The sequence below is a fragment of the Daucus carota genome, chromosome 9 (genome assembly GCF_001625215.2).
Source record: "Daucus carota subsp. sativus chromosome 9, DH1 v3.0, whole genome shotgun sequence".
Taxonomy (NCBI): Eukaryota; Viridiplantae; Streptophyta; class Magnoliopsida; order Apiales; family Apiaceae; genus Daucus; species Daucus carota.
The window spans coordinates 14,056,436-14,127,977 of NC_030389.2; the positions used below are offsets into that span (position 1 = coordinate 14,056,436).

General features: G+C 33.6%; 5 protein-coding genes and 3 long non-coding RNA genes across 16 annotated transcripts in view; 6 read left to right on the forward strand and 2 right to left on the reverse strand.

The window, feature by feature from the left end:
- The first annotated feature begins 2,611 nt into the window (after positions 1–2,611).
- LOC108202253 (transcription factor DUO1) lies at positions 2,612–4,540 on the forward strand. Its single transcript, XM_017370644.2, has 3 exons — positions 2,612–3,109; positions 3,438–3,672; positions 3,917–4,540. The coding sequence occupies exons 1-3, from the start codon at positions 2,919–2,921 to the stop codon at positions 4,433–4,435; spliced, it is 945 nt and encodes a 314-aa protein (XP_017226133.1). The 5' UTR covers positions 2,612–2,918; the 3' UTR covers positions 4,436–4,540.
- A 300-nt stretch (positions 4,541–4,840) lies between these two features.
- LOC108200765 (uncharacterized) lies at positions 4,841–8,063 on the reverse strand. The gene is made up of 4 exons (XM_017369013.1): positions 7,635–8,063; positions 5,778–5,936; positions 5,574–5,682; positions 4,841–5,256 (listed from the first exon to the last, which is right to left on the reverse strand). The coding sequence occupies exons 1-4, from the start codon at positions 7,917–7,919 to the stop codon at positions 5,066–5,068; spliced, it is 744 nt and encodes a 247-aa protein (XP_017224502.1). The 5' UTR covers positions 7,920–8,063; the 3' UTR covers positions 4,841–5,065.
- A 1,267-nt stretch (positions 8,064–9,330) lies between these two features.
- LOC108202694 (dnaJ protein homolog 2) lies at positions 9,331–13,832 on the forward strand. The gene is made up of 8 exons (XM_017371209.2): positions 9,331–9,467; positions 10,534–10,706; positions 10,911–11,079; positions 11,593–11,731; positions 12,149–12,282; positions 12,374–12,516; positions 12,981–13,179; positions 13,291–13,832. Exons 2-8 carry the CDS (start codon positions 10,557–10,559, stop codon positions 13,617–13,619), a joined length of 1,263 nt encoding a protein of 420 aa, XP_017226698.1. The 5' UTR covers positions 9,331–9,467; positions 10,534–10,556; the 3' UTR covers positions 13,620–13,832.
- An 8,685-nt stretch (positions 13,833–22,517) lies between these two features.
- On the forward strand, positions 22,518–25,119 carry LOC108202179 (probable inactive dual specificity protein phosphatase-like At4g18593). The gene is made up of 7 exons (XM_064084205.1): positions 22,518–22,646; positions 22,747–22,784; positions 23,192–23,291; positions 23,383–23,533; positions 23,822–23,915; positions 24,433–24,567; positions 24,745–25,119. The coding sequence occupies exons 3-6, from the start codon at positions 23,228–23,230 to the stop codon at positions 24,454–24,456; spliced, it is 333 nt and encodes a 110-aa protein (XP_063940275.1). The 5' UTR covers positions 22,518–22,646; positions 22,747–22,784; positions 23,192–23,227; the 3' UTR covers positions 24,457–24,567; positions 24,745–25,119.
- A 2,212-nt stretch (positions 25,120–27,331) lies between these two features.
- On the reverse strand, positions 27,332–33,016 carry LOC108200770 (uncharacterized). 5 transcript variants are annotated; one of them, XM_017369017.2, is made up of 6 exons: positions 32,768–33,016; positions 30,193–30,408; positions 29,650–29,760; positions 29,299–29,566; positions 28,789–29,011; positions 27,512–27,649 (listed from the first exon to the last, which is right to left on the reverse strand). In XM_017369017.2, exons 3-5 carry the CDS (start codon positions 29,731–29,733, stop codon positions 28,794–28,796), a joined length of 570 nt encoding a protein of 189 aa, XP_017224506.1. In that variant the 5' UTR covers positions 29,734–29,760; positions 30,193–30,408; positions 32,768–33,016; the 3' UTR covers positions 27,512–27,649; positions 28,789–28,793. The 5 variants fall into 5 exon arrangements, with proteins under 5 accessions (XP_017224509.1, XP_017224506.1, XP_063941667.1 ...); XM_064085597.1 differs by lacking the exon at positions 32,768–33,016 and adding an exon at positions 32,551–32,738; XM_064085598.1 differs by lacking the exon at positions 32,768–33,016 and adding an exon at positions 31,489–32,535.
- A 22,528-nt stretch (positions 33,017–55,544) lies between these two features.
- LOC135149147 (uncharacterized) lies at positions 55,545–59,886 on the forward strand. Of its 3 annotated transcripts, none has more exons than XR_010287291.1 (5): positions 55,545–55,669; positions 55,890–56,236; positions 58,869–58,982; positions 59,064–59,187; positions 59,408–59,886. It is a non-coding gene; the product is annotated as an uncharacterized LOC135149147 (long non-coding RNA). The 3 variants fall into 3 exon arrangements; XR_010287290.1 differs by having other exon boundaries at positions 58,872–58,982; XR_010287292.1 differs by having other exon boundaries at positions 58,872–58,982; positions 59,286–59,424.
- A 3,041-nt stretch (positions 59,887–62,927) lies between these two features.
- Positions 62,928–66,204, forward strand: LOC135149245 (uncharacterized). Its single transcript, XR_010287545.1, has 3 exons — positions 62,928–63,263; positions 65,902–66,012; positions 66,094–66,204. It is a non-coding gene; the product is annotated as an uncharacterized LOC135149245 (long non-coding RNA).
- Positions 66,205–66,638: 434 nt separating this feature from the next.
- The window catches only part of LOC135149215 (uncharacterized), a 6,395-nt gene continuing 1,491 nt past the window's right edge, over positions 66,639–71,542 (forward strand). The window contains exons 1-5 of one of the 3 annotated variants that reach the window (XR_010287474.1): positions 66,640–66,784; positions 69,410–69,520; positions 69,602–69,725; positions 69,946–70,084; positions 70,204–70,292. This is a non-coding gene — a long non-coding RNA (uncharacterized LOC135149215). Of the gene's footprint in view, positions 66,785–69,406; positions 69,521–69,601; positions 69,726–69,945; positions 70,293–71,542 lie in introns of all 3 variants that reach the window. The other 2 variants (XR_010287473.1, XR_010287472.1) reach the window with 2 other exon arrangements.

The following is a 71,542-nucleotide window of genomic DNA, read 5'->3' on the forward strand; positions in this document are numbered from 1 at the left end:
CTAACCTTCAGGTGTCAAAAGCTTCATTCCCCAAATGCTCATGTGCATATGATAGTAAAGAACCTTTGGTAAATGCAGCAGGAGGCTTTTTGTGCCACACGTCGGGGATGAGTTGTCTCTGTTTAACTTCTTCACCATGTTATCGTAAGGTGACTCTTTCGTGTAGCTAGAAACAGAGTTATGTTATGATTTATGACTGAAGAGTATGTTATTCTTGGCGGGATGGTTCACTGCTTTAGTTTGACATCTATTAGTAAGATGAAGAGAGCTACTATGATGCATCTCTGACTGCAACTTGTATAGGTAGCTATGACAAGAATTTAGTATCTATTACAAGTGATTTAAGTGGGGTAAATAATGAGGATGATGCAATAGTCTGTAGTACGGATGACAGAGTTCCATGAACCCATAATTTTAAGTACATGGGTTCCGTCATAATTTTAAGTACGGATGAAAAGAAAAGAGAGGTTGACCAGGAAGTACATGGACTGATCAATTGAGCATATACATGAACATCTTATACAGATATGTTTGGTTTTATTTGATTGAAGTGGGAGCCATGTTTCTATGCATCATACTAAACATCAAGGTGCAACGGATTTTTATTTGAATTCCAAAGTCTTCTTCACATCTAGAAAAGTAGTACTAATGGTGAAGGAAAAAGATAATCGCCTACATTTATATATGTGGTAAGACAGTACTTACTGCTTTTATTGTCAGTATTTTAAATTTAATTGAAATCTAAACTGATAATACTGACCGAGTATTTAAATTATGACTTAATTGATAATAATTTTTTTTTAATTAAAACACGTTATATATTAAAGAGACCCATAGAATAATACTGATTGACTGATAAAACTCGATCGACCAATAAAATTATTAATGTTTCAGTTTAATATAATAATAATAGGGTCAGGTTTCACATAGAACTACTTAAACTTAGAACCTTAGAACCATATTAATAATCATTAAATGAAAGTAACTTAAATGTGTTTTAAAATACTTAATATTTGAATATACATGTCTTCAATTAATGCACATTCTTAATTTTAATAAAACTAACCATATTTGATTATTTTAACAAAAAAAATACATTTGATCCTTAATTCATATATCTCAGTAGTGTGATAAAGTGATATATACAAATTAATTTATTATACTGCTGCAGCATCGTGATATACGAATAAATCGAATATATCCATTATGGTTTTATAACACTGTTATCTACATATATACTGCAACAGAACTCTAACATAGGAAGAGCTGGAGTGTGTATGTTTTTATTTTTTATTATTATATATATGTACTGCAGTAGAATTTCGTGTTTTGTAATATTGTATGAGCTAGATATGTACTGCAGCAGAATCTCGTGTTTTGTAATATTATATATGTGCTGCAACAAAATCTCATATTTTGATATTATATTATTAAAATTATTTGAGAATTACACGTTGTTGTAGGTTTGTTTGCATATACCACAAAGTGTATAATATATTAATTGATTATTATTGTGAGTAAGTAGTAGTTAATGATAATGATTATTATGATTATGATTCATAATAATGATTTATAGATAAGGTAAGGTATCTTAAATAACAAATTTATATTTATAGCTAGGCAGATCATGACCATTAAATTCATACTCATCTAATGGATGTGTTTGGTCCTAAGTTCTAATTCTAATATTGGTTCTAATTTGAACCTCACCCTAATAATAATAATATATTGTATAGTAAGTATAAATGGATAGTATATGTCTATCATATTACTTTTAAAGTAATAGCATGAAGTAATTAAAAATAACATTAATGTATTTAGTTGAAACATATCATCAGGTATATTCGTAAGTATATATATTAATATTATCTTTTTTTTTTATGTATGCAGCATGTGTTATTTTTAGAAAATCGATTTTTCTTAAAAATTTTGAAAAAATAATGTGTTTTAGTTAAAAAGGATAGTTGCTCTATCGAGAGAGAGTATTATTTATTTATGAAGCACTTTTAGTAGTTAATTGGCTTTGAGAAGTCTACCTCTTTTTCTCAGGAGTTTAATCTTCTTCCCTTTTTTATTTCTAATTTACCACGAGTATCCTTCAAATATTTTTTTTCAGAATATAAATAAACATTTGTATTATTTTACATATTTTTGATTTTAACTATTAATTACAAAACAAGATTTAAATTACTAATTTAGTATTATAATTATTTGTTCATTAAAATTATAAGTCTGGTTCGTATTCCTTTCTAAAAATTTAAAATCTCTTACAAATTTAGGTAAGGAGCGGCTTAATTGATTATTTTGAAATAAAGTACTTCTCGCATGCTTGGATCCTCTTTCTTATTCAAGTGGTACCTCTTTTTGAGGTTTTCCCTACATATTTTTATTTATGTTTTTGATGTATTATTATTTTTAAAATAATATTAGTCCTCCAGGCTCCAACTATATATCCGGATTATATTTAATACTCCTTCTGGGCCATTATATAAAATCATATATCAAATATTAATATTTTTATAATTTTTTTCTGAATAAAAATATAGTATAATTATTTTTATTCATAAAAAAAAAAAATTTAAAAACACCAATTTTAAGCATATGGCCAACCCCTAAAGATACGTGTAACTTATGTTAAAGTTATTACATGGTCCACTCTAAATAAGAATTTATTGCCATGTAATATAATAATATTTTGACAATCTTCAAAAATTGAAATAATATTGTGAAGAGAGAGAGAACAGTGTAATGCGGGAATAGTGGGTATACAAAAACATAGTGGGGGTATCCAGTAACTGTCTTATAACCGTTCCATGCACAAAAACACACGCCCTCATCATATTTCATAGCACAGCTTTTACTACAAGGGATTGGTTTGGAACATCTCGAACCATATTAGTAGCATTGCCACAAAATTGATGCTGTATGAAATGATGGGAGAGATGAAAAAAGGGCCATGGAAAGCAGAGGAAGATGAGGTTCTGATCAACCATGTCAAGAAGTATGGTCCTAAGGACTGGAGCTCCATTCGATCCAAAGGCCTTCTGCGCCGCACTGGCAAATCCTGTCGTCTTCGTTGGGTTAATAAACTCAGGCCTGACTTGAAAAAGTATGTTTGTGCTTGTGTGTTTTGGACATGCAAATTTGGTTTGGTTAATGTGGAACTTACTTTGTCATGGTTTGTGTCGGTATGTATTTGTGCTTGTTAAAACGTGTCTCGAGTTTGATACTGTTCTATGTGTCTGTTAGTTTGAAAATGTAATTTAGACTATGGAATATTACTTGATACACTTACTGGAGATTTACTCATTCTCAGTCTGTTGTTTGATTGGGTGAAATTGGAGAAGTAAATGCATTGAGGATTTATTCACTTTTTTGTCTGTCTTTGTATGTTGTGGAAAATAAGGCTTGTTTTGTTGCTAAACTATTTGTAACAGTGGCGTGAAATTTTCGGCTGAGGAAGAGAGGACAGTAATAGAACTTCAAGCGGAATTTGGGAACAAGTGGGCCAGAATCGCAACATATTTGCCAGGAAGAACTGACAATGATGTGAAGAATTTCTGGAGTAGTAGGCAGAAGAGGCTTGCAAGGATTCTGCAGACTCCCCAGGCGCCAAAATCTCATAAAACGGACAGGGAAGGCCCAGTGATTCATGATGTTCCCACTGTGAAGGTAACCATATGCTTTTAAAATATATTTGCTGAGAATTATGCTAAAGAATTTGCAGAAGAAATTGTCAAGAAATTTGCTGAGAATTATGCTAAAGACATACCAGAGGATATTATATTTTGGCAGGAATTTTTCCCTTAATTCGTACATTTTATTTTTATATGCAACTGTTTCGTTACAATTTTTTTTTTTTGGTTTGAATTGCAAATATGTCACTGGCCGATTTCTGTTTGTTTTATATTTGTAGGCATCGAAGCTCAGTTCTTTAACCAAGGAAGAAACGTCACCAATAAACCTGTTTTGCTCACCATCCTTCACTGTCCACAATCTAAAACCAATTTCTGCAGTGCCATTCCCTGAACCAGAGCTAAATTCCAACATGTGCTATTTTGAGCAGAACCTACTTCAACCGGAACTTGATATTATGGAGACGAAGTCATGGCAAGATCATCGTCAACAGATTCCGCTCTCTTTCCAAGCAAAGCACCCACAATTACAGACAGAAGTCCCTCTCGCGTCTGAAAGTCAAGAACTCATACCTCAACTTGGAGAGCCCAATTTTTTCGAAGTGTTTGAGAACGGTTCTGATTCAGGTGGGAACAATCCTCATCTCCAGTACGTGTCGTCATATGGGACTGAGGGAAGCTGTGGAAACGATGGATGGAAGGAGAACGATAACCCTGTGACGCCTGATAGTTTCATACATGATTTCCCAATTGACATGTTTGATCATCTGGATATGCTTCCGAGTCCGCCAGAGTGGTGACTATTTGGTGTTGAGTTGTTTTTATGCTGGTATAGTAAGTAGGGTACTAGGGTTCTATATGCTTTGATTCCATGGGATTGTTATGTAATGTAAGTAAAGTTGTAGGCTTTCAACTTATGGCATTGTTGCAACTCTTGGTTTGAACTAGCTCTGTTTAAAAGTTTACAATGAAGATTGGTGTATTTATATCCATAGCTCTTCACTTTCACTTCACAATTCACCTGTATTTTCTAAAATATATCAGCACAAGGGTCTGCTGTTCGGCTAACTCTCTCCTGTAAAGCCGGGATAAATAGTGAGGCCGTGATGATCCCCGGGTGAGTGAGATGAGTACTGTCACGTAGGGATAGATGATCTGACAGAGAGGGTTTTCTTAGTTTATATCTACTTGATCACTGGGGAATATATACATAACAAGAAACACATTAAAAGGTCTAGAAATGTTATTTCATCTTACATGTGAGAAATGTAACGTCTTATTGTGGAGAATTAATCGGCTAACAATCAATGGCACGTATCGAAACATAATCACAATCACTGTTTTCGGAAACGTCGTCATGCAATTTGGACGATATGTGTTCCTGGATAAATAATATCTGATATACAGATATAGTATTAAACATTTTATCTTCAGGAGGTTGCTTTGGAGTAGTGGATCCCAGTTTCACCTTCTGGTAGAAAAGCCTCAAAGTCTCCGGCAGTAAATGCATTGTCTTTGCCTGGGGAGACGGTTCTCTTCAATTGTGAGAATGCACAATATTCGACATCATGAACAATGGTGTTTTTCACGAATGCAGAAACAGAAACAGCCACTCCTGCCCCTACATATCAGCGATGCATAAGAGAATTAGGAATGTAGATAGAAGTCCTGATACTAAAAATACCGGATATAATCTGAAAAGTATCGACCATTATTCAACATGCAGGGGTTGGTTCTTACCACTCTATCATACCAATATAAAGTAGATAACTCGGGAATTTATTATAATTTAAATTATTAAGAACGTCTTTTAGCAAAGCAGGATAGCTAGAAGCCTTCTTCAAAAAAAAAAAAAGAAGATAGCTAGAGCCTAAATTTCTAAATCTTTGATGATTAAACCCAAATTTAAGAAATGGATCAAGTAAATGTTTAACCTACCATGAGTAACGAGCAACAAGTTTTCAGAAGGATATTTATCTGCTAGGGCCTTGAAAACCTGCACATATCGATCATTGGCACCTGCCACAGTCTCCTCCCATTGTGGCAACTACGTTTGTGCACAAAAATAATACTCAGTGAAATATATAGTTTGTGGTTTCTTTATTTAATATTCAAAGTGGCATAAATATGTACTATTATTACCGTTTGATACAAATGCTCAACAGTGTGATCCACCATTCCAGCGGGTAAGACAGCTTCACAGTCTGATCTATTAAAGACAAATTTACCGTCTTTGGGAGCCATTTCCGGCTTTATGGCTTCAGTGTTCAGCATCTCACACAAACCATACTCAACAGAAACCTGCATACATTATGTAGTGCAAGCAGTTAGGATAAAATGAAGTCAATCAATCTCATTTGAGAAACAATTATATTAGGGAGAGTCTTTACTTGGCACTTGGCAGCAGTCAGCATATACAACTAAAGTACATTTAGATATTAACATCATTTTAGTCAGAAATTTACCTGTAGTAGTGTATTTAAAACTGCCCAAATAAATATAAAGTGTATTTTTTATAAGCATTTCAACAACACTAAGAAAAATAGATAAATGCAACAATGATGATTATACTTGCAGAAAATTCTTTGATTGAGAATATCACTTCATCCAAGAACCGGTCAGTTTGCTTTAATTCGGCACTTAAACTTATATAGCTCAATCACACAAAGCTTTTTTTTTTTAGTCCAGGAATATATCTAAGAATGTTAGCAAAGAGTGCATAAAAAGCTTTAAAGCAAATGCATCAGAAAATTAGAAAAGAAAATTGTTAGTTCATCTGCACACACATTGTTTTCCCTCAGTAAAGCTTGTTAATAATGTTGTTTTACGCGTAATTAGAAATTTAGAAAGTTTTTATTTAGCAAAAAAAAAGAAGGAAAGAAAGTTTGCAAGTTTGTTCACTTTAAATAGATACTGTTTACGTTGGAAAATTATCAAAATTAACTATTTGCGTATCAGAGTCCATTATTTATATTTATCCTAAAAATTTGAGTTCGGTTGAGGTGTTATATTTGAGTTTTTTTTTTGAAGGATTATTTGTGTGTGCATGTACTCATATAAATGTGGGTAAAATTATAATCTGTCTGTTCTCTGTACAACTACTTTTCTACTTGTCCTAAAGCATAAGCAACACAGTAACTCAAAGGAGGAACTATTTGCCATGAATTCTATAGAATATAACTCATAAAAGTCATATTTATAAAGTAATGTACTAATGTGTGTGTAATTGTGTATATATGAACGCCTGATACGAGGAAGCAATGTACCAAGGCAAACCATCTTGGCCTATAAAATATACTACAATTTGAGCTAAAAATAACAAAATTCCAGTACAAGTTATTGACCTCGCACACAACTGATGACACAAATCACGAGTTCTTAAGGTATATCTCTAAGACAATCCTTGATTAAAAGTTTAAAACACACACAGGCAAATCCATGTCCCGAATCTGAATCCTTATAATCCTCTGCATTCTCTACTAAACCCAAGGCATTACAGTTGTGAGAGCAACATATAGTCGAACTACCGAAACTTTAATGACATTTGTTTCTCTTACTCAACTCTCGATCATTAATGAAATAAAATCATTCAATTACAATCACCATAAAGGCCGGCATAAACACAAGTTGAGAAACATTTATGTAAAGAATTAGATACGTAAAAACAAAGATAAACAAATAAATATAGTTGTGCTATGAAATACCAAGTAATGGGCCATTAGACTTAACTTATATAAGCGAGAAGTTTTTTACAGGTGATAATTAACTTTTTAATTTAAGCGTTTTGATAAAATTTTTGGTATTTACAATTATTGGATATAAAAATTATTAACTAATAATAAAATAGTATGAATTACTCTATTGTTTAAAGAGGTTATATACATTTTTGTAAAATCAAATTATAAAAACCAAAATAAGTCACTAAATAAGCTAGAATTTTCAAGTTTTCATATTCTGGCTTATAAATCAAAATAAGTTAAGAAATGAGGGAGATTTTACCTTAAGGTTAAGAGCGTGGTTCTGATCCGAGAGACCGGCGATGGCCTGAGCCGCCGTTTGAAGACACCTATAAAACGGCGAAACGAGAACCCGGTGGATCGGAAAAGCAAGAGTGTCACGCAGCTTCTGACCGGTGAGGAAAGCACGGGTCAGACCCGGTTCAGCCAGTGGTGGGTCCCATTTCCTGTCTCCTGCAGTGGCAGCCCAGGATGGATCCAGGTAGTCTCGTCGATCGCCATGTCTCATCACGATGATGTTTTGATATCTTTCTTCTGACAAAGACATTGTAGTATGTTTGTGTGTCTGTGTGTAAACTCAAAAAGAGAGGCACGATTTTTGATCGAACTGTGTATCTGTGGGATGTGTCGTGGTTGAGGAGGTATATTCTGCGACTATGCCCCGTTGCCAAGTAGGGGAAAGGAAGAGGACCCATTTGAGTTTGCAAATTTTTTGATATATGAAAAAAATAAAGGAGTTAGATTAGTTATATTATATAATTAAAAAAATTTCTTGGTTAACTCATGATTAATGTGATTAATATTATGATTAAAATTTTTACACAAAAAGAAATATTATGATTAAAATTTAATAAAAGGTCAATCACTATTTAAGAAAAAATTGCATGAAATAATTTGCATTTAGTACAATCAAAATAATTAGAGAAATTATATACAGATTGTTAAAGATCAAAAAATTGCATACAAATCTACAAAAACTATAATCATAAATTATGTCAAAAAATTTACTCAAAAATATCGCAACTACAAACCATCGTTAAACCATCATCATTTTATCGTAATTTAAAATATCGTAATACAGAATATGTTAACACTAAATCCGTCGTGTTCGCTTAGAGTACGTTCTTACGCAAGCAAATAACAAAATATAATGAGTATATTTTATAAAGTAAAGACATAAAAATCTGATACAAATATCTAAATCACAAGCGGATCATTAACAAGTAAGATTGTGAATGAGAAAAAATACACCTTAGTTTTGTGGAGTATATTCACAATAAATGAGTTATCTTAAAATTTGATCAATTCTTTAAGATGTCCTTGTACATGTCGGTGAGTAGATCGCTATCCCGATATTTGAGTCAGTTGAAAACGTAAATATCCACATAAATCAAATAATATTATACAAAAAATATATTTAAACATCGTTTGAGAGAGAAAGTAAGAGTAAAAGAAAGGGGGCGAAAAAGTGCGAGGAGAGAGAGAAAGAGGAAGAGGAGGAACTAAAATAATACTCTTTTATCGGTCTCATTCACATTTTCTTATATTTTTCGACACACATTTTATGACATATAAAACATAGTTTCACATTTGTTTTTCAAATTTTCTCTTATGTATAAAAGTTTAAATAGTAAAATTTTAATTAATAAAAAAATTAAAAATAATTTATTAAACTATATTTATGAGGGAATGAGAATGCGTGCCGAATTACCGTCTTCCAATATAAACAATCGAGGGCAAAGACGGTGTAACTTTGATTCACTTTATTATCCGAAATTATATCGGTTCTCTTCTCTGTCCGGGTATTAGTATTGGTTTACAGCGATAAACGGTCAAGATATGGAAATGACGTCAGCCCTGAATCTAATTTGGATTGATAATAAGTTGTGCAGGAGCCAATAATCAGCGACTGTCACGTTATTAAGTGACCACGAAAACACAGTAAAATGCAGCTCAACACCCCACTTGTTTTATACTAAACCAAAACCAATACTCACATTTTTTAGGGCAGAGAATTGGAGAGAAAAACAACTTCAACACACAAAGCCTCTCTCTTTCTCTCTCTCTAGCCGCTTCGATTTTCATCTTCTTAAAGGTATGATTTTTACTCCCAGTTACTCTTCAATTTATAAATCCATGCTCTTGATCTTGTATGTATATGTTCTTTCTTACATGTTTATGGTGATTTTAGCTGATAGGGGTGTGTTTTTGTTGATTGAATTATATGATATTGAAAGGGTTAGATGGGTTTTTTTTGAGTGTGGATTTAGTCAACCTTTTGTAAGCTGTGCTCAGATTTTGTTGTGTTGGTAATTTTGGGCTTAATTTATTACTAGTCTTCAATTGAAGATGCAATCTTTTTAATAAGTATGCAAATCAAGATTTTAGTTAGTTCTATGCTACTTAATCCAGATTTAGTCATTATCCACGTAAATTGGGGGCTCGGCTTGTTGATTGTTGATGTACAAGTAGTAACGGGATGCCGAACTGGGGATTGAATTTCAGTTCAAGTCTTCAAGATAAGTAAAGTGAGGCAAGAGAAGGCCCCTAAGATGCTTTCTGAATTTGCTTGCTGAGTTAGATCAGATATTATTGCCTGTCTTTAAAAAGTGGATTTCTAGATATTTAATAAGCTCCCAAGAAAAAATACGAGACATGGGATAAAATATATAATGAATTAGTTAATATTACGTGGTCATAAAAAGTCTCAAGTTTAATCCCCTTTAGACTTGATGCATTGCATTTTTGTTCAACCCATCACAAGTAATTTTTTCTTTTATGGAGAAAAAAAGGCTTTTGTGCATGTGCTAACATAACAGATTGGTAATATGTAATTGTAAGGGGTTTGGATCATGGTTAATTAGCTCGATTAACGGGATCGGAACCTCAAACTAATGTGTTGGTGTTTGGATTAGTAATTTTTTTTTGTGAGGAATGGGAACCTTAATCCCACTTGGTTGGTAAATCATTCCTTACACATCCTTTGGGGTACCTATTCCCATTCCCATCCGCCATCCAAACACCCCCTAAGTTCTACAGTTATTTTCTATTATCTTTATTAAGAGTCTCTCTCTCACAGACACACGCACCCATAAACTCTCACTCACTTTAAACTGTATTTCTGACTTGGGAAACTGCTCCAAACCTGCTGTTCTCTGCAGCACCATACGAAAAATATTTCACAATGTTTGGTCGTGCTCCAAAGAAAAGTGATAGCACCAAGTATTATGAAGTTCTTGGTGTTCCAAAAAGTGCAAGTCAAGATGAACTTAAGAAGGCATATAGAAAAGCTGCCATAAAAAATCATCCTGACAAAGGTGGAGACCCTGAAAAGGTGAGGTCTTGTTGCTTTCTTTGCTAAAAGATGTTATTTTCAATATTTTGGTCTGTTGAATATGTAGTTACTGCATGTAGGTTCGATTTGACGTATTCTCATTTTTATGCTAATACAACTGTGGGCCTGATGAGATTCAATTTATTTTATTGCTCGAGTTAAATACTTTTATAGTTAAATTATATTTATTGCTTTTTGGCATAGTTCAAGGAGTTGGCTCAAGCTTATGAAGTTCTTAGCGACCCAGAAAAGAGGGAGATTTATGACGAATATGGTGAAGATGCTCTCAAAGAAGGGATGGGAGGCGGAGGTGGTCCTGGTCATAATCCGTTCGACATATTCGAATCATTCTTTGGCGGCGGAGGCTTTGGGGGTATGGATGAGTTTCTTAGAACTCTTAAATGTGTCATTTAATTAATTTTTCAGCATTGTCTTGCTGAACTAGCCTACGCAACAATTTAGCTCAATCTTTGGTCTATATTTTTAAATTGAAAGTATCATAAAGAAGACACAATTATGATACTCTTACAATATAACCTCTACAAAATTTGGACTAAACTACATAGTTTGTTTTTAGCACTTAAGTTTCCAAAGCATTGCAACTGTACGCTATATGATTAATTCCTCCCTGGGGTTGGTTTATGATTATACTGTAATATTATCTTAAGCAAGATCTCTTAGACATTCTGTTAACAAATTTGTATTTTTTATTTTAAAGGACCTTGTCAAATATGTTTGTTGATATTTCCTGAAATTATAACACAAGCCGCGACCTAGAATGCATATATTTTTCTTTTGGGCATGAGATATTGGAAATAGCTTGATCTTATTTTACTTAAATCTAGCCTATTACGGATTTGTTTTTAATATAAATTTAACCTAGCAGGTGGAGGCAGTTCAAGGGGCAGAAAGAAGCAAGGAGAAGATGTTGTTCAAACCATGAAGGTTTCGATGGAGGATGTGTATAATGGCACAGTGAAGAAACTGTCTCTTACCAGAAATATTTTATGCAGCAAATGCAAAGGGTATTCAATATCTCAGCTTATATAGCAACCTCCTTACTGGTTGATAATTGGTTTTGTAATCATGCTAAACTTGTTTATTACCATACCTTCTTTAGTTGTCATGCTGTAAAGCATTACTTAATTAATTTCTGAAATATTGCTTTATTCTTATATCATAATTGCTTTCCAGTTTAAAAAAAATTTTACAAGAAAAATTTGAATCATATGCCTAAGATACAGATAACAGTTGTCTATAGTGTTTTGTGCTTTCATGGATGACATTAGAGTCCGTGCAACCTAAGGAGCCGTGCTCCTTTTTATGAATCTAGCCATGCTGACCAGTGACAACTATGCTCAGTTCCACATGTATAGATATGTTTATCTGCTGCAGAGTTTCATGACTGTTAAATGGAGCTGTATGCTTTTCTTATGAATCAGGAAAGGGTCGAAGAGTGGGAACTCTGGAAAGTGTTATGGATGTCAAGGTTCAGGGATGAGGGTCACAACACGACAGATTGGACCAGGCATGATCCAACAGATGCAGCATGTTTGCCCTGAATGTAGAGGCTCTGGTAGTTGATAGAACACATTTTTTTGTATCATATGTAATCTCTTAACTTTATGGTCTTACTTTAATAATACTTGTGCATTGAATTGTTACAGGAGAGGTTATCCTTGATAAAGATAGGTGTACACAGTGCAAAGGGAGCAAGGTTACACAAGAAAAGAGGGTATTAACAGTGGATGTTGAAAAAGGGATGCAACATGGTCAGAAAATAGTTTTAGAGGGACAAGCTGATGAAGCAGTATGTTGTCATTACTCTGAAAATTAATAGTTCTAGTGTTATATTATTTTTTAGCGTATGACTGACTTATTTTTACATATATTTAATTTGGTATATGATTAGACACAACAAATTTTTCCTGTTTGCCAGTGGTCTTTTAAATATAAAGTACATGTCAGTACCTTTTTCCCCTAAAGAGAATACCTAATAAGAAAAAATCAAGAACGAAAAATATTGGAAACCACCGAGTACAGTTGAAAAAGCATGTGTAGTTTGATAGTATTTTGAGCTTACCTTAAATTAATACAAGAATATTTAGACTAGCCATATTTGTAAGAGGATTGTGAAGGGAGGTTCAATTTTTTGATTTTCCGTTATATATTCCAGCTATTCTTTCTTTCGGGTTCTTACTTCTGAGTGATACAAACTCTTCGTATCTAAGTTAATTAGTACATGTTGTTCTTATCCCATTGTTCTATTTGCAGCCGGACACCATTACAGGTAACATTGTATTTGTACTGCAACTAAAGGAGCACCCCAAGTTCAAGCGGAAGTTTGACGATCTCTATGTGGAACACACTCTCACTTTAAGCGAGGCTCTTTGTGGATTTCAGTTTGGACTGACTCACCTTGATGGAAGGCAGCTACTAATAAAGTCTAACCCAGGCGAAGTCATCAAGCCTGGTAACACACTAGGCCAACATGCTCTTATATTCTGATTATTTGTATTCATGAAGTCCAAAATTAGTTAATATCATAAGGTTACAATTGCTCATGGTTTGAAAAACACTACAGATTCATACAAGGCAATAAATGATGAGGGAATGCCACATCACCAGAGGCCTTTTATCAAGGGCAGGCTCTTCATCCATTTTAATGTGGAATTTCCAGAGTCTGGATTCCTCTCACCTGAGAAGTGCAAAAGTTTGGAGACCGTTTTGCCTGTAAAGCCCATGAAACACTCTTCTGATATTGATATGGAAGATTGCGAAGAAACCACCATGCATGATGTTAATATGGAAGAAGAGTTGAGGCGGAAGGAACATCAAAGAAAGCAAGAAGCTTATGATGAAGATGATGAAGACGAGGGAGGTATGCCCAGAGTGGCATGTAACCAGCAGTAAGTCATCGCAACTGTCTTGGTCATATGAATGACCAGATTTTGCATAAAGAGGTTGTAGTTATCTCTGATCTGCAATTTTATATTGTCGTTATGAATTACAGAGTGTTTATTTCTTCAGCTCCAATGCAGGCTTATGAATTACAAGGATCTTCAGTTGCTTGCATTATTCATTTTGAATTAATCTGTCTGTTATTTAAAAGTGACTTTGAATTAATGTGTCTTTTATTTGAAAGTTACTAGCCTTAGTCATGAAATTACTTGTTTAATATTGGACTTGCTGCATATTATCACGAGGAAATGAAGAATAACTTTTTGTCCAGTGTTAGCATTTCTGAAGAACAGTCGAGGCTTGCGGTTGCAGATGTGTTCGCATGAACCAAGGGTCTGTTTGGAAATAAGGGTCTGTTTGGAAATAGTGTTAAAAACTGCTGTTGGTAAAATTTTTGGTGAAACAAGTGTTGTAGATTTTAGCTAATTGTTTGGTAATTCTTCTATTTATATTATAAAGCCTGAAGGCTATTCTACTGCTTAATTACCGCTACGTCCTCCAGAAAACAACCGTATTTACAAACGTATGCCACTGAAAATTGTACAAATACAAGTTGTTGCTTTGTTGATTCACCCGGCGAGCGACACGTGTTTATATTCTGACAATACAGTTCTGAGATGAAAGTACTAAGCACAACTTCCCACACTCCCACCATCTGAGCTGAAATTTGTATTTAAAGTTTTGAACATACTACTGTGCTGCTTACTATTCTCTTCTTCTTTTTTTCCTGCCTAAACAACTGCATCTGCTGCTTCTATAGCTTGAAATTTTATTTGTTATACAAATATTATTTAATACATATACATACGATATAAGCTAATAGAATTAATTTTTAATTATATATATATTATATTTAATTTTGGATTTGGATAAGTATAATATCCGCTTTATTTTGGATACGGATAATATCCATTTTTTCGGATACAGATTTTTCCGAGTACAATATATACGTAAATTAATTAATATATTTTACAATTATATTTATATTGTGAAATTTGTTTAGGTGGGTGATGAAATATTAAATACTACGTCATTCATTTATTTATTAAAATGCTAATTTATTTATTTTGTCGTGCATTTTATTTTTATTATGTAAATATGATGTTTATTATGATAATTTTTTGGAAAAAAAAATATTTCAAAATAAATATTTTTAGCATGATTTGAAATAAAATTTATTTTTATTCACTCAAAAGAATGAATGCAATTTGATATAAAATTATTTTAAATTTTTATATAATTATTTTGGAACATAACTATGTTCAGTAAAAAGTTATATATTTTATAAATAGGGTTAAGTATCAAGTTGGTCACCGATGTAAATAATAAATAATTTGATATATTAATTTTTATAAATATATTAATTTGATAAATGTTTTTGACACATATTTATATATTATAATATTTTTTTTCATAGAACACTTACGGATAAAAATATGATAATATAGAAATAAGATTTAGTGTCTTATTACAAAAAGAAAAAAGAAAATAAGATTTACCGGTGATGATCACATGCCGAGAAACCTTTTTATAATTATGTTTATTAAAAATCATAATAATATTTAAAATACATATATTTGAAAACCGAGGTATGGCTGCTCGGCATGGCCGAGGAACCTCTGTATAATAGTTATGCATGAATAGTCAATTTTGCTTTATAAAAAATTATTGATTTGTTAATCTCATAATATTATTACTTAAATAACCTATATATTTTGAAAGGGGCACATGAGAAATATATCATAACTTAATTTACATTAAATCAATTATATATATTAAACTAAGAGATTATCTTATATTAATAATCATTATTTTTATCATCACTGATAAATAATTTTAAATAAAAGTATTAATTATAATTTACTATATGCATATTTTTTCATACTAATATATTTTGAATAAATATTAAAATTAGGATGCTGCTACATGCACAGTTTAAATTTATTTATGTATTTTCTATTCTTACTTTTTAATCAAATTATTCTTAATTTTTAAGAAAACGGGATAAAGTCTAAATAAAATTTTGGTGTGCATTAATAAATTTAGATATAAATATACAAAAATTTAATATAATAATTATAATAAATATATAAAAAATTAAAACATATAACCATGCGAAGCGAGTCCACAACACGACTCAGCACTTTGGCCAATTTCATTTGGGAAGCAGAGAACCGAGCCATTGGCCGTGAAGAAGACTATCAAAAGATAATTTTTACTGAAGCTGTAGAAGAACTCTCCCATTCAGTTTTGCAAGATGGAGCAAATAGCACTTAGTACAATAACATTTGTTAGAGACAATAAGGGAAGAGAAACGAAGTTGACTCCCATCTCAAATCAACTCTACACCTTTTATATTAAAAAAAAGTTTAAATAGTAAAATAAAAAATTTAAAACAAATAATATTTTCGAGAATTTGGTCACAATTAATTTTACGAAAAAAATCATCTCTCTACCCATGCGTAGCGGGCAAAAAATCCTAGTTGTATATATATATATGCATATTTTTGAATTATGAAGTTCTAAAAAAAATATATTTTTGATAAGACTTGATCGGCGACCAAATAAATGTCTGTTCATTACTACCTTGCACAAGTAGGGGTGTCAATTTCGGGTAGGGTTAAATGGCGTTTTGGTCACTCAACTGACTGTAAATTTGCAATTGGGTCATCCAACTCAAAAAGCTGTTAGTCACATCATTATACACTTAAAAATTTTCATTCAGGTCACTGGCCGTTACACTCCGTTAAATATTTGACGGAAAGCTGACTAAGCGTCATGACTTGGCACATAAATAAGTCCACCGTGGCATGTACAGTCAGCTGAAGTGGCAATTTGGTCACTCAACTGACTACAAACTTGCAATCGGGTCATCAAACTCAAAAAACTTTCATTTAGGTCACTTATCATAATATCCGTTAAAAATTGAAAAAAAAGAATTAAAAGTTTGCAGCACCTTGTTTTCTCTCTCAAAAATTTCAAAAATTATTAACAAATGAAACAAATACACACATAAAATCAATAGTTTTACCCACAAAAACTTAATTTTTGTTTATCTCTATCTTGAGGTCATTTTGGAAAAACTCATTAAATTTTTGATGGATTTTTCCACAGTGACCAAAAGATATTATAAAATGACAATAGATTTATAAGTATGAAGTTTTTCCAAAATGGCCTTAAGATATATAAAACGATAAGAGATAAATAAAGATTGGGTTTTTGTGGGTGAAACTATTAATTTTATGTGTGTGTATTTGTTTCATTTATTAATAAGTTTCGAAATATTTGAGAGAGAAAAAAAGGTGTTGCATGATAGCTTTTAATTCTTTCTTTTTTCAATTTTAACGTATATTAGGATAAGTGACCTAAATGAAAGTTTTTTGAGTTTGATGATCCGATTGCAAGTTTGTAGTCAGTTGAGTGATCAAAATGCCAATTCAGCTGACTGTACATGCCACTGTGGATTTATTTGTGCCAAGTCACGACGCTTAGTCAGCTTTCCGTCAAATATTTAACGGAGTGTAACGGCCAGTGACCTGAATGAAAATTTTTAAGAGTATAATGAGGTGACTGACAGCTTTTTGAGTTGGATGACCCGATTGCAAATTTCCGGCGATTTGAGTGACCAAAACGCCATTTAACCCATTTCGGGTAGTGGGTCGGGTTCGTGTCGGGTTATCTTACCCGGTTCAATTTTTGAGTCAATTCGAACTCGATTCGAACCCGAAATGGGTTGAAAATTTCAACCTGAAACTGACTTGTTTAGTACCCATTTGGATGAGGAGAAAGCTCTTATGGCTGCGATCCAGGCAGCCTGTGTCCATGCACACGAAAAGGAGTGGGAACTTACCCACATTGAAACTGTGAACCGTGACATGTATGACATGATCAGACTTCAGCATCATGTCATGATCCCTGAGAACTTGCTAGAAGAGTTCAGGCTTTTCAACTCCATCTACGCTAACCATTTCGTTGAGGGCTCGTCTGAAAGGATCATTTCATGTATCCCCGAGCATATGAACTCTGTGGCTCGATACATGGCAGAATACGGGATGAAAAACATGCACTCTTTTGCTGAAGCCCCAGGTCTATTTGGCGAGCTCAAATTTTATCTGGACAGGGACATGGGTTTGGTGCTCCCATCACCTCTCGTTGAGCTGGCTGATAATTTTGGTTTAGGAGAGGTCATTAATGGACCTCCTTCAAAACCCTCTCTAAAAAGAAAGCGCCTGACTGGAAATGGTGTTTTGTTCGGTATAGAGGAGCCTGATATGCTGCCTTATTTCAAACCTGAAGTCCCTCCATATCTCTATGAGTGCAATGTCCCCCCTTTAGTCTGGACTTCGAAGATGCGTGGATCTGGCAGCCTGAACCAAACAATTCGTGGAGCTGGCCTCGACTACTATGGGAAGGGCAAAAAAGATCTTTATCATGGCCTGGCTTTCAATGTTGACGGGGTGTTATCTCAGAAGGCCATTGACATCCTTGAATCTGGCTGCCTCACAAGTGTTGCTGAAGTTTTTGGTCGAAAGGTGGTTGACCTTGATGAGCCGGTGGGGAAAGGATTGTTTGCCAGGGACATTCTACACCATGCAGTTAATGGTACTCTTGGGATTATCGAAACAATTCTGAATGCGGACAAAGAGGTGGCTGATCCGTACTCCTCAGCAATCCAGAACCTACTCCCAGTTGACAAAGTGATCACTGCTATGGGCTTCCCAAGTCCATCTGGTGCAGGCCCTTCCGGTACTCTGAAAAAAGTTTGCAGGTGCTCAAGCATCTAATCATGTCCTAACACATTCCATGCCTAGTCAGTCTTTTGTAATCGCTCTATTGCTATGTAGTTTTCTCGGTCCATCTTGCATAGTTGGCAAGATGTTTTCTTGGCTATATGCCTTTTTGATAGGGAGTGTACTCCCTCTTGTAAGCTTTACCGAGATTCTAATATATTTCTCTTGCTTATCAAAAAAAAAAAAACAACCTGAAAATGATCCGTTTTAACTCGAAATTTATTAATAAATAATTATTTTTATTATAATAATTATATTTATTTAAATATATTAAAAAATATTTAAATAATAATTTATTAAGATTATATGTGAATAAAAATATTTTTAATAATATAGAAATATATCATAAATATATTTAATTTATAATATAAATTTATAATTAACATAATATATTATATATATTTATATTTATATTTTGGTTCGGTTTCGGGTACACTGGGTGTCTGGGTCAACCAATCATGACCCGAGTATTTTGGATAAAAAATTACCCGACCCGAAATATAGAAACCCTAACCCTAATTTGTATTTTTTCAAATTTGATTCGTATCGGGTTTCAGATCATGTCTGATTTTACCACCTTATGCACAAGTCATTCTTAAAGAGGAGCGGAATCAAGAACCATTGAAAATTTAGCTAGCTTGTCCGACCCACCTGGGGCATAGCTCTATCTACGAAAACATGGGCATACCTTACGCTCTTCATGACTGTGCCTGAGGATTAGCATCCTGGGTTGCTCTTGTGTTGCGACATTTTTAAAAGAAATAAGTGTGTATTATTAAATCAAAAGGTATTGTTAAGAGTTTTCTTTTTTCTCTAACCGCTTCTCTTTTTTCATCCCCAACAGGGCTTCCATCGATTTTCCGGTGGAAAGCCCCAAATCCTTCCGTTCGATTTCTTGTTCTTTGATTATTCTTGCTTTTTCATTGATTTTCTTAACAAATCTCTACTTTGGAGAAAGTTTTCGTCGATTTATATCACCAAAACTTTTAATTTTCGTTCTTATTCGCTTTTAGAGGGCCTTTTGGATATTTGAGTGGATCGATTATCTCCTATACGTCGTGGTGCAGATCTAATTGTTTTAGTTTGTAGTTGGATTTTCTCTAATTGTTTTGATTATAGCTTGATTTCTCTCTTTAGTGAGAGTGTATGATTTTTCTCTCCTTTTGTGAGAGTTGGTTTTGATTTATCGATAAAAACCTTCCGAAAATTGCATTTGTGGTAGATAACTCAAACAGAGTTTTTAGAAAAAATAGTGAACACAGAGTAAGAATCTATACATGTACCATCGTCAATTTCAACATCTCTTATTTGTTACATCTTGGATATGAATACAGGCATTTGTTCGACTCGATCATTTTTGTAGATGTCGTATGGCTATTATTTATTTAATTATCTTTTTTTAAAAAAAAAAGAAATAAGTGTGAGCCATAACGCCCAGCAATACTCTAAAATAGTATAAAATGATGGTTGAATTGATATCATCTTTAATAGCATTTCTTCGAAATAATATAATTTTGTTCATCTCGTATATTCAATGCGAGAAAGTATTTTCATCTTGGGGTCAAAACCTTTTTGCCAATACTATCGTCAACGGGGTAAATCTCAAAATTATAAGGCGGTTAGAACAAAGAAATTGTTGGAGTTATTATTTCTATAAAGTATCAACAGGTTTGATCTTAAGAAAAAATCTCTTGCAGTAAAGTTGGCTAGAAATTTCTTGTAAAACACTAGCTCTCCTCAGTTCATAATGATAATATTTTAATTTTTTTTATTCGCTGTTTTATTAATTTGAACGGGGCATCGCATATATCACTGTAGTAATAAAAAATATCAATTTATTTTTTCTAGATTTCTTTAATGGAAAATAATTACGTGACATCGTAACGTTTTCTGTTAATGATATTTAAAAAAGTTAATGGGCTGATATTTTTCGAAGTGATTTATGTGATGCCCATCCGTCAAAAAAAAAACACTACGCCATAAGTGCTCATATGCAACGTTTATTCCTAGTGTTGCATGGAAAGTATTGCAATAGACCCTTGGTTTTCTATCTTCTGCAACAGAACTCAAATGGCGTTGCATTATGGGAGTTTGTAGTGTTGCATTATAGCAGTAGACATTGCTGGACCCACTTCTCTGACGTGGCAGTGGGTCCCACGTGCTGACGTGGCAGTGGGGCCCACTGCTGAACCCATTTTGCTGACGTGGCAGTGGGTCCCACGTGCTGACGTGGCAGTGGGGCCCACTGCTTGACCCATTTTGGTGACGTGGTAGTGGGTCCCACGTGCTGACGTGGCAGTGGTCCCCACTGCTGGACCCATTTTAGTGACGTGGCAGTGGGTCCCACCTGCTGACGTGGCAGTGGTCCCCACTGCTGGACCTATTTTGGTGACGTGGCAGTGGGTCCCACCTGCTGATGTGGCAGTGGTCCCCACTGCTGGACCTATTTTGGTGACGTGGCAGTGGGTCCCACCTGCTGACGTGGCAGTGGTCCCCACTGCTGGACCCATTTTGGTGACGTGGCAGTGGGTCCCACCTGCTGACGTGGCAGTGGTCCCCACTGCTGGACCCATTTTGGTGACGTGGCAGTAGGTCCCACCTGCTGACGTGGCTGTGGGTCCTACTGACCCATTTTGATATAAAAATCTTTGAAAATTTTTGAAGGCCAAGGGAATTGAACCCCTGACCTCTCATGTATCAAAACATGTTACACACCACTCCACCAACCTCTCATTTATGTTGTGTATTGCATAACTAAAATATAATAGTCAAATGTGGTCAAAGTATTCTATTTAACTAGTACGAATTCTATTTTTTTAAAATTTGTTTTCGACGATCCAACCGTACCGATGTTAATATCTATCAAATTTAGTAGTATGATATTTTTTTCAAAAATTTCCATATTTAGATGGTGTGAGTTTATAATAGTAAAAGCGGTCCAAGAAGGTAGTCCAATTAACTAGTGTTGTCCCGAAAGTGAATTCCTTTTTTTTAAAATTCATTTTCGACGATCCAACCATACGAATGTTAATATCTATCAAATTTAGCAATAAGAATTTTTATTCAAAAATTTCCATATTTAGAAGGTGTGAGTTTATAATAGTCAAAGCAGTCCAAGAAGGTAGTCAATTAAGCAGTATTGTCCCGAATACAAATTCTATTTTTTTAAAATTCATTCTTGACGATCCAACCGTACGGATGTTAATATCTATCAAATTTAGCAATAAGTATTTTTTTTCAAAAATTTCCATATTTAGAAGGTGTGAGTTTATAATAGTCAAAGCGGTCCAAGAAGGTAGTCAATTAAGCAGTGTTGTCCCGAATACAAATTCTATTTTTTTAAAATTCATTCTTGACGATCCAACCGTACGGATGTTAATATCTATCAAATTTAGTAATAAGAATTTTTTTTCAAAAATTTCCATATTTAGAAGGTGTGAGTTTATAATAGTCAAAGCGGTCCAAGAAGGTAGTCCAATGGACTAGTGTTGTTTCTAATACGAATTCTATTTTTTTAAAAATTAATTTTCGACGATCCAACCGTACGGATGTTAATATCTATCAAATTTAGTAATATGTAATTTTTTCTGTGTATTTTCATATTTAGACGGTGTGGGTTTATAATAGTCAAAGCGGTCAAAGTAGGTAGTCCAATTAACCAGTGTTGTCCCGATACGAATTCTATTTTTTTAAAATTCATTTTCGACGATCCAACCGTACGGATGTTAACATCTATCAAATTTAGTTATATGAAATTTTTTTCAAAAATTTTCATATTTAGACGGTGTGAGTTTATAATAGCCAAAACAGTCAAAGAAGCGAGTCTAATTAAATTATAATTAAATCATATAACATATACGTATATATCATATAAATTAAATTAAAATTATTCACTTTAATTTAAATACAAAAGCACATATTCATTTTATAAAAATAAATTAAATCATATTAAATATACATACATACATATATATATATTTACTAAAATTAATAATAATAAAAAAAGTTAAAATTCATATATACGTATATAGGATTTGTTCGTGTTGAGAGTTCCCTAAATTTCAGACAAGGCGGCATTATTTCCCCCCCTTTTTTCATCACTCTCATTTCGCTCTCTCAATATTTCCACAACATTTTGACAGTCATCTCCTCTCTCAACTCGCTGAACCCTCTGGATTTCATCTCTCTGGTACCTCTCTGGATTTCATCTCTCGACACCTCGATTTCATCTCTCACATCTCGATTTCATTTTTATTTTTGTTCTTATTTTTGTTTTTCTGATTGTGCAGGAATCTCTGGTTGAGGGTTAGTTGGGGGTTAATCTCAGGTTGCACTCTCTATCTCTATCTCATTTCATTTTTACTTTTTGTGAGTATGCATGCTTCTGATTTGTAATTAGGGTTTGTAAATTTGGGTTTAGTTAGTTGGGTTTTTGTATATTTATGGCTAATTAGGTGTTTTATGTTTGATTTTTTAGTGGGGTTTTGTATTTTGTGGTCTGGATTTGTTGTAATTAAACTTTAATTAGGGTTTTTTATATGGTTGTAATTTGGGGATTTTTGTATGCCTATGTTTTTATTTTTTATATGCCTCTGTTTTTAGTATGTCTTAGTATGTTTGTTTAAGTTAGATGGCTCAATATTAGTATTCTTGTGATTTGAAAGTCTCATATCTGGATTCACTTGTGTCTAAAGAACTGTCTTTAGTATGTTTGTAATTTCTGAATATTAGCAGGCTTGTAATTTGGGGTGCTTGGGAGGACCAGTGCACATGAATGAAGAGCCTGCAGAATGTTCCTCCATTTATGTAGAACCTATGAAGTGGATGGAAGCAGGTTTAATTTTTATCAAAATCCTGAATACTATACTTTCCTTGAACAACTTGTTCTATCAAATGTCTCATCTGGTTGTCTTGTAAACTGACAGTTCAAGAAGGTTTTGTGGGACAAAAGCTGCAGTGCATTGGCTGTAAAGGTCGCCTGGGTTCTTTCAATTGGGCAGGAATGCGGTGCAACTGTGGAGCATGGGTTATTCCTGCATTTCAGCTGCACAAAAATCGGATGGATGAATGCAGTCTGTGAGTTGACTCATCAACTATCTTAATTGTGTGGTAATATATCCATTATCCAGGATGCTGAAAACAATAGTAGTACATATAGTTTCCGTGGGATCTTATCATCCTTGTTGATCTGATCTATAATAATCATAAAAAAACTCTGCTCCTAGGTACTAATTTAATTCTATATTTTGCACCTCCTATTAGCACTGTCAATTTCTTATATTACCTGAATAATTCTGTTTGACTTTTACAAGGAGTTTATTGCATCAATTTATATCTCATTAGTTTTTGAATTGCTGATAAAAGGTCTATATTGGCTCAATTTTTTCACTCGGAAGAAAGAAGTTTTTCTATAACTGGCAACTCTCCACGGCAAGTCGTTTCTGAAGAAATTTTAAAGGTACAAGTATTGTGGTGAGCACCTATGTTTAGGATCCAAATGTTTCATATATAATATGCAAATGGAGCCATGCTCAATTTCATAAATATTCATATTCATATAATTATCAACAACTAATATATTCATATTCATATAATTATTTATTGCATCTTGATTCTTGAGCCTCTACAGCTGTTGCTTTTTATATGTAAACTACTGCAAAATAGAACTCCAGAAAATGCATACTAATGCCAAATACGTGATCTACAGGTAAAACCACCTACATAATAATGCTAATATTGTGAAACAATAAAATAACAACTACAAGGATTAGTCAGGTCATAAAAACCAATTGCTAGTTTAGTTTCTATTTCTTTTGATGCTAGTTTAATATACAATTCTGTAAAGTTAACTAAAACTTTTTGGCCAGTATATTGTCTAGTATATGCATGTTTATATGTCCAGATCTAGTTTATTTTTTTTGCCCTGCTTTCGTTGATGTGTACATTAAATTTTATTTGATTACAAATTTTTTTAGCTAGAGACGATGACAAGTGGCTGATGTCTTTTGTCATGCCCTCAAAGTATGGTTCCAGCTTGCCATTTCCCAAAGATCCATCAGTGGCTATCAAAGAGGTGCCAAGCAAAATTGTGGCAGTTGCTGCTTTTTTAGGTATCCCCTAACTATTGTATGATAACTGCTTTCACTTCTACACAAGATCTTACAATTAAGATGGTTTTTATAGTATATAACTATATATACATACAGATGTAAAGAAGTATAATAAAGTATGAAAGAGATGATGATGAGTGCATACAGTTCTTAATCTTCCATAACTCTTCTTGTAAGGTTGTTTGACGAGAGACAGAAACTGGAAAGGCAGACAAGTGAAGATCTTAATCTTACTCAGGATCTTCGGTTGGGACTTGAGAACTTGGACTCTGCTCTTCAGGTTGCTTGGGCAGTCTTAAAGAAAAAAGGAAAAGATTTAGTACTTAGATATTTTGTTGGTTGTTTTGTGACTGTTTGGTGGTATTATGTTGAGAGATTGTGACTATTGATTTGGTGAAAGTTATGACAGGGTTGCTTTGTAGTTAAATGGCTTGTTTAGGAAGGGATTTATGAATGTACAAGACAAATATTGCAAAAATTTATAAAGAGTGTTGCATTTTACTTTTGTCAGTGTTGTAATTTCTATTTATTTAGTGGTTCATATTTAATTTATCAGTGTTGCAAATATAAACAATTTAGTGTTGCATATTAAAATATATGGTGTTGCAAAAGCTATGTGGAACCCACTAAATGTTTGGATCCTGTGGGACCCACCCATGACATGGCAAGTAACTCATCAATGATGTGGCAGGTGGACCCAGCTTACGTGTCAGGTGACGTGTGAGAGGGACCCAGCTGACGTGGCAGATGAGGTGGGACCCACCTCTGCTGTGTGTCCACTTTTAGGGGCAACACCAGTAGATGTTGCCTTTATGAAATAGTGGTGTTGCATTATAGGTATAATGCAATGCATTTTCGGTGTTGCATTAGATAGCCATAAGCGTTGCCTTATAGGTCAAAGGCAAGGCTCGCATATGCAACGCCCAGAAAGTGTTGCATATCTCGATTTTAGGCCTAAGGCAACACCATTTGGGGTATAAGGCAACACTATTGGGCGTTGCATATGAGCACTTATGGCGTAGTGAAAAAAAAAAAATTTTATGTGATGCCCCATTCATATCAAAGAAGAAATTGATACTCCCTCCGTCCCACCGAGTTGTTTACATTGGGTTTGGGCACGGAGGTTAAGAAATATGTATAAATTAGTGGAAAAAAGGAAGAAAAGTTGATGAAACGGTGGGACCCATTGATTTTTAATATATTAAAGAGAGATAGTGGAGTAAAAGTAGTGTGAAAGGGGAGAAAAAGTGATAAAGTGGTGGGACCCATTAACTATTTTGGGAAAGTTTTGTAATGTAAAGAATTGGGTGGGACGTCCAAAAAAGGAAACCGTAAAGAACCTGGTGGGACAGAGGGAGTATCTCGTTTCCATTTTAGTGGCCCCACTAATTTTGTACCATTTATTAATGTACATTTTATCAACCCCAAGTCTGCACCACCTGCTCTTTATCTCTCTACCTCCATTTTTTCTTGCCCCACCAGAAATTTCTGCACATCGAAACCAACTTTAGAAGAAATTATCTGCCAGCTTACATCTTTCTTTCCAGTCCTTATTTTTTCCAATCTCAATCTTAAATTACCTGGAAAACTTCTTTCTTAGATCTTACAATATATATGTTGGAAGTACAAGATGTTTTTCATGCTCAGCTACTATCTTAAAATTCAATATAGCTTTATATTCTTTATACTAATAATCTCTCTAAATTAATAATTTTTCCGATCTCGACTTGAGTCGGTTCGAAAAATTGCTAGTTTCGATAAGATAATAATAAAAAAAATACTAATTTAAGAAAAATCATGTAAATTAATAATTCTTTATAATTATGAAAATATATCCATTACAACTGTTCAAAACATAACTAGTTTGTTATCCATTATTTCTTAAAAATTAAATCAATTTGAAACTTAAAAATTCAATTCCATCAAAAAATCATGTGTTCAATAAATTGAATTCATGAGCACAAATTGAACGGTTACATGTAATTCATGTTCTATCGTAACATCGTCGCACCATTATGTTTAAGAGTCAAATCAACACATAAATACACTAAATTATTTGAATTTGTAATTAATACATATTAATACATTATCATAGGTCTGATAATGCATTTGCCTTGCTGGATTCTACACAGAAAACCTGAGCATAGGAATGATATATTTGATCCTTCCGGACGCTATTGCTTCGGTTTAATACATAATGAGAATCTGATTTTGGTTGGTTAATCCGATCAGTTCATCGATGGTCGGCGGCTTCTAAGGTCATATTCACTTGGATGGAATGAAATCATGAGAAAATGAAATGAAATTTGTACTATAAATTGGGTGTGATTTGAAAAATTGTCTATAATTTTCATTTATTCAATAATTCCATTCCACCTGACAAAAAAAATCATTTCATTCCAACTATTTGAACTACAAATCTAACCCACATATTTTGGAAGGGATGTTTATTCCATTTGTTCATTATATTTCCCTGTCATCTTCTTCATGTAAAATTTCAACTAACTCATATTTAATCATTATTATCTCATACTTGCTTCTTTTTCCATAAAGCTTCTCTACATATATTCATTTCATTCTCCCTTCATTCCATTTCAACCAAGTGAACACAAATTAAGAGAATTCAAAGTGATGCTGTAAATAACAGTGACTTCTTGCATTAACACTATTATATACACAATTGGGGCAAAATTTTATAACCACTGATTTATGGGAGTACGCCCCAATTGTGTATGAACTATTTTAGTTAGAATATTCGAGAACATCACTGGAAAACAAGAATTGTTGAGCTGCAATTTCACAAGGCTTGTAGTACTCGGAACTGGCACAGAATTACAAGATTGTATAGCCAATAATTACATAATACGTTATTTGTTACATTTTACTTTCTTGCAGTTCTGAGAAATGTAACTACGACCTTGTTGCGAGAGAACTTACTTCACTTCGTCTTTTAAGGTCACTATGGATCTGAGAACACCTGGGCTGATCTTGTCAGCAAGGGCACCTTTCTCACTTATATAAAACATCTTCTCCTTCACAAAACTTTGTAGCTTATTTGCATCATAGTCAAGTCTGCCTTGATCTATATAATTACATGATTTCAGATATCAGTAACCATATTTTAAGTAGTAAAACAATATTTGTAATTGAAGACATTCTAAATGGTCTAATAATTAAAGTCATCACTTGTTGAGTTCAAATGCATCAAGTGAATCACTGCTTGCAAAAGTGACTCAACTTGGGCATTAATTTAAAAATATGTACCAAGGAGACCAACGTCAATGACCGAGTTAGATACAAATTTTCTCTTTTTTTTTAATGACTAAGTCGATACAAAATTTTAAAATAGTGAGTATAAAGTCACTTTTGCATGATACATATGGACCCAACGAATGATGACCCAACATCAATCTTGAATAATGAGAATATTTACCACTTACGGATGTAAACAATAATCTTTGGTAAATAATGATAGATATAAAACAGTGTTTCAAGTGCTCTTCACGCATATATCAAGTGCCAAAGAGAGTTGAAGCACATTAAAGCTGTGATATCCATAACAAAACAGACATTAGGCTTCCCTGGGAATCGTCAAGAAAACCATAGACTGGAAATGAGGTAATCCGTCCTGCTGTAATTTCACTCAATAGTCATTCTTTACTGGGCCACTCTTCATTATTAGTTTGATCAGCTAACAGAAGCTTTTTATATCCCCTCTTTCCGTATATTTTCTAGGATGTGAAGTCAAGTTTTCATCAAACAAGATTTTACAAGTTGATGAAATTAGTTTAAGTTTTTCACAGATTACATTTCTTCTTTAGGAGATCATCTTGAAGTCAAAAGTGTGTTGCCATCTCATGCATACAAAAGAGCAGACAAAAGCCAAGTAATAAAATTGTGGCAACATTTAATCTCCAAGGGAATTGGGTGGTTTTTTCTCTGTTGTTATTTAACTGAGTAATGCCTTTTTTTTTTGTCAGGGTCTACATACACGTAGATGAATTGTATCGAATACAATAGCTGCCACAAGGGAAAATCATAAATATTTTACTATAATTATTGTATTTTTCTTCACCCTGTAGACATTAGTTGTGGTTAAGACTTGGTGCTTAATTTGTATGACAGTATAAAATACAAATCTTCTGAAAAAACCTAGTACGGAAAGATACCAAGGAACTTCCAATGTTACAATATCCAGCAGGATAACGAAAGAGAGTAGACCTGTGTTACTCGGACTTGGCTAGAAGTGTCCGACATGGATACATGTCCATGTGTCGGACTCGGTAATATTTTGAAAAATGTCCATGTTTTTGGCCTAAAAATAAGTGTCCGAGTCCAAGTGTCCATGTCCGGATGTCGAGTGTCCGACACGGGTACTTCAAGGCAAGATGAAGAGTCCGAGTAACATAGGAGTAGACATATGTGTAGCAATGTGTTGCACAACCTAAAAAACCAATGATGTAAAGTTTATGGGAATTGATAAGTTAACTTTATACTTGCATGGTGATTTATATCTGCTATTTCTAAACTTAAAAACCAGGTTACAATATTCCTATATAGCATTTTCAAAATATAATTAACTTCATACATGTACCTTTTTCTCTGGCACTTAAAAATGCACGAGTATCATGGCAAATTCCAAATAGAGAATCTATAATCAACACACAGATGCATAAAACATATGATGTGTGATTTCTCTGACCATGTATATAGCACGGGATAAAGCAATACCTTTCTCTAAGATGGTGTGAGCAGCATGAAATGGGATCCTGGAAAATATATCAGTTCCGGGAAACATCATCCATGTCTTTTCTGTGGAGTCATGATTGCCACAGGTAGCACATACCTCCTTCACTAAAGGCTTCGATCCCATTCCCTCAATCTCCTTCATTATTGACTCAAAAGGTGAAGGCACACTTGTCTTTGTTGTTCGAGCCCTTTTTCTGAGAGCTGTCAATGCTTCCCTATTCCCATTTCTCACTCTATCATTTTCTACCATCTACACAAATTTACCAAATATTAAGTTAACAAAAATTATTACAGAAGTAGATAGTGTGATATTTAAATTGACAACTGAATGACCTGCTGCCGCGCTAATAGGAAATTTTCAGCTTCAATCTCAATCTCAATTAAGTTTTCCTGGATTTTCTTCATTGTGTCGTCCATATTAGTGCTTTACAAGATATTAGACGCCTGAAAGTTCATAAAAAAGGATTAATGATGACACATTGCACGACGTGACCAACCCGCGATGCTATGCAAATTGTTATGAACTTTCCACAACAACGTATATAGAAAATAACTCCACTGCAGCCTTTTTAAAGTTCATGGTAGAATAGAAACAAGTAGACTTTCTAACATGCTCAATTCCAATATGTAGAGTTGCAGTATCTACTCCTATGAGAATTACTCTTGCATGCACAGTTGCTCCTTTCAACAAGCTTCTCTTATTGTTTTCTGCTTACTCCGTCTTCTAGTAGTTGCTTCCTGATGTAAGTCTCATTTTATCCTCTCCAAGTTATGACTATTAAAGGTTCTAAACCATAATACTATCTTTAGTGCTAGCCATGGAAAACTCACAAACATGCTTAGATGAAAAGGCTAGCCAGCAGAACCTTTACTCACCTATTGCGTAGCCCAGCATTGCACGAGCATCCTAAGATCCACATATATACAAGATGTTTGAATTTGAAAATTCACCGCAGCTTTAGCTAATTGGAATGTGGTGCTAGGCCGAATTCAAGAACTTTTAGTTTGCCCTACCTTCAGCTAGTGGCTAAAGGGCTCCAAAAGTTATCCATGTTGCTTAGATTAAAGAGTACACAGGTCTTCTACTGTCATCTACCAACCGAACAAGAAATATATAGTTAAATACTGTCCATATTATGGTCTGAAATTAAGTTACTTAGTGCTATGTTTTGAAATCTCAAAAATGATATGCAAATCCAGGGATGAATTACTTGCTGCTATCCTTGTTCAGAAATTAATATTAAGGTCCCTTAAAGAGCACCTTCAACGTTCAATTTATAATCATATTGATACTAACTTAGACACATTTCCTTGAATCTTTATACTTAAAAACAAGTAAAAAAATGTTTTTTTATATGATTTTAGAATTCAGAGTGTTTCAGTTCGTTCTGTCCCTGCCTATCGAAGCAATTAAAAATGAAATGAATGTTATCCATACAGTTAATTCTCTGTTGTACCATTCTTTAACACAAATAGTATGTGTCCAATATTATTATCACAAATGGGAGTCAATAAACGCTAGTGATTTACAAAATATACGTATGCATTTTCCATACCATCTCCTGGGAGCTCACAATCAATTTTTAAAATCTTAGTGGAATTTTGTATTAGTGAACGATCTTTTGGTGCGCAGTTTGAGAGAAGTTTAATTCTCAGAGGTATTCAGTGATGATAATATAGTGTCTTTATAGTATGAAACATGATTTATTTGGTACTTCCCTATTATAACTTCATCTGCAGATACTTTGACTGGTGAAATAACATGAGCCAAAGTTAGAACTTAGAAGTTATGCACTGGAAAAGGAATATTAGACTCTGCCAGTGTTAATACGATATTTAGTGTACTATTAGTTGATTGAGAAGTTTATGCAGTTTTAGATTGAGGATATTACGGACATTAATTCTAACTTTATTGTACTTCTTTGACAGATATAGAAAAAAAAGTGGGTTTTCTTCCTATAGTATTTACAAAAAAGTACAGAAATGAACATATTGAGCATCTAACTATTTAGAGTTATAAAAATTGAGCTCTGTTCCGGTTGATTTACTAAATACTAATATAATCACCACTGTTCTGAGAATTTCTGCTTTTACATTGTATGATAAATTTAAATAACTTTAAGAAAAATGATTTGATTCAGCTGTATTCAAAATTCAAGTTACAGTCAAAACCTTATAAAAAGGAATAATAGAGAAATAAAGATCTTGTCAAGTGGGAGTTTTGGGTGGCAATTAACGATGAAGAGGTCTGAGTAAACCACCCACAGGACCAAGTAGTATAATGCACTGTCAAGGAGGATGCAGGAGCAGTATTATTGCAAAGTTAAGTGGGGTCAAAACTTAACAAGAATTTGAAAGAGATTCAACTATCAAAAAAAGAATTTGAAAGAATTCTTAAGCCTGCAGTAATGCAGCCACACTATTCTTGCTAAAGGTGTACCATGTGATGCTTATTAGTTCACGCCTTACATACATGGCAAAACCAAAGATCGGTAATTTATGAGCAATTAGAAGTTAACTGCAGAGTGGTACAAGTACATGAACTGTTCGGGCAATTAAAAACTATCCATGGTGGACACATGCAGCCGAACCTTGGTCACATAGCCTTTATATATGTAACAAATTGTCTTGAAACATAACAAAAGGATAAAACTATATTAATACCGTAAAATACACTATTTGCTACTGCAAACACTAAAACCAACCGTAACAACTCTTTCTCATGTCCCCACGATTCCAATAGCCATTGCAACTTGTGCTTTAGAGTACCATTGCGGATTACACTTTATTCTTAATTCCTAATCATAATGTATGCCTAGTGCTTAAAAAGCACTATAGCATGTTACACTGTTTACTATTCCTAGTCATTATATATGCCTCAAGTCATTATAAAATAACTCTCATATCCCATGAATCAATTTGCAACTTCACAAGCAGTAACCTCCTTAATTTACACATCAAAAGAAGATTACTTCACTGATCACATGTGGACCAATTTTGTCTCAACTAATTCTACATTGTAATCTACAAACAGACTTTGCCAGAATCAAATCAACTAACAGATATAACAGCTAACATGAAACAAAGACCCCATACAGAACACCTAACAAGAAACATGCTAGTGCACACTCTTCTTTCAGCTATCTAATCAAACACTTAATGTGCAACCAGCAATAAGAATCCAAACTTCAACAAACAAATCAAAAAATTAACCTTTTTAACACTTTTACTCACATGGGTCATCAAATTTCAGTATGTAAATTAGAGTTTTCAAGAAAATCAGAAGGGCCAATTCATAAACCTCGAAAATCTACAAAATTGCATGAATTTAAAAATAATAATAAAACTGAGAAGTGATTTAAAATAAGAATAAGAATTCAGAATTCAAAATTGAATATTAAAGGGGTAACGGAAACAAACAGAATATAGAACATGGTGTATTCGTAAGTACCTTGTTCCTGTCCGTCTTAGCTTTTTTTTTTTTTTGCTAAAGTGTCCGTCTTAGCTTGTGTTTAGCTTTTCTCCGTTTTTGTCTGCAGTCTGTTTTTGTATGCTTGGCTTTTTGGAGATTCAAATAAGAAGAGCATATAAATACTTTTTGTCTGCTTGGCTTTTGGGAGATTCAAATACGAAGAGCATATAAATACTAGAGTAATGTTATGTTCACATAAAGGTGTACAGAAAGATGTGGATTCCACTATCTTCTATACACTTGCGTTCTTTTGTTTATCTTCAGTACACTTACTTGCATTCTTTAATTTAGTTTAGAGTAAATTGCACTTTGTTGGCTTGTGGAATTTTTAATTTGCACGTTAGTGGCCTTCTTTTAAAATCTGACATTTGCTTGGCTGAAGAAATGTTTTTTAAGCAATGAAGGGGCTCGTATCCGAACCGTTAAAAATTAAAGACGCCGTTAGAAGTAGTATAGTCACATTTCTTTATATCATTTCCCTCCAAAACGAAAAGCGATCAACCCCTCTTGAAAACCTAGCATCTCCCCATATCAAGAGCAAGAAAAATTGTGAAGATGAGTTGGTTTAAGCGGCTAAAGGAAGATCATAACATATATAGCCCACGAGGAGCACCCGACTACAGCGGTATGCATTCTTGTTTCCAGACTTGATTTTATATTGTTTGTGGTGGATTATATTGTCTCATTATTATATAGACTCGATTGTCCATTGTTTGTTCTGTCTTGGATATGCTTTCTGTGTTATAAATCTACTTAAAAATTAAGGCTTTTACTGATTTCAAGATGTGGAGACGTAGTTGCCTAAAAAATTAGGGCTTTTATTGATTTTAAGATGTGTAGTATGTAGTTGCTTAAAAAATTAATGCTTCTACTTATTTCAACATGTGTAGTATGTAGTTGCTGATTTTCCCCAAATGAGTGCAGCACTAGGTCCATTTAAATAGTATAATATGTTTCCATTTGTGCAGAAAATGAAGATTTAACAATTAAAGTACACTATGGTGGTCACTTCATTGATAATCCCAAGTCTTACATAGATGGTGATGTTGACTACTTTAACATCTGTAATTTTGATCAAATTAGTTTAATTGAGGTCACAACAATGTTGAAAGAAGTTGGAATGCTTTGGGGTCATCCATAGTTTTGGTATAGGTTACCAAAAACAAACATGGAAAGGGGTTTATGTGAGCTGGCACAGATGAAGAACTAATTCTCATGTGGACACTAATGCCTGCTGAAAAATATGTGGATGTCTATGTTGTAAACAATCTACATCTTGCAGAAGCCCCCCTAGAGAACCAACCCCCCCAAGACAGCCAACTCCCCCTAGGCAGCCATCATAAGATGAGTATGAGTTTGACAATACTCAGTTTTCCTTTAGCACCCAATGTGAAGAAGAAACAGAAAGGGATGTTAGAGAGTTAGAGGGTTTGTATTAGTCCTTTTATGATGAAGATGACGAAGACTATTAAAAAAAAGAAGATTTGAATAGCACTGATGACACATTTGAATGTGACGGCTCTAACAAAGATAATTCAGATGATGACCTCCTTTTTTAGAGGAATGTGGATCAAACTGTTGATGATGATGACAAGAGTTCTGTTCCTAGTGATTCCTCTATCTATGCTGATTCTGATGAAGAAAGGATAGTTCTAAACTCAACTGATGAAGAAGTAGAAAGTTACTCTATTTTTAATGAGAAAATTGACATGATTAATCCTACATTCAAGGTGGAAATGCGTTTCAAAATGCCACTCTTTTCAGACAGGCCGTTAAGAAGCATGCCATAATCGAGAGGAGACCAATCTCAAATTGCATGATTTTTGGGAGAAAGATCAAATATGTTTGTGAAAAACCTTGTTTGTGGAAGATATATGCTAGTCCTATGCAGGGGACAACCAAATACCAGATTAAGACTCTGCATATTAAGCATACTTGTGCCCCAACTTTCAAGAAAAAGCAGATTAACTCTAAGTGGATTGCAGATTACTATGGGACAGAGCTAAGAATGAACCCAACATGGCCTGTCAATGCATTTCATAAAAAGATTATGAATGATCTGAAATGTGAGGTTAGCAAGCATGCAATGTACAGGGCAAAAAGATGAGCTATAATGAAGATAAGTGGTACACATGAAGAGCAGTACACCATGGTGTGGAAATATGCACATGAGTTGAAGAAGGTGCTTCCAGAAAGTACAATCAAGGTTTTGACTGAAGATCCAAAACCAGATACAAAAAGAGGAAGGTTTTTGAGGTTTTATGTGTGTTTGGGGCCTATCAAAAAGGCTTTTGTGGAGAATTGCAGGAGAATTATGGGATTGGATGGTTGCCACCTCAAGGGTCCCTATTGGGGGCAACTTTTAGTAGCTGTTGGTGTGGATGCCAATGATGGCATGTATCCAGTGGCATGGGCCATAGTGGAAATAGAAAATACAAATGCTTGGAATTGGTTGTTAGAGTACTTAAGTCAAGATCTACAAATCAGCAATGACAAGGAATGGACTTTTATATCAGATAGGCAAAAGGTACCTTCTTAGAGTACTTGTTTTTTTTTGCTGCAATTACTTGTTTTAACATGACTAGTTTCGTAAGGGCTGATAAATGCATTAGAATCTGTGGTTCTAAATGCTAAACACAGATTCTGTGTCATGCATTTATTTCAAAACATGGTGAAAGAGTTTAAATTGGTGGTGCACAGAAAGACTTACTGTGGAGAGCTGTCAAGGAAAGCACCAATTGGGAGTTTAAGCTCCACATGGACAAGATGAATGAAGTGTCAAGTAAATGCTATGACTGGCTAATGCAAAAACCAAGAGGACAGTGGTCCAGTTTTGCATTTAGGACAACACCTTACAGTGATATGTTTGTAAACAATCACTGTGAGGTGTTTAATAGCAATATAAGAAAATTTAGGGATTTGCCAATCATCACAATGCTGAGAGAGATTCACAAGGCAGTCATGAAGAGAATTCAGGTGAGAAGGGACAAGATGAGGCAGAAGGAGTTGGTCATTTGTCCTAGTGCTAAAAAAAAAACTTGACAAGGAAGACCATTTTAGGTGCATTTTAATGTTATTTTATGGCATTTTCATGGTATTTTTCTGCATTTTTATGGCATTTTTTATGTATTTATTTGTCCACATTTTTTATGCAATTTTATATCTTTTTACGCAATTTTATGGCATTTTTTCATGCACACAGGGCTCTCCATTTTGCTGCAAACTGTGTTGTCACTTGGTCAGGGGGGAGTACATGACATGTTCTGAAGGAGGCCATGAGTTGGTGGTAAATTTGGAGAAAAAACATGCACATGTAGGAAATGAGAACTTACAGGGATTCCCTGTTATCATGCATGTGCATGTATATAGCTAAGGAATGAACCATGGCCCCTACATGTTAATAATTTCTACAAAAAAGACAACTATATGAAGGTACCTTTCTCTTTGTTAACTTTTCTGAGTTAAATTAGTCAAAGCATTTCTCACTATTAAAGTCATTTTCTCTCTGTTAAATTTATACAGCTGTATAGTCACACACTTGAACCCATTGTTGGCCCTAAATTCTGGGAGGACACTCCTGAACTTTTGCCTCTACCACCTATAATTAAACCTCAAACAGGTGGGCCAAAGAAGAAGAAGAACAAAATCAATGACATACCAATTGATGCCACCAAGTTACCTAGGGTTGGCCAAAAATACTTTGCAAATATTGCAAAGCAAGAAGTCATAATACCAGAACTTGTCCAGCCAAGGTATGTTGCTTTATTTTTCTTGTCAGTTCCCTTAAATTTCCTCAGTGCCTACTTATTTTGCCCTTTTTTGAATGTAGATAAGTGATGAAATTAAGAAGGCTGCAGAAGAAGGGAGGGAGCCCTAAATTTCTAAAAATACAGTGAAATGCAAAACATGCAAGCAAGTTGGGCACAACTCAAAGACATGTGGCAAAAAGGCAAGACATGGTAATGCTGAACAGGATAGGGAGAATGCAACTGCAGAAGGTCCAAGTGCTACCACTAACCAACAAAGACCTAAAAAGAGGATGCCTCAACCATCAAACCTGGAGGGAGAAGGCAGTGGAGTGAGGAAAGTTGGGAAAAGAGTGGCTGCTGAGAAAGGTGGGACTGTAGCCAAGAAAGCTGGCAAGAGAGTGGCCACTTAAAATGTTGATGATGACCATTTTATGCTTAGTAGACTTTTGTTATTTAAGGGTTGATATGAATTGTGGCTTTCGCAGACAACTTACCGTCATGCTTTTATGCCATTGTTGGCTTTTGGTTTAAACTGTAATGTTGGATTTTGGTCTAAACTATAATGTTGCCTTTTGGTTTAAACTGTAATGTTGGCTTTTGGTCTACACTGTAATGTTGGATCCTTGTTTATAAGCAATGAAATTCAACCTTCTGGTTCTAGTTTTACTATTTCCTTTAAAGATTGCATCATACTACATACTACATGTTCTTTTTGTTCTTAATCAGGGATCAAACATTGCCATTTCATGAGATAAAACATTGTCATTACAGCCATTACAAGCATTACATTACAGGCGTAAAAGCCATTACAAGCATTACAACATACATTATATGTTGGTGTCTGACTTACCACAACTGCTGCAAACTGTTAGGTTCTTGAACGATTGTAGCAGGGGGGGTTGAATACAATCGTCACTTAAAAATAATCACGGCGGAATAATCTGATTGAATATAAATTTGTTAATCAGATTTTAATTAATTAATATAACAATGTGAAAGTCGTTATATAATTAATATGGTTCGTTTCAATGTCCACTAGTTCGTAGAATAAATTTGACAGAAAGTATTCTAACTTAGCGGAACAAAGTAACCGAATGATCAAAGCACAGTAAACTGTGGATTTAACGAATAGCAAGTTTAGCACAACTTGAAAGCTTACAAGCACTTTAAACACTTACAAATGAAGGCACTAGGCAAGACAATGGTGGCAAAGACAATCTAAAGGTTTCTAAGGCAATTAAGCACTTTGTCTTGTTGAAAAACATAAGGAAAGACAATCTGAAGCATTGTCTATAGCCTAGTAAGACAATCTGGAATGGTAAGACAATTCCAGAGGGGAAGGTAAGACAATTAAGGGAAGGTAAGACAATCTCCAAGATTGTCTTACAAGCCATTCAGCAAGACAATCTTGAAGATTGTCTTCGAAGGAACTTGAGGCAAGACATTCGAGGGAAGGTAAGACAATCTTAAAGATGGTCTTTCCTTCTGTTGGAAGGGTTAAAACACGGTAAGACAATCCTTTGGATTGTCTTACCTTGTTGTATTGCAAGACAATCCTTTGGATTGTCTTACCTTTTAATCCAACAAGACAATCCCTTATTTCTTTTAATTAGCACTAGTACAAATATAGGAAAAGAAACCACTAATAAGAAATCTTCTAATTTTAATAAGTGGTTTCTTAATCAAAGAAAGCTCATTTTTTTAAAGAATGGTCTCTTATAATGGAAGAAAAGAAACCTCTTTTTTTAATAGATGATTCTTTTTCATAAGCTATCCCTTTTCGTTCAGAAGAGGTCTCTTATAATGGAAGAGTAAGAAACTTCTTCTTTTACACAGATGATTCCTTTTCATAGCGTACCTCTTTTCCTTCGGAGGAGGTCTCTTATAATGTAAGAGAAAGAAACCTCTTTTTCTGAATAAATGATTTTTTTCTCAACAGTATCTCTTTTCGTTCAAAAGAGATCTCTTATAATAAGATTAGTTATTCAAACTAACTTCACTTCTCCAAAAAAAAAATTCTAGAAAAAATCTCTTTTATTAAAAAAAATTCTTTTATTTATTAGTACTTTATTGATCGAAATGTGGGCATAAACCTATAAAATAATTTAAATAGAATTGTTTATACTGTTAGTTCATTAATTATTAATTGAAATTTTGACAAAAGTATTATTAATTAAGATTCAAATCTAAATTATAAAATATTAAGGTATATTGTATTAAATATGAAAAGGATATGATATATATATATACATATATATATATATAATATGTATATAATGTATCTAAAATAAAATAATAATTATTTTGATAACTTTAATTATAAGTAAGAAATTAATCCGTCGCTCATAAATTTTTCTTGGTGATTTCTAAAATTTTAAAATAGAGTTAGCATGGGTGTTTTTATTACATTAATATAAATCTTAATTATCAACTAAAAATTGTGAAAATATTAATTTGAGTCAATCATTGAAGTGTAAGATATTAATATTATATTGAATAAACATATATTTTCATATATATATGGATGAGAATAATATTTATAAATTATATTTTACATTTAATATTATAATCTATCAAACATAATAAAATAGAAATAAAAAATAAATTATATATATACCCACACACTATCCAAATAGATTTTAAATCTTGAGTTAACAATTTTGTTATACCGATTTCGTATAAAACAAATTTTATTATATCTTTGTGTTTTTTATTATTTTAAAATAGTAAAAGTCTTTATGTTTATGTGTAGCACTTTGGTGGAGCTCCAACGGCCTAGTTTCTTATAAAGTTTGACGAGTTGATGAAGGACACATGGATCAAATTTGTGGAAGAATATAAGTTAGCGGATAAGGAGGCTAGTAGTCAATGTCTTTTTATTTTAATTATTTGGAACTTTAATATATTAGGAAGCATGTAGGTTCAAATATTTGTGCACATTTAGAACAAAGATATTATTTTGTAATTGATTTGTTTTATTGAATGAAATTAGTTTGTCAAAGTCATATGATACTGTTTGTGTTTGGTATGTGAACAAAAATAATCATATAATATATAATAATAAATTAGAAGTTAAATGGAATCAAAGAGACCATTTATGAAATATATGTGGTTTTACAAATAGAGATTAAGAGATCACCTTTTTCAAATATATGATTTTCTAATGAAATCAAAGAGACCACTTAATTTAGATAGGTGATTAGTTCTCATTCTACTTAAGGCACCACTATCTTACATAGATGATCTCTTTTTCTAATTTTAGGAATCACTTCAATTAAGAGGTCTCTTATAGTGACCTAGAAACCACTTTATAAGGTGGTCTCTAAATAGAATTTTATGTGGTCTCTTTATCCATTTTTGTACTAGTGTAATTAACCAATTACTATCCACTTAATTATATTAAATGCATAAATTTATAAATTAAATTAATTCGAGATAGAATTAATTTAATAAATAAATTACACATCTTATATAATTATTTTGAGAAGTGAATTAAATAATTAGATAATCAATTATCTCTTTTTTTCTTCAGCAGAGTCTTCAGTCTTCATTAAACAATTAAGATCTTTGACTTGATTGAACGACCACCTTCTTTTGACGTAGAATATTTAATCTGATAAGCTGATACACAAATGTACTGTCTGGTTCATCTGTAACTAGCTCAATTAGATATTCCTTGTCATTTAAACAATTAAGCTGTGGCTTGTTCGTCGATTCTTCGTCTTCTGAGTTTTTCTTCATTTGTAGACACAATAATGGAATCTTCTAAATAAATAAAGTATTGAAACTTTATACCTTCTGATCTTCTGGACGTGCTACAAAAGATTATTTGTACACTAAGGCTTGAACATATTAATGAAATTCTTCCAGTGGTTTGCAGCAGCATCCTGAAATTATTCTGACATAAAATCTTCAATAAATCATTTGACGTTCTTCGTACGGATTCCGGATAACAGTCATTGCTATTTACTTGCTTTCTTATCAGAGTTGAGTTGATACTCTTAAATACAAATAGGCTTAACATATGCCTTTCAATCTCCCTCATTTGTTTGTTAACATAACATGCAAATTATCGAGAGGATAACTCAACTAACTGATAAGACAACGGATTAAACATGGAAAGTTAAATAGCAAAAGTTTCTAGTATTTAATTAAACATTCACCAGAATTCAAACATAATAAGTAGATTACAAAAGGGGTATTCTTTTAGAACATATATTACAATACCCTACTAAATCTACAGATCAACTTCTCCTTCTTCAGTACCAGAACTGTGAAGAACAGGAGTTGAAGGTTCTTCCCTGGTTGGCTTTTCTGTAGTAGTGGCTTCACCACGTATATTCCTTTCGTTAGCCAGAGCCAGTTGGTGCATTACTTCCAAATCCAACGGGTCCTCCTTAAAGTCAGCAGGCTGAGTCTTCGTGACTTGCTTCATCTTCTTTGTATATTTAGAAATACCATTCCGCAGACAATAGTCAGAAATAACACTATCAGCATCAGCCTTCTCTTTAGAATCAAATCTCTTGGTTCGTAGGAGAGTAGATGCAAGGATCAGTTGGTTCACAGGATACTTTGGGAATGCTTCATCATTCGGATACAAGGTGTTTATGACGTCGTCATTGATGAACTTCAGACAATAAGGATTCTTGACAATCTGAGGGCTATTGAATTCAGCATGTTCCATCAGCTTGTCTCGTAAGAGTTCATTCAAATTAGAGCTTCTTTTGACTTTGTTACGAAGCACCCAGAGCTCAGTTATTTAGAAATTCAACTGAGAGTCTGAATGTTCTGTTTCTCCTTGTGTATATGATGAGCTCCCATTCATCTAGCAGATTCCTGACTGCAACTGTAATATACCACAAGTCAAGAGAAAGGGCATGCATAAATAAATCCTCATCAGGGTTTACCTCCCTTAGATCATAAATCAGAGACATGAACTTCCTGTCGTCGAAGGGTTCCCTTTGAGGTCCATTGAAAATTCTTCTAGCAATGTCCCAACTCTTACCAACTTTGTGCTTAACATCAAGATTCTTCTGCGCACAGGCAGCATCATAGATTTTCTGCTTTTCTCTCTTGATTTCCTCTTCAGTAATGAGCTTGTCCTCTAGAAGCTTTTGAAATTCCATGAGCTTTCTCTTTCTAGCTTCATTTTCCAGCTTAAGCTTTCTCACAAGCTCCTCATGCTCTAGCTCCACAGCCTCCTCCTCAGTCAGGAACAAATAAGCTTCATCAAATGCACCATCTTCATGATTTTGGCAGTAAGTGGCATCAAACACATCATCATCATCCATCTCTTTAGGATAAGCATCATAATTCTCTTCTTGTTGATGCATGGGTTGCTTGCCTTTAGACTTTTCAGTTTCTTTGCCAGGTGCAGAATTAGAAGTATTGGTGTTTGTGTTCCCTTTGTTGCTTTGATTGGAGCTGTTCCCTTTGTCTTCTCCTCCTTTATCTCTATTCTCCCCCTTAGTTGAGGGATCCTCTCTGGAGGTTGGATCATCAGACTTGAAGTTCCTGAGGAGTTGATCCAGTTTGCTTTCGATATCATCAAATTTGGCCATATAAAGCTCATGATTGGATCTCATCTCGACAGCTAAAATATGGATATCTGCTTTGAGCTCATCCCTGTAAGAACTGGATGGCTCCTCCTCCACTTTCTTCTCTAAGGTGACAAGTTGTGCACCTTTCAATCTTTCATTCTGGCAAGTTCATCTTGTAACTTAGCAATTTGTTCCTCAAAAAGAGCTGGGTCAGTGTGTGCACTCACCTCACATACACTCAAAGCTGTTTCACTAGCCTCACGTACATGTGTATCGCTCGGTGTTTGCCTCACATCACTCGTATCATTCACACTTCCAGCTGTACCTGTGTATACTACCAATGTTCCCTGATATGGGTTTAAAGGTAGTGGAGGAACAAATTGTCCTCTGGAAGCCAGTGACGGCAAGTCTACTTGCACATTGCCAAGCAGTTCCTGATCATGAAAGAAAGAAGCAAAGTTTTCATACATAGTAACTTTATTTTGAAAAATTGTGCTCTCAGAAAGTGTAGTAACCTGTGTATCGGCTTGATTTTGCACTAGCGTGAGTGCTAGAGCAGTGCTAGACTCTGTACAGGATACCGTGGCTGGACGGTCAACTTCAATTGCTTCATTCTGTTAAGAGAATGAATCCAGAGACTGTATTGCCATATCAGAATCCAAGCCCTTTTGGGAAGGCGAGGATGTGGCTGTAGTTGTCTCCGAGGTTTCCACCCTTTGCTTTCTTAGGGAAGACAGAGCTGCGGGTTCAGACACAAAACTACTCCCACTCCGTTTCCTGGCTACTTTACGAACAGGTTTCGTAGTAGTGATGGTTGTTGTGTTTGGGGAAGAAATAGTGTGTTAAACAAAATCATCAGCAGGGTTATGAACCTGTGTGTTGTCAAGTTCATTGCTGGCAGACTGGCAAAACAAGTCAAAGTCACAACCATAATCAGAGTTATCAACATTAAAGGTAGATGTAAGTTCAGAAATTACCTGAGCTACCTGTAAGTCATCTCGGAAGGCCTGAAGATCAGGGTTGATAGTAGAATCTGATGGCAGTGGTTGTGAGGTTGATTGAATTGGTGGAGAGTATTGTGTTTGGGTGATTGGTAAAATGGGTTCAGATGAAGATGGTTGTGGTTCGAAGAAATCATACTGTAAGGGCTCATCTTCAAATGATTGGTATTGTTGTTGATGGATAGGTGATTGAGCATGTGATTGTTCAGGGGTGTGATGTGGTGATGGTTGTGGTTGAGGTTGTTGTTGGAGTTGGAGTTGGAGTTGTAGCTGTTGTTCTTGTTGCTGTTGCTGTTGTTGTTGATGTTGTTGTGGTTGAGCTACTTGAACTTGATAAGGGACAATCTGAGCGTTGAACCTTTCCGACATAAAGGGAGTGACAATGAGTGGAACCTCGTTGTACTTGGTGCCTTTAGCAAGCTTGTTGATCAGCTTGAGGCTTGTCTGTTTGACATTGACTCTTTCAGCATTGAAGTAGAAGTTCTTGTCGGCTTCCGTCATCTTATCATTCAATAGCAACATCAGGAACCGTGGATAAAAGCATTCAACTTTTTCATTTGTTTCCACATTACGACTTGCAAGTGGTCCCAGCTTTTTTAGAATCTCCTTCAGAACGACTGTACCAAAGTCTATTTGACGATTGAAAGCAATACATACTCCAAATACTTGTAGTATGTTGGATATGTTGTGAAAATTCCTCCTATCAGTGGGAGAGAACACCTTTGCAAGCGTGTCGATGAAAATCTCCCATTCAGGCTTCAGTTTCCCATTCGTCATCTTTGACAAGTGAAGTTCCCCTTGATATAAAATAGTCTCGAAGAACTGCATCAACTCAGGTTCTTCAGGAGCATTAACAAAGTTTGCTCGGGGGAATCCCAAAACACGATTCACATCATCAGCTGTAATCGTGATGGTCCTGCGTCCATTAACATCTCCTACCCTTATATCTCCCGTAATTCTGTGATTGTCCAGAAGGGTAGTGTTTAGAGCAGTAGAGTAGAAATCATACAGCGGTTGAATTTGTAATTCCGCTGAAGCAGTGATAGCGGTGCTAGCCAGGCATTGCTCGTTCAGAAACTTGACCCAGGGTTCGAAACGGGCAGGAACAGCTTCAGGGTCTTGGAATCCATTGTAGTTCGTCTCCATGATTTTGAATTTTCCAACCATTTTGTTAATTAAAAGGTGAATTAAGCGAGAATTTTTTAAATAAAATGATAATTCTCAAATGTCTCGCAAATTTCACGTAATAATTAATTTAACGATTAATTAATTAATTAATTAATAATTCGAAATATTAATTAATTCTGAATTAAAATTTGATTAATTTCAACGGTTGCAAATTTAAATTCAATCCAAGCAAGGGTTTCAAAAACAGTCCGAGTCCCAAATATCTCCAATAATTCGAATTAATCACCAAATAACTCGAAAAACCCCAAAATATCAAGAACATCGAAAGAGGGGTTTTGATTTAACACCTTTAAATCGAAATGCCAAGGGTCGATAAGCTTCAAATCAGTGCAAAAACACACATGCAATCAAAAACCAGTTCGTTTAAGCCACAAATCGCAGCAAACAAGATCGAAAATCGCGAGGTTTGAGTCGAAAAATCGGCAGCGTTTCGTTTGACTTTGGGCAAATAAACCAAACCATCAAGTTTTTAGAGATTAAAACATGAAAAACTAGCACAAAACCAGCAAGTTTATGTGAAAATTTGAAAAACCGAATGCTCGAGTGCGTGTATAATGGTAGTTGGGTGAAAATGGAGAAGGTGAGTGAATATATATGAGGCAAGACAATTGGTATGATTGTTTTACGGGTTAAAAACTCGGTAAGACAATCTCTCAATTGTCTTGCCGAGCGAACGGTTCACTCAACACACGGTAAGACAATTGGTTCGATTGTCTTGCCGTGTATACGAAGCGTACAGGGGAAGTTTTAGCAAATATTCGGTAAGACAATTTCAAAAATTGTCTTGCCGAGTGAGTTTTCACAGCAAAAAAAGAAAAATCAAATAAAAATGCGGTAAGACAATTTTAGGAATTGTCTTGCCGAGAATTTTAAAAGAAAATCAACAAATATTCGGTAAGACAATACTGGGGATTGTCTTGACGAATTTTAAACATAAAAAAAAAGAAAATAGTATATAGAACATGATTTTTGATTAAATTTAAAGATAAAACGTTTTGCACATTAAATCAAATATCTAATATAAAAACAATATTATATAATACACATATATTTTGTAAAATTCAATTTTAATTAAATATAAATACTTATGTACTTAACTTTAATTCATAAAAATGAATTAACTCAAATTCAAATATTTATGTTTAATTAATTTTGAAAAATACAAAATAAGTACAAATAATTATCTAAATGCTTAAAGAATAATACAGGGGAGTAAGCAGACATTTAGAAAATTACAGGTTAACATATAAACATGCATAATTAGACAGATAATTATCAAATAATATACAGATAATCATATAAAATCTAATAACATACCTATAATTACACAGAAAATTCACAAAATTATATAAAAAATATATAAAGCATATTAAAAATATATACAGTGAGAATCATTTCATATTTAACATCCCTAGCTCACAAACCAACTTAGAGAAAGTGGATTCATTTCCTTGTAAATGGTTCAGTGTTTTACCCCAACCATATCTCTGCTTACTTTGAACTTGCTCGAGTTCATAAGTTTTCAAAACTCCGTAGAGTCTTTCCAGAGAAATCTCATTCAGATCTCTACTTTCCCTGATAGTAGTGATTCTGTCTTCCAGATGTTCAGGAAAGGTTAAGAGAAACTTCATGCTGACCTCTTTCTTGTCGTAGTATTTCCCATTCAGATTTAAGTTATTAATCAGGTTATTTAGTCTGATAAATACTTCTGAAATCCATTCACCGGCATTGGAACCAAACTGTTCATACTGAGCCATCAGTATCTCTTTCTTGTTTTCCCTAACTTCTTCTGAGCCTTCGTTTATGATTTCTAGAGTGTCCCAGATTTGCTTTGCATTCGTACAATTAACAACAGCATTGTACTTGACAGGATCTAGGGATTCAACTAAGATCAGTTGAAGAGCATCATCTAGGTTCATCTGTTCACTCTCTTCATCTGTGTACTCATGAAGTTCTTTCGGAATAGTCTGATGAGGTATTAACACACCATCTTCTTCGTGTGCTAATATGACTTAATTTCATCGTAGTAGAAACACCCTTGTTCAGAATCCCGATGTATTTTTTGTTCGCAGTGCGGAGGAATAGTAACATGTGCCTCTTCCATAGGCCAAAGTGTTCTTTGCTGAACGATGAAATTTTAATGCTACTAATCTTTTGTGTACTCATGTTTAAGGATTTGAAGTGAATAGTGTTTGGATGAGATTTGTATTTTTGAAAGAAAAATATTTTAAATCAAAATTAATTTTTGGAATAAAAATTATTTCGAATTAAAAAAAATATTTAGATTTAAAGTGAATAGTGTTTGGATGAGATTTGGATTTTTGAAAAAAAATATTTTAAATCAAAATTAATTTTTGGAATAAAATTAATTCGAATAAAAAATATTTGGAATGTGTATAGGATCTGATACGGTAAAATGGTATCAACCGCTCTGATGCCAATTGTTAGGTCCTTGAACGATTGTAGAAGGGGGGGGGGGGGGGGGGGGTTGAATACAATCGTCACTTAAAAATAATCGCGGCGGAATAATCTGATTGAATATAAATTTGTTAATCAGATTTTAATTAATTAATATAACAATGTGAAAGTCGTTATATAATTAATATGGTTCGTTTGAATGTCCACTAGTTCGTAGAATAAATTTGACAGAAAGTATACTAACTTAGCGGAACAAAACAACCGAATGATCAAAGCACGGTAAACTGTGGATTTAACGAATAGCAAGTTTAGCACAACTTGAAAGCTTATAAGCACTTTGAACACTTACAAATGAAGGGGGGAAGGCCATATTTATAGGCAAATTCCAAGAACTAGGCAAGACAATGGTGGCAAAGACAATCTAAAGGTTGCTAAGACAATTAAGCACTTTGTCTTGTTGAAAAACATAAGGAAAAACAATCTGAAGCATTGTGTATAGCCTAGTAAGACAATCTGGAATGGTAAGACAATTCCAGAGGGAAAGGTAAGACAATTAAGGGAAGGTAAGACAATCTCCAAGATTGTCTTACAAGCCATTCGGCAAGACAATCTTCAAGATTGTCTTGGAAGGAACTTGAGGCAAGACATTCGAGGGAAGTTAAGACAATCTTAAGGATTGTCTTTCCTTCTGTTGGAAGGGTTAAAACACGGTAAGACAATCCTTTGGATTGTGTTACCTTGTTGTATTGCATGACAATCCTTTGGATTGTCTTACCTTGTAATCCAACAAGACAATCCCTTATTTCTTTTAATTAATTAACCAATTACTATCCACTTAATTATATTAAATGCATAAATTCATAAATTAAATTAATTCGAGATAGAATTAATTTAATAAATATATTACACATCTTATATAATTATTTTGAGAAGTGAATTAAATATTTAGATAATCAATTATCTCTTTTCTTCTTCAGCAGAGTCTTCAGTCTTCATTAAACAAATAAGATCTTCGACTTGATTGAATGGCCACCTTCTTTTGACGTAGAATATTTGATCATATAAGCTGATACACAAATGTACTGTCTGGTTCATCTGTAAATAGCTCAATTAAATATTCCTTGTCATTTAAACAATTAAGCTTTGGCTTGTTCGTCTTCTGAGTTCTTCTTCATTTGTAGACACAATAATGAAATTTTCTGAATAAATAAAGTATTGAAACTTTATACCTTCTGATCTTCTAGACGTGCTACAAAAGATTATTTGTACACTGAGGCTTGAACATATTAATGAACTTCTTCCAGTGGTTTGCAGCAGCATCCTGAAATTCTTCTGACATAAAATATTCAATAAATCATTTGACATTCTTCGTACGGATTCCGGATAACAGTCCTTGCTATTTACTTGCTTTCTTATCAGAGTTGAGTTGATACTCTTAAATACAAATAGGCTTAACATATGCCTTTCACAAACCAAGAATGAAAAACATACAAAAAAATCACAACAATATATTTCCACTTCTTGGCTTCCTTCTTCGCCTCAAGCATCTCATCCTTGTAAAACTCTCTATATTCGTCTTTAGCCTTGATCATCTCCGCAAAATGCTCATCTTCCTTGATCTTCAACTGCCTCAAGCAAATGTAAGATTTAAAAAGACGGCCACTAACGTGCAAATTAAAAATACCACAAGCCACCAAAGTGCGACTCTGTGTTTTTGGTTGGCTTTCAGTTTCAAAGTATACAGCTACTTTTGTATAAACAAATATATTTATATTATAATTTTGATATTTTTTATTTTTATTATCAAATATATATTTATTAAATATATTATTGATTTTGGTGGCATAAAACTATGTTTTTGTGTTCAATTTAGAGCAACTCTAGATTTGTAATTTATAGTAGTATTATAATATTTCTCATGAATAATTTAAATTAATTACACATTTTCTCTGTAACCACATTAATTTGTTCCTCTCTAAACTTGATCTGTGCTTCTTAAAGTCGTGTATGATGCAATATTTGAGTAATGAATTAACGCATGATTGTCAAAGATTTAGAGCTACTACTGAAATAATAAATTTAATGAACTAACCCGGAGAAAGCTTTTGAGCTTTTTATATCACGTACTAGCAGTTCTTATATCCAATTCTTTTGAAGTTAGAGCAATTTAGTAGTTATTTATGTATTTAATTTCTTGCAATATTTAGTATGATAGTTATACATACTGTAAAATTTAATAAAGTTATTATTTTTGACAATCTATAATTATTCTCGGCAGAGAGGTCATACATGCAATTTTTTTGTTAGGCAATTTAAATTTATATTTGGTGTTGTTGATCCTGCAGGCAAACATCAATTTAAAATTTAATATTTTACATTTGCACACATACAATTTTTTAAAGTTTTTTTTGCCAATCAGACTTACGTACTTAATACCGATAAGTCCAATATTCAACGTTTAAATTATACCATACAAGTCCATGGTCTATTTTAAGATGCCCTTAATCTGGTAGCTACCAGCTCAATACGGTTAGTGCAACACTATCCTATTATAGTCATTGCATGATCAATCAGGAAGTAACTAAGGTGCTATAATAAAGCCGTATTGGACAAAGAATCACTGATCAAATTGAAATAAACATGATGCACTCTTAAAAATCTTATCATTTTGTAATATTTCTATCAGGATACTTCCGTAACAAACTGCAGAATGTCTATGTGCTCTATTTTAACAATCAAGCTTTCTTTGAAATAGTACGCCTTTTTTTTAGAACCCTTTGTTGGATCATTTTCAATTTTCTGTTTTTCATCTCCGAGGCCATCCTGTAGGAGCTCATGTGCATAATAATAAGTTATATGAATCTTCCTCAACAGGTCTTCCACAACAATCTTAGATGCTGCTAACTACATAATGACAAGATATTCTGCTAATATTGACATGTATTTTAGTGTTTATTCTAACACAATTTAATATACATAGATTCGCACTAATGTCAAAGGCAAACTCACATACTATGACGGAATGCAACCTCCTGGCGAATGTGGGAAAAACGAAATGAAGCATGGTAAATGATGCTAAAAAAGGTGGCGGTAACAAGTCACGTGAACATTTGAAAGCTACTGTCGAGCTTAGGAAAAGGAGGAAGATGGTGATGGTGGATGATGATGATGATAATGATAATAGATACGCAAATTAGAATTTAAACATTGTTATAAGCAAGCCTATTTTTAAGAGTAAGATTTAGATAGATATGAAAACATTACTTTCTGTGCAATCTTACAATTTGAGACATTTGTATTTGATAGTGGATAATTTAATTGACATTATATTGATATTTGAAAACCAAGTGGAATTAATTTTTATTTATATTTATGAATAATAGTTTGCTAATGAGATTGTCAGTGTCTTAACTCAAAATAATTAGCTTTTTTAAAATTACTTATCATCTACACCACTAACAGTCCAACACAATAATTATAATCACCATATAATTCTAAAAAGTACACGTGTTTGAATACATTTATCTTTTTTCAAAATTTACGGTGCCAATATCACAAATTTCATATTATATTTTATTTGAAAATTTATGAATAGCTATTGTACGCCGCCGCGAAGCGCGGCTTTGACAACTAGTTATATATATATATATATATATATATATATATATGTATATATAATATCATATTTAATAAGCTTGTTTGAGCATCAATTTGTAAACTGCCCTGCAGTTCATATAAAATTAGGCCAACAAAGTCCAATGTTCAAAACATAAAGACTTAGTTTGATTAGGAATTTCATTTGGCCATTCAGTACATATGCACGTAGATAATACAATCATCCCAGCCTCACGCAATAAAGATTTTGTTCACCAATCTTACTAGCAACTTGGGTGTCTTATGCTAAAGCTTAAAGCAGGCCTTCAAGTCTTGTTATGGTTAAGTTGATATCAGATCACAATAACAGAAGCATTTTGTATCAAAATTCTGCTTAAGACTAGTTTTATATTCCCAATGTAAGAATATTTTATTTTGAAAATGGGAATACTCACAAATATGGATCGGCATTAATTCACCGTGATAATTTATTATCTAACCGTCGGACATGCAAGATGACCGGGGAAATTTAGACAATAAAACTTTAATGTCCGAAAAGAAAAACCTGACTTCTTCCAAGAATCCTGAAAATAAAACAAAGGAAACAAGCAGAATATAAGTCGATGTATATAACAGATTATATATATATTATAAAAATAAAAAATATATCCAACAATTAGTTATTAATAAAATCACGTGTATACGCATGTACTGATCAAAATATTCACACAATTATGATAACTCATAATTGAGACAATTAAACCCTTATTTAAGGCACAATTAAAAAATATTAACGCCTCCAATTAAGACACAATTAACACCCTCAAATAAGGCACAATTAACGCCCTCAATTAGGAGGCACAATTTACACCCTCAATTATAAGACACAATAAACGCCCTCAATTAAGAGGCACAATTAACGCCCTCAATTAAGAGGCACAATTAACGCCTTCTTTTCTGAAACCAGACCGTCGTCACAACCCTCAGCCACCTCGGCCACCACCGCTACGCTATTTCTCTCGCACACGACCGCGAAGAGGACGATGCCACCCAAGGTATATCCATCAGTAGAAGTAAATACACCGAAAAAGTTAGATTTGAATTTCATTTAAAATGCACGACGTGTAAACACTAATGTAAAGCTTCTAATTTGAAATCAAACATCAAATCATGATATTTGAAATCCAAAATTTGAAATGAAAAACATGTTCTTAAACGCAATCTTATGATAATAAAACTCTCCATATACAAATTTGTCGATCTACAGATGAATTTGGTGTGTGCAAATCAAATGAATGATCACAGAATTTAAAGGACTAGTTGAGACATTAACATCAGAAAATTTAATACGAATAATCTAAAATCATCTACAAAAAATAAAAATTACAATATATTAAAAGATGAAAAACCAGAAAAGAGAAAGAGAATTGTTGACCAGAAAAGATGAAAAACCAGAAAAGAGAAAGAGAATTTCTAAATCGGAACTTGAAAGATAAATTATCAAAGTGAATTGATTTTCTAAACCAGAACTTGAATGATAATTATCAAAATGAATTGATTGTATAGTATAGCTGGATCATGCAGGTTAAGTTTTATCCGAAGAAAATTACCCAGGGAATTGTACAAAACAAAGACGTATAGTAGATATATACACTCGACTAAAATAATAATTTTGGGCCTCCTGGATCCAATGGGCCCAGTGCTGGAGCACTGGTAGCACTGATCCAGGGCTGACACTGTATGCAAGTAATATATCCAAGAAACTTGTATTACGTCTAATTTCATTCAAATCAATCAGAATACACTTATATTTATCGATGTATCTAGATGATGGTCAAGATATGTACATATATTTACCGATGTATCTAGATGATTGTCTTCGAGAAAAAAACTTTAAGACAGAGATCTGTAAAATAGTGAAGCTATCATGTCGATCTCTTGGAGATTATCAAGGTTGGTGTCAATCTTGTTGTCCTTGTATTTATAGTCTGAATTATGATATTATACTATTTATTCATTAATGAGTTCATCTGTTTAATAAAAACTTGCAGATCTGGAATGACGTATATTCTCTAAGCTTTTATGTATGTTTATATGTAGTGATTGTCGTGAATTTGAAATAGGTGTTGAGATTGAAGTATCTAAATGAGATGGTCCCGGTTAGTGATTGAAAAGCAAAGTCGACGACAAAGCCCAGCATTTTTGCCGGTTTATTATGGAGACAACTCAACCACCTTGGGTAATTATTGATTGAATTTTGCTTGTGAGGTTTTGATTCATACTTCAGTGGAATTTTTCGTAATTTTTTTTGAAATTTTGATTTCTCAGGAATGCTGGAATTGGTCGAGCAACTTTTATAGTGGATTAATATGACAATCTGCTATATTATCATGCTGATCCAGCTTCAGCACTTGCTTGGAGTATTGATCACTGGTTTCCTTGCTCAGGTAATAGCCCTCAACTGAACATACATATGTTCATATATCTTAGAATGTAGAATACAGATATTGGATTGTGATGCTTCTGTATTGGTGAAATTGTAAGGGGTGGCTTGACTGTACCAATCAATCTAAAGATATCTTGGCAAGTGTGCAAGAAAATCATAACAACCTGGATTTTCTTATACCTTGGTGGGATCCCCAAGTGGGCATTTCTATAAACCAATTCTTTCTTGTCTTTGTAGATAAAATTATGTCAACCCGATTTTAATTGGTTGGATATGGATTTTATTTAAAACAAACTGACTTAATCCAACCCAATCCAATCAAAATTAGGAAAGTTAAAAATTTAACAAATATAATTTTTTATTGGCCCAACATATTACATGAGGGATTGTCCTATCAGTTTAGCTATTTGTATATATCATCATGTCAATTTATATGATCATTATGTATGTGTGTGTGTGTGTGTCTCTCGTTGTTAGGAATCAGTTCATTACAATGATAACATGAGTTTTGGTGATCCAAAATATACATGAATATTACAGAATTGAATTCTAGTTGGAGTTAGTTATTTCCGAATTAGATTTTGATTTAACTAAGTTTGAAATGTCTATATACATAGATAGACATATTGTGTTTGATAGGAGTGCTCAAGATGTAGATTTAGGTATCGCTCAATAGTGGATGCTTGAGTATCCAAGTTTGATTGATTGGATTATTGAATTATTGATTGAATATGAGTCCAAAATTTGTTATGCTGACATGCCACTCGCATTTAATTCAATAATAATTTTAGTCACTTTTACATCTACTTCAAACATATATGTTGTACCATGTTAAGGGAAACATAAGATCTAAACTAAGAAAAAGAGGCTTACTTGTTGAAATCCAGAACTGCCATGGATTTGGTTAAGCAACTGAGGCACGAGTATGTTATTTTTGTCAAATTGGCACATCGCGAGGTCAGAATTCTTTACCTCTCTTTTTTGAAAAAAATATCTCTTCAACATATTATTTTAACAAATAAGAGGGTCAACTTGATCAATATTGTCAATTTGATTAATCAAAACTCAAAAAAGAGGGTTAACTTGTAATGTAGCCAAAATCCATTTGTAAGTGTGAGTCCAAAAATAAAAATTGTTATGCTTACCTGGCGTTAACTACTACTTCCATTGACTTCTACAATTGGAGAATAGTTTCACCAAATCCCATTTCTAATGTAACGGTCCACAAATAATATTTATTTATCTTATAGGGTATCAATTGTTAACCTCTACTCCATTTCTTGGAATGTATTTCACCAAATTCAATTTTTTGTATATGAGTCCAAAATTTGTTATGCTTACGTGCTGGTCGCATTTAATTCATTAATAAATCTACACAGGTATACATCTAATTCTAACAAATATATTGTACCCTTCTAAGAGAAATATAAGAACTAAGCTTAAAAAAAGAGGGTTGTGAGTTGAAATCCAGAACCTCCATGGATTCTGTTAAGCAACTAAGACACGAGTATGTTAATTTTGTAAAATCAGCATACTCGCGCCTCAGTTGCTTAACTGAATCCATGACGGTTCCGGATTTCAACTGGCAACCCTCCTTTTCAAGCTTTGTTCTCATTCTCCTCTTAGTAGGTTACAATATGTATGTTGGAATTAGATGTATACCTGTGTAAATTCATTAATGAATTAAATGTGACCAGTACTTAAGCATAACAAATTTTAGACTTATATACAAGAAGTGAATTTGGTGAAATATATTTGAAGAAATAGAAGTAGTGGTTAATAGTTGATACCCTATAAGGATAATAAATATTATTTGTGGACTGTTACATTAAAAAATGGGATTTGGTGAAATATTATCCAATTGTTAAACTCAATGGAAGTAGTAGTTAACGCCAAGTAAGCATAACAATTTTTAATTTTTGACTCGCACATAAAGTGGATATTGGCTCCATTCCAAGTTAACCCTCTTGTTAAGTTTTGATTGATCAAATTGACCAATTAATATTTGTCAAGTCAACCCTCTTATTTGTTAAAATAATATGTTGAAGAAATATTTTTTTTTTGAAAAAGAAAGGTAAAGAATTCTGACCTCGTGATGTGCCAATTTGACAAAAATAACATACTCGCGTCTCAGTTGCTTAACTGAATCCATGGCGGTTCTGGATTTCAACAAGTAAGCCCCTTTTTCTTAGCCTAGAATTAGATCTTTTTCCCTCAACATGGTACAACATATATGTTTGAAGTAGATATAAAAATGACTAAATTTATGATTGAATTAAGGCTTAAATACATTTTTACCATCAAGCTTTCACCTCGTATATACCATTACCAGTGAACTATGAAAATATACGGTGCAACCAAGTTCAGTTAAATGGACGCTTCGACCATTGGCTCAGTGAAGAACCGAAAATCGGGAGCAAGTGCAAGGCACTCTAGGTTCAGTGCACAGATTTGCTCTCTTCATTTTCTAGTGAATCATTACAGTACTCACTTAAATCCTGACTTGTTGATTAATAACTGTTGTTTTTCTTATTAAACATTAGAGGCACATGTGTGTGTTTGCTTGACTTGATAAAGTAGCGTAAATGCTGCAATTTTGAAGCTTCACTCCAATGTCTTCCTATAGCATCTCTACTGTGCAAAATACGGATCTCTGTCACTGCGGCCTTGTTCCAGTTTTGAAGACATCCTGGATTGACAATAATCCGGTATGAGGTTTTGAAGCTGTCGAATGTACATGGTAAGCAGTTGATTTTCTTTTTTATGGATGAGAATCGTGTTCGAGAATGTAAATTAAGTTTGTGTCTTCTTAATCTTGCAGAGATATGAGCGTAAGGGCTGTGGGTATTATCGTTGGCATGATCCACCAGTTGAAGGGAGATCGAAGAGTATCATACCGGGTTTGCTCAGGAAGCTATCATGTCGATCTCTTGGAGATGATCAAGGTTGGTGTCAATATTGTTGTCCTTGTATTTATAGTCTGAATTCTGATATTATACTATTTATTCATTAATGAGTTATTCTGTTTAATAAAAACTTGCAGATCTGGATTGACGTATATTCTCTTTCCTATTTTTCTCATTATCATGTATGGAGGCTTTAAAGAATGAAATAGGGTTTGCCAAAAATTGTGTCTTGAAGCTCTTTATGTATGTTTATATGCAGTGATTGTCGTGAATTTGAAATAGGTGTTGAGATTGAAGTATCTAGATGAGATGGTCCCTGTTAGTGATAGAAAAGCAAAGTCGACGTCAAAGCCCAGCATTTTTGGCGGTTTATTATGGAGACAACTCAACCACCTTGGGTAATTATTGATTGAATTTTGCTTGTGAGGTTTTGATTCATACTTCAGTGGAATTTTTCGTAATTTTTTTTGAATTTTTGATTTCTCGGGAATGTTGGCTTTGGTCGAGCAACTTTTAGAGTGGATTAATATGAGAATCTGCTATATTATCATGCTGATCCAGCTTCACCACTTGCTTGGAGTATTGATCACTAGTTTCGTTGCTCAGGTAATAGCCATCAACTGAACATACATATGTTCATATATCTTATAATGTAGAATACAGATATTGGATTGTGATGCTTGTGTATTGGTGAAATTGTAAGGGGTGGCCTGACTGTACAATTCAATCTAAAGATATCTTGGCAAGTGTGCAAGAAAATCATAACAACCTGGATATTCTTATACCTTGGTGGGATCCCCAAGTGGGCATTTCTATAAACCAATTCTTTCCTGTCTTTGTAGATAAAATTATGTCAACCCGATTTTAATTGGTTGGATATGGATTTTATTTTTCCAAACTGACCTAATCCAACCCAATCCAATCAAAATTAGGAAAGTTAAAAATTTAACAAATATAATTTTTTATTGGCCCAACATATTACATGAGGGATTGTCCTATCAGTTTAGCTATTTGTATATATCATCATGTCAATTTATATGATCATTATGTATGTGTGTGTGTGTGTGTGTCCCTAGTTGTTACGAATAAGTCCATTACAATGATAACATGAGTTTTGGTGATACAAAATATACATGAATATTACAGAATTGAATTCTAGTTGGAGTTAGTTATTTCCGAATTAAATTTTGATTTAACTAAGTTTGAAATGTCTATATACATAGATAGACATATTGTGTTTGATAGGAGTACTCAAGATGTAGATTAAGGTATCGCTCAATAGTGGATGCTTGAGTATCCAAGTTTGATTGATTGGATTATTGAATTATTGATTGATTGAATATGAGTCCAAAATTTGTTATGCTGACATGCTACTCGCATTTAATTCAATAATAATTTTAGTCACTTTTACATTTACTTCAAAGATATATGTTGTACCATGTTAAGGGAAACATAAGATCTAAACTAAGAAAAAGAGGCTTTCTTGTTGAAATCCAGAACTGCCATGGATTTGGTTAAGCAACTGAGGCACGAGTATGTTATTTTTGTAAAATCGGCACATCGCGAGGTCAGAATTCTTTACCTCTCTTTTTTGAAAAAAATATCTCTTCAACATATTATTTTAACAAATAAGAGGGTCAACTTGATCAATATTGTCAATTTGATTAATCAAAACTCAAAAAGAGGGTTAACTTGTAATGTAGCCAAAATCCATTTCTAAGTGTGTGTCCAAAAATAAAAATTGTTATGCTTACCTGACGTTAACTACTACTTCCATTGAGTTCTACAATTGTAGAATATTTTCACCAAATCCCATTTCTAATGTAACGGTCCACAAATAATATTTATTTATCTTATAGGGTATCAATTGTTAACCACTACTCCATTTCTTGGAATGTATTTCACCAAATTCAATTTTTGTATATGAGTCCAAAATTTGTTATGCTTACGTGTTGGTCGCATTTAATTCATTAATAAATCTACACAGGTATACATCTAATTCCAACATATATATTGTACCCTTCTAAGAGAAATATAAGAACTTAGCTTAAAAAAAAAGGGTTGCTAGTTGAAATCCAGAACCTCCATGAATTCTGTTAAGCAACTGAGACACGAGTATGTTACTTTTGTCAAATCAGCATACTCGCGCCTCAGTTGCTTAACTGAATCTATGACGGTTCTGGATTTCAACTCGCAACCCTCTTTTTTTTAAGCTTTGTTCTTATTCTCCTCTTAGTAGGTTACAATATGTATGTTGGAATTAGATGTATACCTCTGTAAATTCATTAATGAATTAAATGCGACCAGTATGCAAGCATAACAAATTTTAGACTTATATACAAGAATTGAATTTGGTGAAATATATTTGAAGAAATGGAAGTAGTGGTTAACGGTTGATACCCTATAAGAATAATATATATTATTTGTGGATCGTTACATTAAAAAATGGGATTTGGTGAAATATTATCCAATTGTTAAACTCAATGGAAGTAGTAGTTAACGCCAAGTAAGCATAACAATTTTTATTTTTTGACTCGGACATAAAATGGATATTGGCTCCATTCCAAGTTAACCCTTTTGTTAAGTTTTGATTGATCAAATTGACCAATTAATATTTGTCAAGTTAACCCTCTTATTTGTTAAAAAAATATGTTGAAGAAATATTTTTTTTTGAAAAAGAAAGGTAAAGAATTCTGACCTCGTGATGTGCCAATTTGACAAAAATAACATACTCGCGTCTCAGTTGCTTAACCGAATCCATGGCGGTTCTGGATTTCAACAAGTAAGCCCCTTTTTCTTAGCCTAGAATTAGATCTTATGTTTCCCTCAACATGGTACAACATATATGTTTGAAGTAGATGTAAAAATGACTAAATATATGATTGAATTAAGGCTTAAATACATTTTTACCATCAAACTTTCACCTCGTATATACCATTACCAGTGAACTATGAAAATATACGGTGCAACCAAGTTCAGTTAAATGGACACTTCGACCATTGGCTCAGTGAAGAACCGAAAATCGGGAGCAAATGCAAGGCACTCTAGGTTCAGTCCACAGATTTGCTCTCTTCATTTGCTAGTTAATTATTACAGTACTCACTTAAATCCTGACTTGTTGATTAATAACTTTTGTTTTTCTTATTAAACATTAGAGGCACATGTGTGTGTTTGCTTGACTTGATAAAGTAGCGTAGATGCTGCAATTTTGAAGCTTCGCTCCAATGTCTTCCTATAGCAGCTCTACTGTGCAAAATACGGATCTCTGTCACTGCGTCCTTGTTCCAGTTTTGAAGACATCCTGGATTGACAATAACCCGGTATGAGGTTTTGAAGCTGTCGAATGTACTTGGTAAGCAGTTGATTTTCTTTTTTATGGATGAGAATCGTGTTCGAGAATGTAACTTAAGTTTGTGTCTTCTTAATCTTGCAGAGAAATGAGCGTAAGGGCTGTGGGTATTATCGTTGGCATGATCCACCAGTTGAAGGGAGATCGAAGGGTATAATACCGGGTTTGCTCAGGAAGCTATCATGTCGATCTCTTGGAGATTATCAAGGTTGGTGTCAATCTTGTTGTCCTTGTATTTATAGTCTGAATTCTGATATTATACTATTTATTCATTAATGAGTTCATCTGTTTACTAAAAACTTGCAGATCTGGATTGACATATATTCTCTTTCCTATTTTTCTCATTATCATGTATGGAGGCTTTAAAGAATGAAATAGGGTTTGCCCAAAATTGTGTCTTGAAGCTCTTTATGTATGTTTATATGCAGTGATTGTCGTGAATTTGAAATAGGTGTTGAGATTGAAGTATCTAGATGAGATGGTCCCTGCTAGTGATTAAAAAGCAAAGTCGACGACAAAGCCCAGCATTTTTGCCGGTTTATTATGGAGACAACTCAACTACCTTGGATAATTATTGATTGAATTTTGCTTGTGAGGTTTTGATTCATACTTCAGTGGAATTTTTCATAATTTTTTTTGAATTTTTGATTTCTCGGGAATGTTGGCTTTGGTCGAGCAACTTTTAGAGTGGATTAATATGAGAATCTGCTATATTATCATGCTGATCCAGCTTCACCACTTTATTGGAGTATTGATCACTAGTTTCCTTGCTCAGGTAATAGCCATCAACTGAACATACATATGTTCATATATCTTAGAATGTAGAATATAGATATTGGATTGTGATGCTTGTGTATTGGTGAAATTGTAAGGGGTAGCTTGACTGTACAATTCAATCTAAAGATATCTTGGCAAGTGTGCAAGAAAATCATAACAACCTGGATTTTCTATACCTTGGTGGGATCCCCAATTGGGCATTTCTATAAACCAATTCTTTCCTGTCTTTGTAGATAAAATTATGTCAATCCGATTTTAATTGGATGGATATGGATTTTATTTTTCCAAACTGACCTAATCCAACCCAATCCAATCAAAATTAGGAAAGTAAAAAATTTAACAAATATAATTTTTTATTGGCCCAACATATTACATGAGGGATTGTCCTATCAGTTTAGCTATTTATATATATCATCATGTCAATTTATATGATCATTATGTATGTGTGTGTGTGTGTGTCCCTAGTTGTTAGCAATCCTTCCATTACAATGATAACATGAGTTTTGGTGATACAAAATATACATGAATATTAAAGAATTGAATTCTAGTTGGAGTTAGTTATTTACGAATTAAATTTTGATTTAACTAAGTTTGAAATGTCTATATACATAGATAGACATATTGTGTTTGATAGGAGTACTGAAGATGTAGATTAAGGTATCGCTCAATAGTGGATGCTTGAGTATCCAAGTTTGATTGATTGGATTATTGAATTATTGATTGATTGAATATGAGTCCAAAATTTGTTATGCTGACATGCTACTCGCATTTAATTCAATAATAATTTTAGTCACTTTTACATTTACTTCAAAGATATATGTTGTACCATGTTAAGGGAAACATAAGATCTAAACTAAGAAAAAGAGGCTTACTTGTTGAAATCCAGAACTGCCATGGATTTGGTTAAGCAACTGAGGCACGAGTATGTTATTTTTGTCAAATCGGCACATCGCGAGGTCAGAATTCTTTACCTCTCTTTTTTGAAAAAATATCTCTTCAACATATTATTTTAACAAATACGAGGGTCAACTTGATCAATATTGTCAATTTGATTAATCAAAACTCAAAAAAGAGGGTTAACTTGTAATGTAGCCAAAATCCATTTCTAAGTGTGAGTCCAAAAATAAAAATTGTGATGCTTACCTGGCGTTAACTACTACTTCCATTGAGTTCTACAATTGTAGAATATTTTCACCAAATCCCATTTCTAATGTAACGGTCCACAAATAATATTTATTTATCTTATAGGGTATCAATTGTTAACCACTACTCCATTTCTTGGAATGTATTTCACCAAATTCAATTTTTGTATATGAGTCCAAAATTTGTTATGCTTACGTGTTGGTCGCATTTAATTCATTAATAAATCTACACAGGTATACATCTAATTCCAACATATATATTGTACCCTTCTAAGAGAAATATAAGAACTAAGTTTAAAAAAAAAAGGGTTGCTAGTTGAAATCCAGAACCTCCATGAATTCTGTTAAGCAACCGAGACACGAGTATGTTACTTTTGTCAAATCAGCATACTCGCGCCTCAGTTGCTTAACTGAATCCATGACGGTTCTAGATTTCAACAGGCAACCCTCTTTTTTAAGCTTTGTTCTTATTCTCCACTTAGTAGGTTACAATATGTATGTTGGAATTAGATGTATACCTGTGTAAATTCATTAATGAATTAAATGCGACCAGTACGTAAGCATACCAAATTTTAGACTTATATACAAGAATTGAATTTGGTGAAATATATTTAAAGAAATGGAAGTAGTTGTTAACAGTTGATACCCTATAAGAATAATAAATATTATTTGTGGACCGTTACATTAAAAAATGGGATTTGGTGAAATATTATCCAATTGTTAAACTCAATGGAAGTAGTAGTTAACGCCAAGTAAGCATAACAATTTTTATTTTTTGACTCGGACATAAAATGGATATTGGCTCCATTCCAAGTTAACCCTCTTGTTAAGTTTTGATTGATCAAATTGACCAATTAATATTTGTCATGTTAACCCTCTTATTTGTTAAAATAATATGTTGAAGAAATATTTTTTTTTGAAAAAGAAAGGTAAAGAATTCTGACCTCGTGATGTGCCAATTTGACAAAAATAACATACTCGCGTCTCAGTTGCTTAACCGAATCCATGGCGGTTCAGGATTTTAAGAAGTAAGCCCCTTTTTCTTAGCCTAGAATTAGATCTTATGTTTCCCTCAACATGGTACAACATATATGTTTGAAGTAGATGTAAAAATGACTAAATATATGATTGAATTAAGGCTTAAATACATTTTTACCATCAAGCTTTCACCTCGTATATACCATTACCAGTGAACTATGAAAATATACGGTGCAACCAAGTTCAGTTAAATGGACACTTCGACCATTGGCTCAGTGAAGAACCGAAAATCGGGAGCAAATGCAAGGCACTCTAGGTTCAGTCCACAGATTTGCTCTCTTCATTTGCTAGTGAATTATTACAGTACTCACTTAAATCCTGAATTGTTGATTAATAACTTTTGTTTTTCTTATTAAACATTAGAGGCACATGTGTGTGTTTGCTTGACTTGATAAAGTAGCGTAGATGCTACAATTTTGAAGCTTCGCTCCAATGTCTTCCTATAGCAGCTCTACTGTGCAAAATACGGATCTCTGTCACTGCGGCCGTGTTCCAGTTTTGAAGACATCCTGGATTGACAATAACCCGGTATGAGGTTTTGAAGCTGTCGAATGTACTTGGTAAGCAGTTGATTTTCTTTTTTATGGATGAGAATCGTGTTCGAGAATGTAACTTAAGTTTGTGATTTCTTAATCTTGCAGAGAAATGAGCGTAAGGGCTGTGGGTATTATCGTTGGCATGATCCACCAGTTGAAGGGAGATCGAAAGGTATAATACCGGGTTTGCTCAGGAAGCTATCATGTCGATCTCTTGGAGATTATCAAGGTTGGTGTCAATCTTGTTGTCCTTGTATTTATAGTCTGAATTCTGATATTATACTATTTATTCATTAATGAGTTCATCTGTTTAATAAAAACTTGCAGGATTGACGTATATTCTCTTTCCTATTTTTCACATTATCATGTATGGAGGCTTTAAAGAATGAAATAGGGTTTGCCCAAAATTGTGTCTTGAAGCTCTTTATGTTTTTTTATATGCAGTGATTGTCGTGAATGTGAAATAGGTGTTAAGATTGAAGTATCTAGATGAGATGGTCCCTGTTAGTGATTGAAAAGCAAAGTCGACGACAAAGCCCTGCATTTTTGCCGGTTTATTATGGAGACAACTCAACCACCTTGGGTAATATTTGATTGAATTGTGCTTGTGAGGTTTTGATTCATACTTCAGTGGAATTTTTCGTAATTTTTTTTGAATTTTTGATTTCTCGAGAATGTTGGCTTTGGTCGAGCAACTTTTAGTGTGGATTAATATGAGAATCTGCTATATTATCATCCTGATCGAGCTTCACCACTTGCTTGGAGTATTGATCACTAGTTTCCTTGCTCAGGTAATAGCCATCAACAGAACATACATATGTTCATATATCTTAGAATGTAGAATACAGATATTGGATTGTGATGCTTGTGTATTGGTGAAATTGTAAGGGGTGGCTTGACTGTACTAATCAATCTAAAGATATCTTGGCAAGTGTGCAAAAAAATCATAACAACCTGGATTTTCTTATACCTTGGTGGGATCCCCAAGTGGGCATTTCTATAAACCAATTCTTTCTCGTCTTTGTAGATAAAATTATGTCAACCCGATTTTAATTGGTTGGATATGGATTTTGTTTTTCCAAACTGACTTAATCCAACCCAATCCAATCAAAATTAGGAAAGTTAAAAATTTAACAAATATAATTTTTTATTGGCCCAACATATTACATGAGGGATTGTCCTATCAGTTTAGCTATTTGTATATATCATCATGTCAATTTATATGATCATTATGTATATATGTGTGTGTGTGTGTGTGTGTCTGGTTGTTATGAATCAGTCCATTACAATGATAACATGAGTTTTGGTAATCCAAAATATACATGAATATTACAGAATTGAATTCTAGTTGGAGTTAGTTATTTCCGAATTAGATTTTGATTTAACTAAGTTTGAAATGTCTATATACATAGATAGACATATTGTGTTTGATAAGAGTACTCAAGATGTAGATTAAGGTATCGCTCAATAGTGGATGCTTGAATATCCAAGTTTGATTGATTGGATTATTGAATTATTGATTGATTGAATATGTGTCCAAAATTTGTTATGCTGACATGCTACTCGCATTTAATTCAATAATAATTTTAGTCACTTTTACATTTACTTCAAAGATATATGTTGTACCATGTTAAGGGAAACATAAGATCTAAACTAAGAAAAAGAGGCTTACTTGTTGAAATCCAGAACTGCCATGGATTTGGTTAAGCAACTGAGGCACGAGTATGTTATTTTTGTCAAATCGACACATCGCGAGGTCATAATTCTTTACCTCTCTTTTTTGAAAAAATATCTCTTCAACATATTATTTTAACAAATAAGAGGGTCAACTTGATCAATATTGTCAATTTGATTAATCAAAACTCAAAAAAGAGGGTTAACTTGTAATGTAGCCAAAATCCATTTCTAAGTGTGAGTCCAAAAATAAAAATTGTTATGCTTACCTGGCGTTAAATACTACTTCCATTGAGTTCTACAATTGTAGAATATTTTCACCAAATCCCATTTCTAATGTAACGGTCCACAAATAATGTTTATTTATAATATAGGGTATCAATTGTTAACCACTACTCCATTTCTTGGAATGTATTTCACCAAATTCAATTTTTGTATATGAGTCCAAAATTTGTTATGCTTACGTGTTGGTCGCATTTAATTCATTAATAAATCTACACAAGTATACATCTAATTCCAACATATATATTGTACCCTTCTAAGAGAAATATAAGAACTAAGCTTAAAAAAAAAGGGTTGCTAGTTGAAATCCAGAACCTCCATGAATTCTGTTAAGCAACCGAGACACGAGTATGTTACTTTTGTCAAATCAGCATACTCGCGCCTCAGTTGCTTAACTGAATCCATGACGGTTCTGGATTTCAACTGGCAACCCTCTTTTTTAAGCTTTGTTCTTATTCTCCACTTAGTAGGTTACAATATGTATGTTGCAATTAGATGTATACCTGTGTAAATTCATTAATGAATTAAATGCGACCAGTACGTAAGCATAACAAATTTTAGACTTATATACAAGAATTGAATTTGGTGAAATATATTTAAAGAAATGGAAGTAGTGGTTAACAGTTGATACCCTATAAGAATAATAAATATTATTTGTGGACCGTTACATTAAAAAATGGGATTTGGTGAAATATTATCCAATTGTTAAACTCAATGGAAGTAGTAGTTAACGCCAAGTAAGCATAACAATTTTTATTTTTTGACTCGGACATAAAATGGATATCGGCTCCATTCCAAGTTAACCCTCTTGTTAAGTTTTGATTGATCAAATTGACCAATTAATATTTGTCATGTTAACCCTCTTATTTGTTAAAATAATATGTTGAAGAAATATTTTTTTTTTGAAAAAGAAAGGTAAAGAATTCTGACCTCGTGATGTGCCAATTTGACAAAAATAACATACTCGCGTCTCAGTTGCTTAACCGAATCCATGGCGGCTCTGGATTTCAATAAGTAAGCCCCTTTTTCTTAGCCTAGAATTAGATCTTATGTTTCCCTCAACATGGTACAACATATATGTTTGAAGTAGATGTAAAAATGACTAAATATATGATTGAATTAAGGCTTAAATACATTTTTACCATCAAGCTTTCACCTCGTATATACCATTACCAGTGAACTATGAAAATATACGGTGCAACCAAGTTCAGTTAAATGGACACTTCGACCATTGGCTCAGTGAAGAACCGGAAATCGGGAGCAAATGCAAGGCACTCTAGGTTCAGTCCACAGATTCGCTCTCTTCATTTGCTAGTGAATTATTACAGTACTCACTTAAATCCTGACTTGTTGATTAATAACTTTTGTTTTTCTTATTAAACATTAGAGGCACATGTGTGTGTTTGGTTGACTTGATAAAGTAGCGTAGATGCTACAATTTTGAAGCTTCGCTCCAATGTCTTCCTATAGCAGCTCTACTGTGCAAAATACGAATCTCTGTCACTGCGGCCTTGTTCCAGTTTTGAAGACATCCTGGATTGACAATAACCCGGTATGAGGTTTTGAAGCTGTCGAATGTACTTGGTAAGCAGTTGATTTTCTTTTTTATGGATGAGAATCGTGTTCGAGAATGTAACTTAAGTTTGTGATTTCTTAATCTTGCAGAGAAATGAGCGTAAGGGCTGTGGGTATTATCGTTGGCATGATCCACCAGTTGAAGGGAGATCGAAAGGTATAATACCGGGTTTGCTCAGGAAGCTATCATGTCGATCTCTTAGAGATTATCAAGGTTGGTGTCAATCTTGTTGTCCTTGTATTTATAGTCTGAATTCTGATATTATACTATTTATTCATTAATGAGTTCATCTGTTTAATAAAAACTTGCAGATCTGGATTGACGTATATTCTCTTTCCTATTTTTCTCATTATCATGTATGGAGGCTTTAAAGAATGAAATAGGGTTTGCCCAAAATTGTGTCTTGAAGCTCTTTATGTATGTTTATATGCAGTGATTGTCGTGAATGTGAAATAGGTGTTAAGATTGAAGTATCTAGATGAGATGGTCCCTGTTAGTGATTGAAAAGCAAAGTCGACGACAAAGCCCAACATTTTTGCCGGTTTATTATTGAGACAACTCAACCACCTTGGGTAATTATTGATTGTATTTTGCTTGTGAGGTTTTGATTCATACTTCAGTGGAATTTTTCGTAATATTTTTTGAATTTTTGATTTCTCGAGAATGTTGGCTTTGGTCGAGCAACTTTTAGTGTGGATTAATATGAGAATCTGCTATATTATCATGCTGATCCAGCTTCACCACTTGCTTGGAGTATTGATCACTAGTTTCCTTGCTCAGGTCATAGCCATCAACTGAACATACATATGTTCATATATCTTAGAATGTAGAATACAGATATTGGATTGTGATGCTTGTGTATTGGTGAAATTGTAAGGGGTGGCTTGACTGTACCAATCAATCTAAAGTTATCTTGGCAAGTGTGCAAGAAAATCATAACAACCTGGATTTTCTTATACCTTGGTGGGATCCCCAAGTGGGCATTTCTATAAACCAATTCTTTCCTGTCTTTGTAGATAAAATTATGTCAACCCGATTTTAATTGGTTGGATATGGATTTTATTTTTCCAAACTGACCTAATCCAACCCAATCCAATCAAAATTAGGAAAGTTAAAAATTTAACAAATATAATTTTTTATTGGCCCAACATATTACATGAGGGATTGTCCTATCAGTTTAGCTATTTGTATATATCATCATGTCAATTTATATAATCATTATGTATGTGTGTGTGTGTGTGTGTCACTAGTTGTTAGGAATCAGTCCATTACAATGATAACATGAGTTTTGGTGATACAAAATATACATAAATATTACAGAATTGAATTCTAGTTGGAGTTAGTTATTTCCGAATTAAATTTTGATTTAACTAAGTTTAAAATGTCTATATACATAGATAGACATATTGTGTTTGATAGGAGTACTCAAGATGTAGATTAAGGTATCGCTCAATAGTGGATGCTTGAGTATCCAAGTTTGATTGATTGGATTATTGATTGATTGAATATGAGTCCAAAATTTGTTATGCTGACATGCTACTCGCATTTAATTCAATAATAATTTTAGTCACTTTTACATTTACTTCAAAGATATATGTTGTACCATGTTAAGGGAAACATAAGATCTAAACTAAGAAAAAGAGGCTTACTTGTTGAAATCCAGAACTGCCATGGATTTGGTTAAGCAACTGAGGCACGAGTATGTTATTTTTGTAAAATCGGCACATCGCGAGGTCAGAATTCTTTACCTCTCTTTTTTGAAAAAATATCTCTTCAACATATTATTTTAACAAATAAGAGGGTCAACTTGATCAATATTGTCAATTTGATTAATCAAAACTCAAAAAAGAGGGTTAACTTGTAATGTAGCCAAAATCCATTTCTAAGTGTGAGTCCAAAAATAAAAATTGTTATGCTTACCTGGCGTTAACTACTACTTCCATTGAGTTCTACAATTGTAGAATATTTTCACCAAATCCCATTTCTAATGTAACGGTCCACAAATAATATTTATTTATAATATAGGGTATCAATTGTTAACCACTACTCCATTTCTTGGAATGTATTTCACCAAATTCAATTTTTGTATATGAGTCCAAAATTTGTTATGCTTACGTGTTGGTCGCATTTAATTCATTAATAAATCTACACAGGTATACATCTAATTCCAACATATATATTGTACCCTTCTAAGAGAAATATAAGAACTAAGCTTAAAAAAAAAGGGTTGCTAGTTGAATTCCAGAACCTCCATGAATTCTGTTAAGCAACTGAGACACGAGTATGTTACTTTTGTCAAATCAGCATACTCGCGCCTCAGTTGCTTAACTGAATCCATGACGGTTCTGGATTTCAACTGGCAACCCTCTTTTTTAAGCTTTGTTCTTATTCTCCACTTAGTAGGTTACAATATGTATGTTGGAATTAGATGTATACCTGTGTAAATTCATTAATGAATTAAATGCGACCAGTACGTAAGCATAACAAATTTTAGACTTATATACAAGAATTGAATTTGGTGAAATATATTTGAAGAAATGGAAGTAGTGGTTAACAGTTGATACCCTATAAGAATAATAAATATTATTTGTGGACCGTTACATTAAAAAATGGGATTTGGTGAAATATTATCCAATTGTTAAACTCAATGGAAGTAGTAGTTAACGCCAAGTAAGCATAACAATTTTTATTTTTTGACTCGGACATAAAATGGATATTGGCTCCATTCCAAGTTAACCCTCTTGTTAAGTTTTGATTGATCAAATTGACCAATTAATATTTGTCAAGTTAACCCTCTTATTTGTTAAAATAATATGTTGAAGAAATATTTTTTTTTGAAAAAGAAAGGTAAAGAATTCTGACCTCGTGATGTGCCAATTTGACAAAAATAACATACTCGCGTCTCAGTTGCTTAACCGAATCCATGGCGGTTCTGGATTTCAACAAGTAAGCCCCTTTTTCATAGCCTATAATTAGATCTTATGTTTCCCTCAACATGGTACAACATATATGTTTGAAGTAGATGTAAAAATGACTAAATATATGATTGAATTAAGGCTTAAATACATTTTTACCATCAAGCTTTCACCTCGTATATACCATTACCAGTGAACTATGAAAATATACGGTGCAACCAAGTTCAGTTAAATGGACACTTCGACCATTGGCTCAGTGAAGAACCGGAAATCGGGAGCAAATGCAAGGCACTCTAGGTTCAGTCCACAGATTCGCTCTCTTCATTTGCTAGTGAATTATTACAGTACTCACTTAAATCCTGACTTGTTGATTAATAACTTTTGTTTTTCTTATTAAACATTAGAGGCACATGTGTGTGTTTGCTTGACTTGATAAAGTAGCGTAGATGCTACAATTTTGAAGCTTCGCTCCAATGTCTTCCTATAGCAGCTCTACTGTGCAAAATACGAATCTCTGTCACTGCGGCCTTGTTCCAGTTTTGAAGACATCCTGGATTGACAATAACCCGGTATGAGGTTTTGAAGCTGTCGAATGTACTTGGTAAGCAGTTGATTTTCTTTTTTATGGATGATAATCGTGTTCGAGAATGTAACTTAAGTTTGTGATTTCTTAATATTGCAGAGAAATGAGCGTAAGGGCCGTGGGTATTATCGTTGGCATGATCCACCAGTTGAAGGGAGATCGAAGGGTATAATACCGGGTTTGCTCAGGAAGCTATCATGTCGATCTCTTGGAGATTATCAAGGTTGGTGTCAATCTTGTTGTCCTTGTATTTATAGTCTGAATTCTGATATTATACTATTTATTCATTAATGAGTTCATCTGTTTAATAAAAACTTGCAGATCTGGATTGACGTATATTCTCTTTTCTATTTTTCTCATTATCATGTATGGAGGCTTTAAAGAGTGAAATAGGGTTTGCCCAAAATTGTGTCTTGAAGCTCTTTATGTATGTTTATATGCAGTGATTGTCGTGAATTTGAAATAGGTGTTGAGATTGAAGTATCTAGATGAGATGGTCCCTGTTAGTGATTGAAAAGCAAAGTCGACGACAAAGCCCAGCATTTTTGCCGGTTTATTATGGAGACAACTCAACCACCTTGGGTAATTATTGATTGAATTCTGCTTGTGAGGTTTTGATTCATACTTCAGTGGAATTTTTCGTAATTTTTTTTGAATTTTTGATTTCTCGAGAATGTTGGCTTTGGTCGAGCAACTTTTAGTGTGGATTAATATGAGAATCTGCTATATTATCATGCTGATCCAGCTTCACCACTTGCTTGGAGTATTGATCACTAGTTTCCTTGCTCAGGTAATAGCCATCAACTGAACATACATATGTTCATATATCTTAGAATGTAGAATACAGATATTGGATTGTGATGCTTGTGTATCGGTGAAATTGTAAGGGGTGGCTTGACTGTACCAATCAATCTAAAGATATCTTGGCAAATGTGCAAGAAAATCACAACAACCTGGATTTTCTTATACCTTGGTGGGATCCCCAAGTGGGCATTTCTATAAACCAATTCTTTCTTGTCTTTGTAGATAAAATTATGTCAACCCGATTTTAATTGGTTGGACATGGATTTTATTTTTCCAAACTGACTTAATCCAACCCAATGCAATCAAAATTAGGAAAGTTAAAAATTTAACAAATATAATTTTTTATTGGCCCAACATATTACATGAGGGATTGTCCTATCAGTTTAGCTACTTGTATATATCATCATGTCAATTTATATGATCATTATGTATTTGTGTGTGTGTGTGTGTGTGTGTGTGTGTGTGGTTGTTTGGAATCAGTCCATTACAATGATAACATGAGTTTTGGTAATCCAAAATATACATGAATATTACAGAATTGAATTCTAGTTGGAGTTAGTTATTTCCGAATTAGATTTTGATTTAACTAAGTTTGAAATGTCTATATACATAGATAGACATATTGTGTTTGATATGAGTACTCAAGATGTAGATTAAGGTATCGCTCAATAGTGGATGCTTGAGTATCCAAGTTTGATTGATTGGATTATTGAATTATTGATTGATTGAATATGAGTCCAAAATTTGTTATGCTGACATGCTACATGCATTTAATTCAATAATAATTTTAGTCACTTTTACATTTACTTCAAAGATATATGTTGTACCATGTTAAGGGAAACATAAGATCTAAACTAAGAAAAAGAGGCTTACTTGTTGAAATCCAGAACTGCCATGGATTTGGTTAAGCAACTGAGGCACGAGTATGTTATTTTTGTCAAATCGGCACATCGCGAGGTCAGAATTCTTTACCTCTCTTTTTTGAAAAAATATCTCTTCAACATATTATTTTAACAAATAAGAGGGTCAACTTGATCAATATTGTCAATTTGATTAATCAAAACTCAAAAAAGAGGGTTAACTTGTAATGTAGCCAAAATCCATTTCTAAGTGTGAGTCCAAAAATAAAAATTGTTATGCTTACCTGGCGTTAACTACTACTTCCATTGAGTTCTACAATTGTAGAATATTTTCACCAAATCCCATTTCTAATGTAACGGTCCACAAATAATATTT

Excerpts from the sequence above, each read along its gene's own strand:
- LOC108202253 (XM_017370644.2), top strand. The coding sequence starts at position 2,919 with ATGCTGTATGAAATGATGGGAGAGATGAAAAAAGGGCCATGGAAAGCA. Across the intron at positions 3,110-3,437 it reads CTCAGGCCTGACTTGAAAAA|TGGCGTGAAATTTTCGGCTG; the intron begins GTATGTTTGTGC and ends TATTTGTAACAG. Across the intron at positions 3,673-3,916 it reads ATGATGTTCCCACTGTGAAG|GCATCGAAGCTCAGTTCTTT; the intron begins GTAACCATATGC and ends TTATATTTGTAG.
- LOC108200765 (XM_017369013.1), bottom strand. The coding sequence starts at position 7,919 with ATGTCTTTGTCAGAAGAAAGATATCAAAACATCATCGTGATGAGACAT. Across the intron at positions 5,937-7,634 it reads ACCACGCTCTTAACCTTAAG|GTTTCTGTTGAGTATGGTTT; the intron begins GTAAAATCTCCC and ends TAATGTATGCAG. Across the intron at positions 5,683-5,777 it reads TTGAGCATTTGTATCAAACG|TTGCCACAATGGGAGGAGAC; the intron begins GTAATAATAGTA and ends GCACAAACGTAG.
- LOC108202694 (XM_017371209.2), top strand. The coding sequence starts at position 10,557 with ATGTTTGGTCGTGCTCCAAAGAAAAGTGATAGCACCAAGTATTATGAA. Across the intron at positions 11,732-12,148 it reads TTATGCAGCAAATGCAAAGG|GAAAGGGTCGAAGAGTGGGA; the intron begins GTATTCAATATC and ends CTTATGAATCAG. Across the intron at positions 12,283-12,373 it reads CCCTGAATGTAGAGGCTCTG|GAGAGGTTATCCTTGATAAA; the intron begins GTAGTTGATAGA and ends GAATTGTTACAG.
- LOC108202179 (XM_064084205.1), top strand. The coding sequence starts at position 23,228 with ATGAATGAAGAGCCTGCAGAATGTTCCTCCATTTATGTAGAACCTATG. Across the intron at positions 23,292-23,382 it reads TATGAAGTGGATGGAAGCAG|TTCAAGAAGGTTTTGTGGGA; the intron begins GTTTAATTTTTA and ends GTAAACTGACAG. Across the intron at positions 23,534-23,821 it reads CGGATGGATGAATGCAGTCT|GTCTATATTGGCTCAATTTT; the intron begins GTGAGTTGACTC and ends TGCTGATAAAAG.
- LOC108200770 (XM_017369018.2), bottom strand. The coding sequence starts at position 29,733 with ATGGACGACACAATGAAGAAAATCCAGGAAAACTTAATTGAGATTGAG. Across the intron at positions 29,567-29,649 it reads TCCTATTAGCGCGGCAGCAG|ATGGTAGAAAATGATAGAGT; the intron begins GTCATTCAGTTG and ends AAATTTGTGTAG. Across the intron at positions 29,012-29,298 it reads TCACACCATCTTAGAGAAAG|GTTGTGCAACACATTGCTAC; the intron begins GTATTGCTTTAT and ends TTGGTTTTTTAG.